This window comes from Arachis stenosperma, chromosome 9 (assembly GCF_014773155.1).
Source record: "Arachis stenosperma cultivar V10309 chromosome 9, arast.V10309.gnm1.PFL2, whole genome shotgun sequence".
In the NCBI taxonomy this organism is placed as follows: Eukaryota; Viridiplantae; Streptophyta; class Magnoliopsida; order Fabales; family Fabaceae; genus Arachis; species Arachis stenosperma.
The window spans coordinates 99,763,295-99,835,383 of NC_080385.1; the positions used below are offsets into that span (position 1 = coordinate 99,763,295).

The window sequence follows — 72,089 nt, forward strand, 5'->3', positions numbered from 1 at the left end:
GAAGGCAACTCTGCCCTGCCCACTACAAGGGCAGAGCACAAAATGTGCCTTGAGACCAAGAGGAAGAGAACCTTGCCCTGCCCTTGTGGAGGGCAGAATCGGGCTCTCCAAGGAAGAAATTCAAGAGAAAAATGTCACCCATGCATGCTACAAGGTTCGAACAAGGAACCATGAGGAAGCTAGGACTTAAGGATGAGTTCCGTGCCAAGAAGCCAAGGAAATTAATTGAATTTGTGCCCCAGCCGTGTTTCGAACACGGGACGTGGAAGAGGGAACTCTGCCCTGCCCTTGGCGCGGGTAGGGCAGCATTTGGATTGGCGCACGATCCTGGCGCACCACACACAAATCTGGCGCACCAAATCCTTCCCTGGCAGCATCTGGCGCGCGCAACACTCGTCCCTGGCAGCACCAACTTTTCCTGCCCTGCCCTTGGCGCGGGCAGGGCAGCATCCCATGCACCAAGGAAAATTCCTGGCGCACCAATTTCTGAGTCTGGCGCACCAACTTTGGATTCTGGCAGCACCATGGCACCACGCCGCACCATCCAGCGCGCACCAACTTTTCCTGCCCTGCCCTTGGCGCGGGCAGGGCAGCGTCTCACGCATCAGGGCGCATCAAACTCGCACCAGCCGCACCAAGGCCGCACCAATCTCATGCCCCAAGCACCAATTTTCTGCCCTGCCCTCCACAAGGGCAGGGCAGCCTCCTGGGAGTGATTTTTAATGGGCCAAAAATTCAAATTAAAAATCCATTTGAATTCATTTCTTCACTAATTCAAAAGCCCATCCAAATCCCAAAATCCAAGAATAGAAAGTATATAAATAGAAGCTAGTTTGATGTAATGAGGACTTTTACTTGACTTTTTATCTTTACTTTCAATTTTACTTTAATTTTCACCTTTCTTTTGAGCTTTGGCAATTGTTCTTGAGAGAATTGACCGAGCACTAAGAGGATCAAGGGAGAATTGACTGATCTCCTTCCTCATCCTTACTTGGGCAATTCTACTCTTCTGTTTCTGAGTTTTGGGTGTGTGAAATTGAGGAAATTCTGTCTCAATTCCCATTCAAACTCTTTTCAATTTGTTTTCTGCATAATTCAATTTTAATTCTGTTCTTCTATTGCTTCTTCTTTAATTTTCTGTCAATTTCTTAGATAATTCAGATCTGGGAAGGAAATTGGGTTTTAGGCTCTGCTACCTAAGCCCTTGAGTCCTGAGATCAAAATTCACTTGGGTTCTTCTGTGAACCTCTGCTACATTTTATTTCCTTTCTGTTTGAATGCTTACTGCTTCTGATTCAATTTTTGCTCTCTTAATTGTTGCCATTTACTTTCTCTTGGTTTAAATCCTGCAATCCCATTCCTCAATTCCCTTTTATATTCAAGCAATTTATATTCCTTGTCATTTAAGTTACTGCAATTTACATTTCTTGCACTTTAAGTTTCAGTCATTTAGTTTCTTGTTCTTTAAGATTCTGCCAATTTACTTTCCTGTTCTTTAATTTTACAGCACTTTTCCCTTCCCCCTTTACATTTACTGTCATTTACTTCTTGTTAAACACAAATCACTCAACCAACACTTGATTCGCTTGACTAAACCAACCACTAAACTAAAATTGCTCAATCCTTCAATCCCTGTGGGATCGACCTCACTCATGTGAGTTATTATTACTTGATGCGACCCGGTACACTTTCCGGTGAGTTTTGTGTTGGATCGTTTTCCATACATCAGCAGTCTTCTTTTATCCTTAAAAGAGTTATTGGGGATAGAAAGAGCACATTCATTATTGTTATGATCACTACTTTATGATCACAAATCAAATGCATTGCATTCATCTTGGTGTGGGTCGTCTGCTATTTGTCAATGAGTTCCATGTCCCTAATAATGCGCCAATGTTAAGAGGTGTACCTGAAATGGATGAGGTTGGAGGTGGTGGTGAAGGTATCCAAGAGAGCTTCACATTAGCTTTGAAATGATGGTGCGGGTACTTGCAAGGGACTCTGATGCTTAAGTCAACAAAAGTTTTAGGCAAGTTTAAGTAAATTGAAATTGAAAAATACCTAATTTTACTGGAATATTTATAGTAGAAGGTAATGATTAAGTTATCACTTAATGAATATTCAAATGAAGAAAATAAGTGGTTACTTCCCTTAATAAATGAAAAGTTTATCCCACATTGTGAATATCCTCATGTGAATGATAACTAATATAGTGGAGAGAAGTAGTGGCTTTCTCCTTAAGTCGAGGTGGGCACAAGCTGTGGTATTCGTGTCTCGAGTAGGTTGGCAGACACCAATATAGCTCTTGAACTGATCTTTTCTAATATGGGCTATCTTTGTTGGATTAAGAGTTTTAATTATTTGGGTTTTAGTATAAAGACAAATCATTGAGCTAAAATATATTTTGATATACATATTTTTCTTAATTATATTACATAATTAAAATTAAAGTATGTTTACAAATTTAAAAGAAAAAATAAATTATCTTTATATTAAGGGTGAATACTCATCCTAGCCTCTGATAATTTATTCGAAGGACTACGAGGCCCCAAGAAAAAAAAATTATTTTTCCCCTTGATAATTAACTTTGTGAGACTGGTTTGTCCCTCTATCAACGATCTTTCTCTAGAGCATGCTTATGTGACTCGTTAATCACTAATATACATTCTATTTAATTTTTTAAGTAAAAATAATTTAAAAATCATTAATATTTCTTAGTTTTACAGAGTAAATTTAGTTAGAGAAAGTCTAGGGATTAACATTTTTATTAAAATTTAGCCAACAAAAAAAGTGAGTAATCTTACACCATTAGATATAATCTCACACCATTAAAAATACAAATGATGGCTAATTGATAACTACAAATCACAAAATTTGCTAGCGTTCTAACACTCCTGATTTAGTTAATTTATTTGAAAAAGATAACCAAAAACTAACAATTACCCTTAAAAAACAACAAGACTCCCAACAAAAAAGAATTTGTCAATCTTAGTTGGTTCTTAACAGATAAATCAACAGTTTAACATGCTATATAGGCTTATTCCGTTAATAAGGAGAAAAATATTGAAAGAGAGGCTAAATAGCCTAAGAAATAAAATTCAGGGACTGAGAAGAATAATTTTTTACTTAAGGACCTCGTGTCTTTTGAGGTAATTGTTAGGGGCCGTTTATAATTTTTTCTTTTATTAATTGTAATATATTTTTTCATCTATTATTATAATTTATATATTTTAATAAATATTTGTAAAAATATAATAAAAAATAAATTAATTAATAAATTATTAATATTTAAAAATAAAAATTAATTTGATAAAAAATACAAAAACAAAATAAAATAAGCACTTAGTATGAAAAAAAGAAAAAATTATATAATTACTAGTATTTTTACCCTTAATAACATTACGGGAATATAAATTTTTTAAAATTACAATCCACTTTGTTCTGACAATATAGATTATACATGGCATAAAAAATTTATAAAATCAAACTACTTTTACAAAAAAAAGTCGTAGGATAACAAAAATTTCCAACTAAAAAGACCAATGTCTCTGTAGATAAAAAATCAAATTATAAGATTTTTAGTTATTATTTTTATATAAAATAGTCTAATTTTTATTAATAATTAATTTTATTATTCGTTGTCTAAACTTTGAAACAATTTAACATGTATATTTTTATATTTAATTAGGTGTTAAGTCTGTTGTACAATAGAAATAATTAATTTTTATACTTGCTATTTAAAAATAATATCTTTTCTATCTATGTATATAAAAATATAATTAGATATTAGTATAAAATAATTATACTGTTAGTTATAAAATTAACTCAAAATTAATTTTTTTTAAACAACTTAATCTTGATTCTAACTTTTAATTATAACATTAGTATTCTTTAATTTCTCTCCAAATTATATATAATAAATATTTGAAAGAAGAGAAATGAAAATATAGATTAGAAAGATAAGTGGTGAAAATTTAAAACTAAATTAAAAACTAAAAAAATGTATATAATAATAATAATAATAATAATAATAATAATAATAATAATAATAATAATAATAATAATAATAATAATAATATTTTTTATTTAAATTATATTATTTTGTTAATTTTGTTTTCTGTAAAACAGAAAGGTAGAAAAAATAGAGAATAAGAGAAAAGAGAGAGAAAGATAAAGATGAAGAATGAGAGTGAAAGAGAGAGTTTGTTAATTTTAGAAGAAAAATTTATTTTAATTGTAATGAAAAAATATCGAATGATATTTTAATTTGTCAAATTACTAATATAAAATATAAAATATATATAGAGTGAAAATGGTAGAGAGAAATAGAAAAATGGAGAAAGGTAGATGAGATAATTTAGGAAGAAAATTTATTAATTTTGGAGAAAAATATTTTTTCTCAATTTTAACAAGAGAGTGTCATTAGATAGTAATATATGATAAATAATATAGGTATATTTCACTTTTAGTTTTAATACAATTAAAGAATGTCATATTGCACATTTGATTATCAAATTAGTAATTTATCATTGATATTGATAATGATATATAAATGAGATAGAGTGGTTGAATGAATGAAAGAGATAGAGAGAAGAAGAGGGAGGAGAGGTGAACTCTTTAATTTTATAGGGAAATATTTGATTTCAATTGCAATGAAGGAGTGACATGTGACACATTTTGGTTGTAAAATTAGTAGGAAGGAGGAAAGAATTCTTTCATTTTAGAGGGAAAGATTTAATTTCAATTATAATGAGGGAGTGACATGTGACGCATTTTGGTTATAAAATTAGTAAAGAAGAGGGGAGAATTCCTTATGGAGAGAAATTTTTGATTCCAATTGCAATGAAAGAGTGACATGTAGCACATTTTGGTTATAAAATTAGTAAGAAAGAAGAGAGAATTCCTTAGACTAAATCCCATAGTGATCCCCCAGATTCAGCCCGTGCATCGATTTACCCCCTAAGATTCCAATTGCACTATTTATGTCCTCCAGATTGTGATCCGGACAACATAATGGTCCTTTGGTGAATTTTCAGCATGACTCAGCGACGGCATTGCTTATGTGGTACAGCCACTACCACGTTGGACATTCGAAACGACGTTGTTTCATGGGGCAAACGTTTGAAATCCCAAACGTCGCCGTTTTGATCACAGTGAGTGTAATAGTTACTTGGGTAAAGGGTTTGGGATTCGTTATGTCTTCTCCATATTTTCTCACCTCTCTCAACACTTGGTCTCCTCCTCCATAATCTGAACAATGGCGACAGGTAAGGGCACTGCTGCCTGCTCCCTCGTTTCTTAACATTGCTGCATGAACTTGGAAGAATGTTCGTGGTTCACCATTGAAGCAACGACTGAGGAACCGTTTAATCTACCTTCAAGGTACAAATTTTATTTTATTTTTTTTAATTTTTGGATCATTTTTCATTCATTATATGGCCGATTGTTAAGGTTACTTGAACATGATGCATCTAGTGTGTGTTAGAATCCATATGTTGTTAGGGTTTTAGTCTTTTCCTTCTTCGAACCAGTAATGGATGCTCTGTTTCTTTTCAGTAGAACAGGGGGCAATCTCTGATGGTGTATAATGTGGGTGTTATTTGTTGTTTTTTGTGTTGCATGCGTGTTAAATTTATTTTTTCCTCTGTTATGTTGCAGATGGACGCCGAACAATTAGACATAATGTTTCATCATGGGGGAAATTTTGAGAGGGGTAAGGATGGGAGATGGACATACACACCTGATAATAAACACTGTTTGGGTGATCTGGATGTGGACAGGATGGATGTATTCTACCTGAGAAATTACTTCAAAGAGCTAGGCTATGAGACGATGAAGGAGGTTTGGTGGCAGGTCCCAAGGATGAGCATGGAAGTAGGTTTGAGGCATTTAGACTCTAATAACGAGTTGAGAGAGATGTGTTGTCATGGTAGAAAGAACAATGGGGTAGTGGATGTCTACATTGAACATGGTATTTTAGAACCTGAAATAGTACAAGGACAGGATGTTGTTGTGCATGTTGATGACCAAGTGAGGGATCTTAGAGAGCAAGCCAAGTAGAATTCCAGGATGGTGAAAGACCCCCTGTCAAACCTACCACTGAGAAGGACCCTTCGATGAGTTTAAGCATGGTAACTTACAAGCCCCAAGCTAAAGAGGCATTACCGAAGAAGACCAATGTGAATTCCAAAATGGAGTCCCAATCTAAGCCTAAGTCAAAGCCTAAGCCTAAGACAGTTTCCAAACCCAAACCCATGCCCAGACAGAACAATGTAACTAGGACTAGGAGATACTGTCTGAGGTCTTTAGGGAAAGGTTTTTCAAAAGCAAAGGAAAATGGAGGTGACCATGTTGTTTTATCCTCTGACTTAGACTCTCATGACAACTACGAGAGTGCTGAGGACGAGGCGTATAAGCCACAAGAACCGGATGAAAGCTTAGATGAATTGAGCATTGGATATACTATTCCTTCACACAAGAAGAAAGTCAACAAACCCAATGCAAGGAAGAAGGTCCAAGAAGAGAGTGGAAAGGAAAAAGGGAAGGCCAAGGTCTGTGTTGATGATGATGGATTTGTGCAAGACGTTTCTGATGAAGATGTGGACATCGGATTTGTGGGGGGACGGAGAAGGGCGGATAACCATGACGTTTTTGATCCCGGATCAGAATCGGATGGTGCCAATTCATGGCACTCTTTGGAGATGAAAACACCACCTAATTCAGAGGATGAGCTGGTTGGAGAAGAAAGTTTGGAGGAAGTATTTCCGGTATTTAGACAGGGTGCTAGGTTCGGAGAAATGTATTTTGAAGTCGGCATGAAGTTCAATACTAAGTGGGAGTTCAATGAGGCATTGAGGGAGTTCACTATACAAGAAAGGAGACGGATGAGGTTCAGGAAGAACGGTGGGAAAAGGGTAAGGGCAGTATGTAAGGTGAAGGATTGTAAGTGGGTTGTGTATGCATCAAGGGACCACGAAGACAGTTGCTGGCAAGTGAAGACATTCTTCAATGATCACACCTGTCCAAGAGAGGATAGGAGAATGGCAGCAAATAGAAATTGGGTTGCAGTTAAGTTGGTCAAAAAACTAAGGGAATATCCCAATTTCAGAAACTATGAGGCTACAACTTATTTCAAGATGAAATATGACTTGTCGCTCAATAGGAACTCTATATCACGGGCACTGTGTGATGCTAGGAACATAGTTTATGGGGATGCGAAGGAGAAATATGCCATGCTTAGGGACTATGGTGAAACGTTGTTGAAAACCAACCCGAGATCTACTATTCAGATTTGCACAAAGCCACAGCCTAGTAGTGAGGTCATATTTGAGAGGATGTATGTCTGCTTGAGTGGGTGCAAGTCAGGTTTCAGGGCTGGCTGTCGTCCATTAATTGGACTTGATGGGGCTTTTCTGAAAACTGTATTCGGGGGGCAAATTCTTTCGGCTGTTGGACAAGATGCTAATCATCATATATACGTTATTGCCCGGGCAGTTGTGGAAGTGGAGAACTTTGAGAATTGGAAGTGGTTTCTAGAGTTGCTACATGAAGACCTTGGAGACTACAAGACTCATGGGTGGAACTTCATCTCTGACATGCAAAAGGTAATCTCCTAGTATAACCTTAATCTCACATAAATTGTAATGTATAAAACTGTGTTAACTTGGTTTAGTACATATAGTGTAGTAAAATTTTGTGATTGATGATACCTTTGTTATTATTGTTTAATTAGTTACTATACTTCTATGGTATGCTATTTGTTATAACTTAGATAGATACTGAATGGTGCAATTCAGGGACTATAATGATGAACGATTATGAATGCTAGGGACTATTATGGTGAACGAAAATCAAATTAGGGACTATTATGGTGAACGATGATCAAACTTAGAGACTATTATGGTGAAACGTTAACACTCGTAGGGACTATTATGGTAACGTATTGTTTGCTGTCTTCAGGGATTACAGCCTGCCATGAAAGCGGTGATGCCTGATGCGGGCCATCGTTTCTGTGTCTGGCACTTGTGGTGAAATTTTAACAAGCAGTGGAAGGACTTGGAGCTGAGGGGACTGTTATGGAAGTGTGCTAGAGCAACTACATTTCAAGAGTTTAAGGTATGGGAGGACAATATTTTTGTTTTGGAGTTAGTTTACATGGACCTTTTTCATTTTTCTTAATTCTTGTCATTCAGGATTACATGGAGAGGATAAAGAGGCTGAACGAGGATGCATGAAAGTATCTTGACAGTGGTCTAGGGAGGCATGGACGAAGTCACAATTCAGACACAACCTGAAATTGGACTCGATTTGCAACAACGCTTGTGAGGTTTTCAATTCAAAGATCATGGAAGTAAGGGGAAAGCCTATACTTACTCTTTTAGAAGAGGTGAGAATGTTTGTTATGAGGACTATGGCTAAGAACAAGGTGAAGTTGGACAATCACCTGGAGCTGTTACCACCCGTAATCAAAAGTAGGCTAAAAAAGGTGAGGAAAGAGTCCAGACATTGGCATGCTATATGGTCTGGAGATACTAGTTATGAGAAGTTTGATGTTCATGGGCGTCCTACAAATCATGTGGTGGACTTGGGGAAAAGATTATGTACCTGCCAGTTCTGGATGTTAACAGGTTGTTTTTTCCCATCCACTTACTTTTGCTCATGGACTTTTACACTTGTCTTAAAAATGATTTTGTTTTAACCTAAGCTGGATGTAAATTGGACTTGTAGGGATTCCATGCGTTCATGCTTGTGCTGCACTGGCCAGAGTGAACAAGCACCCGGAGGATTTTTGCCACAAGTTGATACAAGGAAACATACAAGTACCACATCAATCCTATTCCTGGCCAAGCCTTCTGGGAACAAAGTCAGTATAACAGGCCATTGGCACCACCAATCAAGAGGAAGCTAGGGAACCTTCAAACAAAGAGGAGGAAGGATTCCGATGAAGGCACAAGTTCTAGCAAGAAATCTAAGCCAGGTACAGTCATGAAAAGACAGCTTCGACCTTTCACCTGCAGGTACTGCTTGCAAAAAGGTCACACCAAGAGAGGGTGTGAAAAGAAAAGAGCAGCTGATGCTGCTCAAGCTGCAACTGATGCTGCAGCTGCTGCAAAGGCTGCGGAGGCTGCTAAAGACCCTAAAAATGCTACTGCCCAAGCAACTGCAACTACCCAGGCCACTGCAACTGACACTGCAACTGCCACTGTAACTGTCACTGCCCATGCAACTGCAACTGCTACTAGTACAGTTACGGCTACTGCTAATATTACAAACAACATCCCATCGGCAATCAATTCTGCTCCTATTGGTCAAGCTTCAGAGATTGATCTGTCACAGCCAATTTGTTTTGAACCAGAAGATTCTCAAAAGGTACAATAATAATTCAATAATAAACCTTTTTAATTCATGGACTAATAAATCTGAAAAAGGTTTAGTGGGTGATGAACTTTGATTTTCATTTGTGGTTTGTGCTTTGTGTAGTTCACTGAAGTAAAAGGGGAACCAGCCATAAGACCTGCTAAACTGCCTGCTAGAAGAAGGTCACCACCAACAACCCCTTCTACAGCACTGGACCCAATGAAGGGTGCGAGTTCAGTCACTGCCTCATGATTCACAAATTTTCTGAAGTTTGTGCCGACCCCTGAATTTAAGCACCCCGCAAGAAGTGAAACTTAATATTAGGACATTACACTTGTCAAGTGTTTGTTTTTTGTTAAAAAAAACAGTGACTGTGCTCACTCTAAACAATGGTTCATTTTGTTGATTATTAATCAAGTATGTCATATAACTTGCTCAATTACTTATGGCTGTAATGTGTTAAAACTATGAATGGTTTGCCATATTTTGGTATAGATCAATTAATACTATCCATGGTTTGAATCAACCTTTCTGTTACTTATTTACATGTACTTTTTATTCATCCAACAGGATATTATATTATAGTAAACTAAGATCAGTTACAGAAACCTTGTGATGTTACCCCATAACGCTTTCATTCATTACTTTGGGAACTACATTATATTGATATGTTCTCAACCCTTTAATTGCACCATTCCTACAAAAACAACAACTACTAAGAACCCAAACCCAAGAACATGAGTAATGAATTTCAGATTCCTAATGTCTGCCTCCATCTTCCCCATCCGCCATGCAAAGTTCATCTTCTTGTCACCATCATCATCTCCTGAAACAGCTCTTTCAGGCAGCTCCTCTTGCACACAATCTGCCCAGACGAATAACCCACACCATGTTTTTCCACTTGTCTGCAAACAACCAAAAAAATCAACCAAAAAAAAATCAAACACCTACAAATCAGTTACCTTTACTCACATTATAGTTAGGGCAACCAAAGAAGGGCTTGTTAGGATGCGTCTCCGTCCCTGACCACCTTAGCACCGGGTGACAACCATAGCCGCACCAGTCCGGAACCCGCCCCTGCCTGCTTCGCGTTGTGCTTCTTCTCCAGTTCTCCGTCGACGATGACCGGTTGGAACTTCCTGCAACATGGCTTCCAGTTCCTCTCATGGGGGACAACTATTGGTGTACACAACAGATGTAGAAGGAGACGTTGATGGAGAGAACCAGATTGAGGGGAGGCCAACGAAGGTTTAGGGTTTAAAAATGAAGACAGAGACTACATTGGAGAATTTTACAATACAATCCACGTCATATGTACACTCTGACGTCTAACGTGGCAGTGGCTGTGCCACATAAGCAACGCCGTCACCGAGTCACGCCAGAAATTCACCGAACGATCATTATGTTGCCCGGATCGTAATCTGGAGGACATAAATAGTGCAATTGGAATCTCAGGGGCTAAATCGGTGCACGAACTGAATCTGGGGGACCACTATGGGAATTTAGTCGAATTCCTTAATTTTAGAGGGAAATATTTGATTCCAAATATAATAAGAAAGTGATATGTGGCACATTTTGGTTGTAAAATTAGTAAGGAAGGAAAGAGAATTCTTTAATTTTAGAAAAAAAAATTTGATTTCAATTATAATAAAAGAATAACATTTGACATTTTTTTATTGTAAAATTAGAAATATATAAAATAGAATAATAAAATATATAATAGATTTAAGCATGATCGAATAATCCGATTCAACTCTAACCAACCGGTTGAGCTGCGAAAAATCTGATCGGTTTAGCTACGGGTTCGGTTCTATGGCTTTCATGTCCATTTTCCATTTTGCCTTGAACGAATTGGTATTCCTTCTTTCTTTATTATTATTTTTTAATTTTTTTCCTCTAGAAACTAGAAAAGAAGAAAGAAATCACACTCATAATCTTGGCACTGCCAAACATTGAAACCCAGAAACCCCGAGAAAACTCGCACTCTCCAAAACGATGTCGTCTCAAAACGGCTACGACCGCGGCAACCTCCAACAACATCAACCTCCGCCGCAACAGCAACAAGGTACACCCTCTATTCCAGTAACTTCTTTTCGCAATAGATAGATATAATAAAAAGAAGATTACTTTATCTAGTTTAACGAATTATCTCCTTTTTCTTTGTTACAATATTTTGATTTTGGTTTATGCAAATAATAATTCATTGAATCTGGTTTGGGAAGGTGAAGATGGTGGTACTGCTGAAGTGGGATGGTATGTTGCGGCTGATAATCAGCAACAGTTTGGCCCTTACGCTCGCTCTGAGCTGCTCCGTGAGTTCTTTATTTATTTCTTAGCTTGTTTTGATTTCAGGAACGCCATTGTAGTTTGATATATTTTTTACTTTACCTTCGGAATAGGCAATATATGGATTCAACACTGGATTAATGTACAACTGGAGTTCACTTTTTGCCGCATGTTGATTTTGGTGTCTGAATGGCCATGTAGGAAGAGCATAAGTGTATTGATTTGCTGTGTTTGGTTGCTCCCTAAAATTTTATTGATATTGGCCAGCGAATGCAGCGTTACGTTGTACACTATGATTCTCGTTGAAATGCGGCTAAAATTTGATCATACTAATCTTCTTTTAGGAACTAATATCTCTGAGGGTTAAGGACTAAATTGAACTTTAGGAACTATGCTTTTTCATTTTTCAGGGACTAACGTGTTGGAGATTATTTTAGTCGGAGAGAAATTTGAGCGAGGTTTACTCTTAAGCTATGTTTGGTGTTGTTTTTTTTGGGGGGGGGGCGTAAAGTATGAAAAAATTTCATGCATGAGTTTCGGGTAAAGTAATAAGTGAATAGAACTTAACCATGTTGAAACTTATGTACTTGGCTTGAACAGAACACTACTTAAATGGATACCTTTTGAAAGACACACTTGTGTGGTCTGAAGGAAGAACTGAATGGCAGCCGTTGTCCTCAATTCCTGAGTTGTGGGCAGAAATTAACCAGCAGGGACCTGCTTATTCAACTGCAGGTATAGCTTTCCTTCTCTTTCTGTTGGATTTTGGCTTTTCTATTTTGCTGTTATCTTTCTTGGATCTTAGAGATTGATATTGTTGTGCAGTGTCCACCAATGATGTTGATGAGTTTGAGAAATTTCAAAATGAGATCAAGGAGGCAGAGGCACAAGTAGAAGGTGTAGGAGGAGCAGATCCTGAGAGACCTTCAACGCCACCTGAGGGTGAAGAAGAGTTTACTGATGATGACGGGACAATGTACAAGTGGGACAAGAATCTTAGAGTCTGGGTTCCCCAGGTAGGTGCATGGCATTTTATGTTTTTGTTTGTGCTTTCTAGTAAATTGTTAGAGTCTTTCCAATCATTTCCCTGAAAGATAGTAATTGTTAGGGCTTAAGATATTCAATAAAAAGAAAAGTACATTTACTTTTCTTTCGGAAGAGTAGCACTGAAAAAGATTATTTTTGTTTGCGTTGTATTATATGGTTAGACTAGGCTAGGCTAAAGAGATGACATGAAGTTTTTCATTTTCTTTTTTAATTATAGTGCTGAGAGTGTTGCACTGCATGTTTAAGCTGAAGAAATGATTTCTGTATAACTCAGAATGCTATTTTTTTCCCTTTGCGCCTTGCAAGCAAGGCTTGTTGAGTCGGGAGTTGTATTGTTAGTGAACGTATGCTAGATGTTGTGTTATCCTAGATTCAAAGGAGACAACAATTATTTATTTATTGCACGGTTTATCCAGAAAGGGTTTAGTTTTTCATTTTTGGTTTCTTTGTGTTAATGCCTTATCCTCCTTTCTACTAATTTCTTCTATTCGTCCTTTTTGGTGGATTAAATACTATTGTTATGTGATAGGAGCATGCTTCTGTCAGCAATGAACCATATGGTGTTGAAGAGATGACCTTCTTGGAAGAAGAGGAAGTGTTTCCAACAGTAACTGGTTCTGATGCCTCCGAAAAGCTTGAAGATACTTCAAAATTGACTGCTCTTTCCGAGCCCTTAAACGAAGATCCAAACAACACTAATGTTGTAACAGATGGAAAGAGGAAGCTTTCAGATAAGCCAGCCGAGAAGAAGGTGCTTCTGCTCTCTCTATTGCATATGTTTTCACCCAAAGTCAATTTTCTTTGGAACACTTTTGGAGACAAATGAGTCCCTAATGTCAATTGAACTCTTGTGTGTTTCAGGAAGCTAATAAACCTCCAGACAGTTGGTTTGAGCTAAAGATTAATACGCATGTTTATGTCACTGGATTACCGGAGGATGTTACCACTGATGAAGTAAGCCTTAAGCCCTTAACTATGGTCCTAATTTTCCTAAGAATATTATTGTTGCAAGAAATAACATGGTTAATGTATTGTAGGTCGTGGAGGTATTTTCCAAGTGTGGAATTATAAAAGAGGTACAATTTCATTAAATGTTATCTACTGTCTACTAAATGGTAAAACTGTTAGAATTTTACTACAATTTATGGCTATCGCTATCTTAAAAGAGGTTGTTACATGAATATGACAAAAACTCTATTGACATTATACAAATGGTACAGTGACAATATAATGCCAGTAGGATTAGCATTTCGGCACTTGGAAGAGCAGAGCATGTTAAATATGACATTTATCCTATGAGAAGCCATTTTTTAAAAAATTCAAAGTAAGAAATAAAATGATGGGTGACAGTCTGAATATGAATTCATGATTATGTTCACAATAGGACCCAGAAACTAAAAGGCCTCGTGTGAAGCTTTATGTTGATAAAGAGACAGGAAGGAAAAAGGGAGACGCCCTGGTTACCTATCTCAAGGTAATTTGTTTTCCTTATTGTTCTGTATGTGATTTTCTTTTCAAGATTGGATTCTGTGTGTGACTTTTACTTGTACATATGCAAGGGTTTTCAATTTTATTTGTCTATACTAGGAACCCTCAGTTGCTCTAGCACTCCAAATTTTGGATGGAACACCTCTTCGTCCTGGTGACAAGATTCCTATGTCAGTCAGCCAGGCTAAGTTTGAGCAAAAAGGTAAGGCATCATTTAAATTTTGAGTACTTCAGATGGCACTTTCTGATAATAATTCCTTCATAGCTGTGGTAAATGCATGTCTGAAATAAAAAACTTTAGTTATTTATTGCGTCTATTGTTGCTTGATGGAGCTTTATGTTAAATATGCAGGAGAGAAGTTTATAAGCAAGCAAATAGACAATAAAAAGAAGAAGAAATTGAAAAAGGTTGAAGACAAAATGCTTGGATGGGGTATGCTTACTTACCCAGTACTTTCAGTTGATGTTTCAGAAATTTGGTTTCCGTGCTTCCCAGTTCAACTTCACTTTAGCCTAATTTCCCTTTCCTGATTTTAAGTCAATTTATATGTGGGTGTATTAACTTACAACTTGTATTTGAATGTCCAACTTGAAAACTAACCCTTTTAAAGGAATGTGTTCTGTTTATAATCAAAAGTTTTGAAAAGCTGCTTATGATTGTAAAGTGGCTATTTTTATGTTATAATCTTAGTTACCAACCATGAGCTTAAGCAGCACACTGTGAACTATGTCAATGTATAATATCAACATTGCAGTCTTTTAAGTCTTCCAGTGTATGCTTTGCAAATTGTGAGATTGATTTAAAAGATATTTTTTCCAGAAGCATTCCTATTACTTTTTTGTCAATTCAAGTTTATAAATTCAATTTCAGACTTCATTTTCTTATTTATGATGCATGTGTTTTTATTGCATTGCTCAGGTGGTCGTGATGATGGAAAAGTTTTAATTCCAGCAACCGTTATCCTTCGTTATATGTTTACTCCAGCTGAAATGAGGGTAAACATTAGTTCATTTTACTTTTATTCTTTGTGCAATTAGCATACTAGAACATTGCTGTACAAGTGAGCTCACCTGTCCAATAATTTTTGACAATAGAAATTATTAAATAAACTTCTTTTCAAATTTTCTGTTTTTTTAGAAAGTTCGATAGTAGTATTTTATGTTATGTATCAATTAATTATTTTCATGATAGGGGGCTATAATTTACAGCAGGATTTCCTGCTTTTGTTAGTGATAATTTCAATTTGACCAATCTGGATTACAATTTGGTTCTGCTGTTTCTCATACTGGACATTTTGCTGATTTTGTGTAATCTATGCAGGCTGATGAAAATTTGCGTTCAGAACTAGAAGAAGATGTTAAAGACGAGTGTACGAAGCTTGGTCCTCTGGACTCGGTCAAGGTAATTGATCTAAGCTTGTCTGTATTTTCATATTTTATAAATTTATCATTTTATATACTTGATATTTGATCCCCCCAAAACCCCAAAGTTGTTCTGTTACTTGTACCCATACAGTTGTCTAATTTGCCTCTGTACTTCGTGTCCCATACTGATTTTACCTGCAGGTATGTGAGAATCATCCACAGGGTGTTGTTTTGGTAAAATTCAAGGATCGAAAGGATGCTCAGAAGTGCATAGAATTGATGAATGGAAGATGGTAATTTAGACATTCTTATATTATTTGATTTTACTGCCAGTCCATCATCTTCATTGTTGTAACTACTTACTATGTCATGCTGTCACATAAGAAGGAATGGTCTACCTAGGCACCACAAGTTTTGTTAGTTGATCATCTCCCACTCTGTTAAATGATCGTCTCCCTCATGGACCTTATCCTTAACTATGCTTGGTTTAGTAAAACTTTCTGGAGAAGTGCTTTTGCTTTTTAAAAGCACATGCACCTCATTTTATGATTGGTAAATAAAAAAGATTATGTGCTTATGCATGTAGTTTTGGAAAGTTGCGGGTGCTTTTGAATGCACTTAAAGAGGTGCTTTTCGAAGTTGGTTTGTGTTTATCAAAATTAAAAAGTTTAATATAACTTCATATATTAATAGATATTCATATTTGCCCTTAATTAAATTATTGATGCCAAATTCTAGTTATGATCAAAATTCTTCTATTTATGTCTATTATAGTAATTTTATTTTAGAAACTATTTTACCAAACACAATTATTGTTGTTTGTGCTTATTGAAAGTTATTTTTAGTTTGATTTACCAAATATAGGTGTTATGGGTTTTAGAAAGTTATTTTTCAAAAGTCAACTTTAATAAGTTACTTGTGAGCCAATGAAAGGCAAAATACAGAACTAATATTCAATCTGTTAAGTGTTCCAGTAAATCTATATTACTACCTTGTCATATTCAATTGCTGTACTATTCTTCATAGATTTTCCATCTCAAGAAAAACTAATTATCTAGACCTAGTTATATGCAAAGCACTTCTACCTTTCTCTGAGAAACCTAGTTATATGTTTTTAGGTTACAGAACTCATTTTCATTTTGTCATTGTCTGAACCCGTCCTACTGTTGTTCTTGTGTTATTGTTCTGTTGATCAGTATTGGAACCCTAACTCCTCCATTTATCATAAGCTTAACTTTTTATTTCCCCTTAATTTCTCATTGCATCTTTGTTTACCCTGTTTCCTTGTGGATATCATCTCTTACTTCTTTTCCTTCATATTTTTTATTACCAGGTTTGGTGGTAGACAGATACATGCCTGCGAGGATGACGGTATGATTAACCATGCCACCATCCGGGATCTGGATGCAGAAACCCAGCGGCTGGCGGAGTTCGGCGCAGAACTCGAAGGTGAATGAGTTGACCAGAACAACTTGCACCTGATTAACAATTCCCAATATGTGCAAGTCTTGACCTGGAACTTTTTCAAGATGGCTGGAGCTTTTGGATTCCGCTGTCATCAGCTTTCTAGGCTTTGCAATGATTATGAGACGTTAGTCAAACTTGTATTTTGGGGTGAAAGAGAAGAGAGAAAATAACAGGAGGAAGAGCGTAGTGTTCTCTAACTTCTAGCTAGCTAGAGGCCTGATCTCGTATGGAAACTTGTGTAATATAATCTGCATAGCATCCAGATTATTAGGATTGTGATACATGGTGATCTGATAGAATACGAACAGTTCGACTAATTTTGAAGAAATTGTTATTTAAAGGGTAATTTACCTCTTACGTAAGAGTTAGTGCTAGTATTTTGTTCAATGCATAATAACCTTAATTAGCACCAACGCCTCTGGTTATCACGGCCACCTTGTTAAGGTTCATGATCGTAGGATAATGTTGTCATGCATTAAAGTAAATATGGTGTTTGAAGCATCTGTTATCTGTTCTAGGTTTATCCGGTTAAATTTTGATTTAGATTAATTGTAATTCAATCTACGAAATTTAGATATTTTCATTATTTTTCTTAGATAGGATTCAAGTTAGAGATTTCACCAATTTAAAAATATTAGATATTATTTTCTTGAACTTTTTCATGTATATGAACTAATTCAAATTGGTTCTTCATTAACCTAAGAATCTTATACATTTTTTCTAAAAGTCTTTTCAGTACTAGAAATTACTACTAGATTAGCTTACAACAAAATATATGAAGCAGAAAGACACTCATTGTTTACCCAGGGATGTTGAGAAATCTAAAAATTTAATAACTCAGTTCGAATACCTATCCTACGTGAGTTAGTTCAAAGATGTTATTAGTTCAACATAAACTATTATCAGCTTCACAAGTATATAATCTGAACTAAGACATAAAATATAAACTATTACAATTTTGAAATATCATCTAAGCATATAGAAGATATGAAGAGAAAAAGAGTGTGCATAGTTTGTATTTTCATTTTTAGTGTTTTTGTTTTCAAACTTTTAAAGAAAAAAAAAACAATAGGTGAAAATAAAAAATGATTTTACTGATTTTTTTGTTTTTTTTTTCACCAAATTTTGAAAATAAAAAAATAAAAAAAATGAAAATAAAACACAAATCAAATACACTCTTAGAAGATAGGTTAAAAACTCTTCTTTTGTCTGTCATAATATTCTTTAAAATATACAACACTGCTATAAATACAAACTTTTTTCCTAAACAAGGCCAACCAAGTTGGCCCAAGCCAAACAAAAACCAACCTCAGATTAGAGTGCCTCAAAACACGCCTTCTCCAACTATTGAATAGCGCAAACATCATTATGAAAAACGGTTCTTCTCCCATGATCAAAACCACAACGCTCAAAATCTCTCAAAATCATTGCGAAAAAGTCAAGAAAATTTCAAAGCTAAATTTGAAATCATCAACAATAAACACAGAAAGAAAACACGAAAGATTATTGAAGGTACTGTTCACTAATCATCCAGTTTTCTCACTTTTCTCTTTCCCATTTCAATCGCAAAACACTACATAGTAATAATTCTGTTTTTTGGGTATCATTTCATGTTCTTGCCTTGAAGTACGTATACTGTTCTCATTATACGCTTCATTTGGTGATAAATGTGTTAGGTCGGTATAAAAATGTTACGTAGTGTTTGTCGTATAGTTTAACCTGTATTTGCATGTGTTTCAGGGATTTGAATTTGTTTTTGTGCATGTTTGAATGCTTCTAATATCATTTTATACATGTTTCATTGAGTTGCATGTCTTTTTGAACTCACAATATATGATGTAACTAAAAAATAATAGCGGTGTATTTTGGTCTGTGTTTCGGTATATTTTGTATGTCTTTCGGTGTATTTCGTGTGAATTGAGGTGTACTTATTGCTGTTGTCCTCTTTATGCTGTACCTAGCTAAGAGAATATTGTTATTGTGCTTCTGATGTTATTTTGTATATATTTGAGTGATTTACAATTGTTTTTGTCCATTTATCAAGAATTTTGTTCTCGATTTATTGTAACAACTCATAGAATTTTGTTCTAGTATTTCTGGTATCATTTTATGCATTTCTTTTTGAACTCACATTGTATGATGTAATTTATGCTTGTTTGAGTGCTTCTGATATCATTTTATGCATATTTTATTGAGTTGCATAGCTTTTTGAACTCACATTGTATGATGTAATAAAAAAATAATAGCGGTGTATTTTAGTTTGTGTTTCGGTGTATTTCGTGTGAAATGAGGTGTATTTGTTGCTGTTGTCCTCCTTATGCTATAACTAGACAATAGAATATTGTTATTGTGCTTCTGATATTATTTTGTACATATTTAAGTGATTTGCAAATATTTTTGTCCATTTATCAGGAATTTTGTTCATCGATTTGTTGTAACAAACTATAGAACTTTGTTCTAGTGTTTCTAGTATCATTTTATTTAATGCCTTTTTGAACTCACATTATATGATGTAATAAAAAAATAATAGCGGTATATTTTGGTTTACATTTTGGTGTATTTTGTTTATCTTTCAGTGTATTTCATGTGAATTGAGGTGCACTTGGTGCTCTTGTTACCTATTAACCTTTTTATTATTCCTTACAAAAATAGCAAAAAAAAGAAGTACCAAAATATAATGTAAGCATATATATGTTTGAACAACTCAAATTATTTTGTATAAATATAGTTTATTTATATGATTCTGATTTATTTACAGAAAAATTATTATTTGAGATGTTCTACAAGATCCACTCATAATAATTTTCACAACATGAACAATAACATGAAAGTCATTGTTCAAGAATTGGGATTTGGTGGCTTGATGCATATCCCTGCTATGAATGTGCCACATAAGCTTTTGAAAGAATTGCCATATTCATTTGATCTCTTCCGTAACAAATTGAATACACAGTATGGTATAATCAACATCACCCTAGAAAATATAATAGCTGCCCTTCACTTGAGTGCATCTGATAAAAATTCATTTTATAATGTATTGTGAAAATCAAATTTCGGTGTATTATCAAATTATTTTTATGTTATTGAAATATTTTTTGCTGCTTTTGTAGAACCATGCTATCCAGCCAAAATTAACTTTCAAAAACTTAGTGAGGAGAATACGGAAGTTATTAGAAGCTTTCAAGGCAAGACTTTGTCGCAATTATCAACCTCTATGATGGAGATAAGTATTGATGGGGAGGAAAATCGGCTGAAATTCAAGAGGACATTCATCCTCTACATTCAGATGTCCTTCTTGTTGCCGATAACGGTAAACAAACTTTCTCCAGTTTACATGCCACCCATTCTTCACGTGGACACAATACGTGAATGGAATTTGGGGAGATTATGTGCTCAACTTTGTCATAAAGGACATTAGAGAGTACACATTGAAAAAGAAATATGTTATTAATAGCTACCTCTTTGCTCTAATGATTGTATATTTTTACGAATTGACACAAAAAATAGATCGATGGATACAATTTCTGGACCACTGTGGGTCCAATATTGGACCAAGGAGTTGCTGTTTGAAAGAATAAAAGCTGAGATCAATGATGACATGGTAACTCAATAGAATGCCTTCTTAATTTTGGTGTATTTGTTATAAATATATTGTGTAAACAAATATTTTTTGTTTTAGGAAACCGTAAAAAGAGAACAGCTCAGAAGATAACTAAAAGAAAAAAAAAAGGTAAAAAGGAAGGAAGAAAATAAGGAAAAGAAGAAGACTATTGCTTTGGAAAGTGAAAGTGTTGCTGAATCCGAGTATGATTCTGAAGATGATTCGGAGGAGACACCAAAACGAAGAAAACAACCTAAAAAATAGCAAAGAAGTAAGTATTTTTTTTCGGTGTATTTTGACCATTTTATTGTGTTTATTTTTTTGATGATTGTTTCCTTTTTCAGGATGGAATCGCAAAAAAAGAAAGCACGTTACTGAGGATTCATTTTCCGAGAAAGAAAGTGAATCTGATGATAAGATTCAGAAACTATCATTGAAATACTATATTTTTCTTTTTCGTCAAAATTTTATTTATTAACATAATTTTTTAAATGTATTGCTTGAAGTGAAGAAAGTGAGGAAATAAGAAAAAAAAGATTGAAGAAAAAAATTCACAACCCTGCAAAGAAGTACGTATTAATTTTTGGTGTATTTTATCAATTTTATTCTGTTTATTTGCTTGATGATTGGTTGCTTTTTTAGGATGCAATCCAAAAAAAGGAAACACGTTATTAAGGATTCATCTTCCGAAAAAGAAACTAAATCTGAGGATGAGTAAGATTAAAAAACTATTATTGTAATGCTATGTTTATTTTTTCGTCAAAATTTTATTTATTAACATAATTTTTTGCGTGTATTGTCAGAAGTGAAGAAAGCGAGGAAATAAGAAAAAGAGGATTGAAGAAAAAAAAAATCAAAATTCTACAAAAAAGTAAGTGTTTCTTTTTGGTGTATTTTGTCAATTTTATTGTGTACATTTATCTGAGGATTATTTGCTTTTCCAGGATTGAATCTAAAAGAAAAGAAATATGTTACTAAGGACTTATCCTCCCTAAGAAAAACTGAATCACAATAATGAGTAAGATTCAAAAACTATCATTGTAATGCTATATTTTTTTATTAAAATTTTATTTATTAACAAAATCTTTTGCATGTACCGACAGAAGTGAAAAAATGCAAGAAATAAGAAAAACAAGATTGAAGAAAATAAATGATAAGCCTGCACAAAAGTATGTGGTACTTTTCGGTGTATTTTTCCAATTTTATTTTGTTTTTTTGCTTAATAATTGTTTGCTTTTCCAAGATGCAGAAAAAAATCACTGATATTCCAGAAACTAGGCTCCACTCCACAAAAGCTCACTATGATTCTTCGCAAGCGTAAGATTTAATGTCTGAAATTCTTTCTTTGCTAAAATTTCCTAAAACCTTATGTAATTACTTTAGTTTTACTGAATAATGTTTATTTTATCCTTAGATTGCCACATGTAAAGTTGGCAAGTGATAATGATGCTGTGTTTCAAACACAGACAAGATATTAGAACAGTGTAAATCAACTAAGTGATAACATGTAATTTTTTTTTCTCTTAGCATTTCTTTAATTCTTGTGTTACCATATTCTACTTCTGATTTCATATATTTTTTAGAAAAAAAACACCCTGGATTTCATGCAAGGAAAAAAGGAAAGAAAAAAAAATTATAACTATGTAAGTTCTCATACAACAGAAGTTGTGTTTTTATTGAATGATTGAGGTATAGTTGTGAGATAGTTTCGGTATATTTCAGGTTCAGAGAACAAGAAGAATCATTGAATGAACTAGCTCCTGTTTAGGAAGGAATAATAGATGATAATCCTAAAGGACAAATGATTGTTCTTTGGAAACAGACTCATTCTCAATCAGAATCACTGGACATGTGAGTTTTCCAATTCACTTTCAATATTCTATTCATTGAGTTAATCATTTGTACCTGAATGCTTACTCCATATCAAATTTTTCATTTTTGTTTTCCTTAGAGTTTCACTTCAAGTATGTGCTCCTCCTTCGGAAACACCTGCCTCAAGCCCTCCCCAAAATCAATAAACTGCTGAAAAGTCTTCTCGAGAGGAAGATATTGAAGAAGAAACTACTAATGCCTAAGTATTACTTAAATTATTTTTCTAATATTTTCGGTGTATTTAGTTCTCTTTCGGTGTATTGCTTTTGTTTGAGGTGCACTTGGTGTTGTTGTCCCCTTTTTGTTGTAACTAGGCAACATAATATTGATTTTGTCCATTTGAGGGACTTTATTGATGCATTTGCTATAACTAGCCTATAGAAATTTGTTGTAGTACTTCTGTTGTCATTTTGTGGTTGCTTTATTGAGTTGCATGCCTTTTTAAATAGTGGTGTATTTGGTTCGTATTTTAGTGTATTTCATGTGAATTGATGTGCATTTGATTTGCTTGTATTAATTAAATTCTTTTTCTGTAATCCTGCAGTCCTCAACCTTAACAAGAATCTTATGAGGAAGTAGCTCTTACTAATGTGTAAGTTCAACTCACTAAAATTCTTTTTCAATATTTTTTGTGTATTCTTAAACTATTTTTTGCGTCACCATGAAGTCATCCATCCACTCAAGCCGTGAATGATGGAATAATGTTGGTTGCCAACGCTGCATTGAAGAATGACTTTCCTACACCATCATTTAGCCTTTGGCTTCTCTCAATCAAGTGAGGAAGCTACACTTACTCAAGAGGGTGAACTACCAGATGACAAGAGAAAAGCTCAAGACAACCCAATATTGGTAGAAGAATTGGAAGAGTTGGTTAAGGTCATAAATACTAGGGTTATAGTAGCATTAAATTATGCTAAGCAAAAAATCCCTCACCAGAAAAGGTGTAGCCTACACTGAGCTTCCTTGACAAGTTAAAAACTCCCATGAGGCAAAAGCAAATAACACACAATTTTAAGGAGAAATGCTTTTATTGGGTCACAAATATCAAGACTAGTGATGATGGATGCTCTAATGATTTGGAGACAATTTTTAATTTGAAGCATGAATCTCACCTAGAAATAACCAGAATGCACTTTGATTGTTTAAAAGCCAAATTAGATATAAAAAATCTGGTAGTACTAGAATAACATTAATGATTTTCTTACGAGTTGTGCCATATATGTATTAAGTTTGGGTTTTTGTTTTCGTAGGTTGTCTCGGCAATGTGTCACATTCTGAACAACAAAAAAATTGAAAGATTTGAAAAACTCATACTGTCTCCCCTCTGATATTGTGGTAAGCTATAGTGCATTGAAATTTCGATGCATTTTAAAAATATATTGCTTGTTGTAACTGTTTCTTTCGGTGTATTATACAAATTTTGCAGAATGCCGCATTGTCGAGTCATGAGGGCAAGTTCATTCATCCAAAAAACTAACAAGCCCTTCCAAATTAAAGACTATCAAGACTACATCCTGTTTTTAGACAAGAAAAAGCTTGCATCCCATCCATTTGTAAGCTTTCACTTATAAAGCTTCTTAAATAATTCTTACATTAGGTGTCAATTAAACTAAAAAATTGTTCTCTCTGGCCAAACTTCATATATTTGCCCGAGTTTGTTATGCGTGGCATTGGTGGATATGGATAGCGAATATTGAAAAAAAGAAATTTCATATCCTTGACCCATTAATCAAATAATCTCTTTCGGAAGACAGAATAGAAATTAATAAATTTGTTGTAAATTGTTTATTTGATACGAATTTCTATTTTCTCTATAAATTTTCTTGTTTCTGTCTATTTAAAATAAGGTACACTGATAGTTCTTGGGAAAAGAAGAATAAATTCTATAATACACCGAATTGCTTCTCGAATACACCTAAATCTCACTACAACATTTTCAGGTTGAGTCAACATTTAAAAAGTGTTGCCTAAAGGCTGACAAAAGGTTGCTTTTGATCTATGGCAACACTTTTGGACCTAAAGCAATGGTTTTGGGCGGCATTGCATATGCAGCCGTTGCCTTAGATCAAGGCAACACTTTTTTGTTTCAGAAGCGTTGCTTTTGAGAGCAACACTTGGTAAGTGTTGCCTTTAGTTGAAAAACAATAACACTTCAAAGGTGTATTTGAGACAACACTTTTGCAGTGTTGTCTCTTCTCTCGTATTTTGATCACTACTAAAAAGTGTTGCCTATTTGCAATAAAATGCAACTCTTTTACGTGTTGCATATAAGTTGGAATTTGCAATCCTTTGAAGTGTTGCCTATTAGTTTTGAATATGCAACCCTTTAAAGTATTGCCTTTTCTTTTGGATATGCAACCTATACAAGTGTTGCTTTTTCTTTTGGATATGCAACATATACAAGTGTTGCTCTTTCTTTTGGATATGCAACCATACAAGTGTTGTCTAATATTCAAAATATGCAACTAATAAAAGAGTTGCCTTTTTGAAAAAAAAAGTTACTTTTGTAATAAAAATACAAAAAAAAATAAAATTTACAATAAAACTTTTTGTACATAAATGTGTATTATTTTAATTAATAAATAAATTTGTGCACAATAAAAAAATTTATAAAAAGACAATAACTAATAATAAAGTTGTAATTAAAATAGATATTAAAAGATTCAATTAGTATTTCAAATACATATTTATCAATAATTCTCAACAAAATAATAAAATTCTTGTCTGACAATAATTGTCGTAACAAAATAGTAATTAATATTTGTTAAAAAGATGTTAATCTACTTGCATATTTTATATCCATGCTTAACTTGTCTCATATGCTAAATCTGCAAATAATACATAACAAAAAATACACAACTTATCAATAAAACTGAAAAATTATAATAATAAAAATTTCATGAGGCTAGAGTCAAAAATTTAATCAATTCATTAGAACTTTTTTCTTTTTGGGTTTTTCAAGCTGTATAAACTCTCCAGAATTCAGATATTCATCATCAAAGCATGTTCCAAGTTTAGTTTCAATAAAATTATACAAAGATGAACTTAATGTAAGAAGTTCCAAACTGTTTAGAACTTTTGTCTACAACAGAAACCATGCTATCAAGTGACTTATTAGAAGAATCATGGCATGAGATTTAGGGTTTAAAGTCAAAATGAAAAAATGTGCAACCATACCTATTAGTCATTGATTCATTAAAATTGTGATAAAAGCATACTTATCAGAGCAGCTCTATTTCAACTCATTACGCCTTCCAATAACAGTTTGTGGTCCTGAATCAAGCTCTTTTCTTTTTCGTCCCGTTAGAAACAACAACTAATTCTATTATTATTACTTTTACACAAATTTAATAAATAAAAAAGTGAATCAATACTAATTATAATAAAAATGAAATCGAATCTTTAATGAATATCAGCATCCTTATGTCTCCACATCAAGTATAGAAACAACATTCTCTGCAGCTGCAGCCAAGTACCTCCCTAGAGGTGGTTGAAATCTCATCTGGACGGTGTCACCCTGATCAATCCACAAGAGAATTTCCAATTAACACATTAAAGTGAATACATAATCACTTTAATAAACAACAAAACTAAACAGTGATTAAAAAAAAAAGTAAATAAAAGTAGCCTACTGCTATATGCTTCATAGAAAAAAAAGGATAACTGAGGACTAAGATTCTACCTTGAAGACTCTTGCACAACTTCCATTATTTATGCTCTAATATTATATCTCGCCGTCTGATGAGCGGATAATTTATACGCTTTTTAGCATTGTTTTTATATAGTTTTTAATATGATTTAGTTAGTTTTTAGTATATTTTTATTAGTTTTTAAGCAAAATTCACATTTCTGGACTTTACTATGAGTGTGTGTTTTTCTATGATTTTAGGTATTTTCTGGCTGAAATTGAGGGACCTGAGCAAAAATCTGATTCAGAGGCTGACAAAGGACTGCAGATGCTGTTAGATTTTGACCTCCCTGCACTCGAAGTAAATTTTCTGGAGCTACAGAACTCCAAATGGCGCACTCTCAATTGCGTTGGAAAGTAGACATCCAGGGCTTTCCAGCAATATATAATAGTCTACACTTTGCGCGAGTTTTGACGATATAAAATGGTGTCAAAATGCCAGCTCTCTACCCTTTTCTGGTGTCAAAACGCCAGAACTGGCATAAAAGTTGGAGTTAAACGCCCAAACTGGCACCAAAGTTGATGTTTAACTCCAAGGAAGACTTCTACACATGTAAAGCTCAATGCTCAGCCCAAGCACACACCAAGTGGGCTCGGTAGTGGATTTTTGCATCATTTACCTATTTTTGTAAACCCTAGTAGCTAGTTTCATTATAAATAGGACCTTTTACTATTGTATTTTCATCTTGGAATCTTGGAACCTTGGAATCTATCTTTGATCAGTTTATGCAATCTTAGACATTGGGGAGGCTGGCCATTCGGCCATGCCTAGACCTTGTTCTTATGTATTTTCAACGGTGGAGTTTCTACACACCATAGATTAAGGTGTGGAGCTCTGCTGTTCCTCGAGTATTAATGCAAAGTACTACTATTTTCTATTCAATTCATGCTTATTCCCATTCTAAGATATTTGCTTGCACTTCAACATGATGAATGTGATGATCCGTGACACTCATCACTATTCTCAACCTATGAACGCGTGCCTGACAACCACTCCCGTTCTACCTTAGATCGAGCGTATTTCTCTTAGCCTCCATTCCGAAAGATCGGAGTCTTCATAGTATAAGCTAGAATTATTGGCGGCCATTCTTGAGATTCGAAAAGTATAAACCTTTTCTGTGGTATTCCGAGTAGGATCTGGGAAAGGATGACTGTGACGAGCTTCAAACTCGCGAGTGTTGGGCGTAGTGACAGATGCAAAAGGATCACTGGATTCTATTCCAATATGATTGAGAACTGACAGATGATTAGCCGTGCGGTGACAGCGCATTTGGACCATTTTCACTGAGAGGACGGGAAGTAGCCATTGACAACGGTGATGCCCAACATACAGCTTGCCATGGAAAGGTGTATGAAGGATTGGATGAAGACAGTAGGAAAGCAAAGATCCAACAGGAACAAAGCATCTCTATGCACTTATTTGAAATTCTCACCAATGAATTACATAAGTATCTCTATCTTTACTTTATGTTTTATTTATCTTTTTAATTATTAAAACTCCATAACCATTTGAATCCGCCTGGCTGAGATTTACAAGGTGACCATAGCTTGCTTCAAGCCGACAATCTTCGTGGGATCGACCCTTACTCACGTAAGGTTTATTACTTGGACGACCCAGTGCACTTGTTGGTTACTTGTGTGAAGTTGTGAAAAAGAGTTGAGATTACAATTGTGCGTACCAAGTTGTTGGCGCCATTGTGTATCATAATTTTGTACACCAAGTTTTTGGTGCAGTTGCCGGGGATTGTTTGAGTTTGGACAACTGACGATTCATCTTGTTGCTCAGATTAGGTAATTTTTATTTTCTATTCAAAAAGCTTTCAAAAATCTTTCAAAAGTTTTTTATTTATTTTTGTTTTCGTGTTTCCAAAATTATTTTTGAAAAATCCAAAAAAAATTAATAAAATCATAAAAACTCAAAAATATTTCATGGTTCTTATTTGAATCTAGGGCCAAATTTTAAGTTTGGTGTCAATTGCATGATTTTAATTGTCTTGCAATTCTCGAAACACATGCATTGTGTTTTGATTATCTTCAAGTTGTTCTTGATGAATTGCCTTGTTTTATCTTCATGATTTAATGATTTGCACTGCATGATGTTCTACATATGCATTCTTGCATTCATATGGCCCAAACATGAGAAAGTTCTAAGTTTGGTGTCCTCCATATTTTCTTTCATTAAGAAAACTGAGTTCTTGATGTTCATCTTGATCTTCAAGATTGTTCTTGGTGTTCATCTTGATGTTCATAATGTTCTAGCATATATCTTGTGTTTTGATCCAAGAATTATATGTTTCGACTCATTTTGTTGTTTTTCAAAATTGAAAACATATCTTCTTGAATAAAGGATTTAGCAAAATGAAGATCCAAGAACATAAAGCAGAGAAATTACAGAGAAAAATCTGGGCGTTCAAAACGCACAGTAAAGAAAGAAAACTGGCATTTAAACGCCAGCCAGGGTACCTGGCTGGGCATTTAAATGCCCAAATCATGCAGCAATTAGGCGTTAAACGCCCAAAACATGTAGCTCCTAGGTGTTTAATGCCAGGATGACACAAGGAGAGGAATTTTGTTTTCAAATCAAATCTTTTTTAAATCTTCATATTTTTTTTCAAAATCAAATCTTTTTCAAATCAAATATTTTCAATCATATCTTTTTCAAAATCATATCTTTTCAAACATATATTTTTCAAAAAAATCAAATCTTTTTAATTTCCTTTTCAAATCTTTTTTCAAAATAAATTTCAATCATATCTTTTCAAACATATCTTTTTGAAATCATATCTTTTTCAAAATCAATTTCAAAATCTTTTCTAACTTCTTATCTTTTCAAAATTGATTTTCAAATCGTTTTCAACTAACTAATTGACTTTTTGTTTGTTTTACTATTTCTTATCTTTTTCAAAACCATAACTAATTTTTTCAAAAATTTATTTTATATTTATTCTTTTTTTCGAAAATTCTCCCCTTCTCTTATCTTTTTCTATTTAAACACTAACATTCCTCCTCCATTGTCAATTCGAACTCCATCTCTCTTTGTGTGTTTGAATTCTTCCTTACCTACCTCATCCTTCCATTCTTGTTTTCCTCTGACACCTCAAGGAATCTCTATATTGTGACATAGAGGATTCCATATTTTCTTTGTTTTCTTCTCTTTCATATGAGCATGAACAAAGATAAAGGCATACTTGTTGAAGCTTATCCTGAACCTAAAAGGACTCTGAAGAGGAAGCTAAGAGTAGCTAAAGCACAAAACTCTGAAGAGGACCTCACTGAAATTTTCGAAAAGGAAGCAGAAAAAGAAACAATTATGGCCAAACCAAACAACAATGCAAGGAAGATGCTTGGTGATTTTACTACACCTACTTCCAACTTCTATGGAAGAAGCATCTCAATCCCTGCCATAGGAGCAAACAATTTTGAGCTAAAGCCTCAATTAGTTTCTCTACTACAACAGAACTGCAAGTTTCATGGACTTCCATAAGAAGACCCTTATCAGTTCTTAACTGAGTTCTTGCAGATCTGTGATACTGTTAAGACCAATGGAGTTGACCCTGAAGTCTACAAGCTTATGCTTTTCCCTTTTACTGTAAGAGACAGAGCTAGAACATGGTTGGACTCACAACCTAGAGATAGCCTGGACTCTTGGGATAAGCTGGTCACGGCTTTCTTAGCCAAGTTCTTTCCTCCTCAAAAGCTGAGCAAGCTTAGAGTGGATGTTCAGACCTTCAGACAAAAAGATAGTGAGTCCCTCTATGAAGCTTGGGAAAGATACAAGCAACTGACCAAAAAGTGTCCTTCTGACTTGCTTTCAGAATGGACCACATTAGATATATTCTATGATAGTCTGTCTGAATTTTCCAAGATGTCATTGGACCACTTTGTAGGTGGATCCATTCACCTAAAGAAAACACCTGCAGAAACTCAGGAACTTATTGAAATGTTTGCAAATAACTAGTTCATGTATACCTCTGAGAGGAATCCTGTGAGTAATGGGACGCCTCAAAAGAGAGGAGTTCTTGAAATTGATGCTCTGAATGCCATACTAGCTCAGAACAAAATATTGATCTAACAAGTCAATATGATCTCTCAGAGTTTGAATGGATTGAAAAATGTATCCAACAGTACTAAAGAAGCATCTTCTGAAGAAGAAGCTTATGATCCCGAGAACCCTGCAATGGCAGAGGTGAATTACATGGGTGAAGCATTTGGCAACACCTATAATCCTTCATGGAAAAATCATCTAAATTTTTCATGGAAGGATCAACAGAAGCAAGGCTTCAATAATAACAATGGTGGAAGAAACATGTTTAGCAATAGCAAACCCTTCCCATCATCATCTCAGCAACAGACAAAGCATTCTGAGCAGAATCCTTCTAGCTTAGCAAACATAGTCTCTGATCTATCTAAGGCCACTCTTAGTTTCATGACTGAAACAAGATCCTCCATTAGAAATTTGAAGGCACAAGTGGGCCAACTGAGTAAAAGGGTTACTGAAACTCCTCCTAGCACTCTCCCAAGCAATACAGAAGAGAATCCCAAAGGAGAGTGCAAGGCCATTGATATAATCAACATGGCCGAAACCTTAGAGGAGGAAGAGGATGTGAATCCCAATGAGGAAGACCTCAGGGGACGTCCAATGGTCAGTACGGAATCCCCTAATGAGGAACCAAAGGAATCTGAGGCTCATACAGAGACCAAAGAGATTCCCGTGGACCTCCTTTTACCATTCATGAGCTCTGATGACTATTCATCTTCTGAAGAGGATGAAGACATTGTTGAAGGGCAAGTTACCCAATATTTAGGAGCAATCATGAAGCTGAATGCCAAGCTGTTTGGTAATGAGACTCGGGAGGAAGAGCCTCCCTTGCTCGCCAATGAACTGAATACGTCAGTTCAGCAAAATTTACCTCAAAAGAAATACGATCCTGGTAAATTCTTAATACCCTATACCATAGGCACCATGACCTTTGAAAAAGCTCTGTGTGACCTGGGGTTAGGGATAAACATGATGCCACTCTCTGTAATGGAGAAACTGGGAATCTATGAGGTACAGGCTGCCGAATTCTCATTGGAGATGGCAGATAAATCTATGAAAAAGGCTTATGGACTAGTAGAGGACGTGCTAGTGAAGGTTGAAGGCCTTTAGTTCCCTGCTGATTTCATAATCCTTGACACTAGGAGGGATGAGGATGAATCCATCATCCTTGGAAGACCCTTCGTAGCCACAGCAAGAGATGTAATTGATGTTGACAGAGGAGAGTTGATCCTTCATGTGAATGAAGAATGCCTTGTAGTAAAGACTCAAGGTTCCCCATCTGTAACCATGGAGTGTAAGCATGAAGAGCTTCTCCCAATACAGAGTCAAACAGAGCCCCCACAGTCAAACTCTAAGTTTGGCGTTGGGAGGCCACAACCAAACTCTAAGTTTGGTGTTGAGAGATCTCAACCATTCTCTGATCATCTGTGAGTCTCCATGAGAGCTCACTGTCAAGCTATTGACATTAAAGAAGTGCTTATTGGGAGGCAACCCAATTTTATTTTAATTTTATCTATATTATTTTGTTTTCTTTTAGGTTTATGATCATGTGAAGTTACAAAGACAATTACAAAAATAAAGGAAAAAATCAAAAATAGCATTGAAAATAGCACACCCTGGAGGAAAGACTTACTGATGTTTAAACGCCAGTAAGGGTAGCAAAATGGGCGTTTAAACGCCCATTCTGGCACTTTTCTGGGCGTTTAAACGCCAGAATAGGGCACCAGACTGGCGTTTAAACGCCAAAACAGGGCAACAAACTGGCGTTTAGGCCCTAGAACAGGAAGGAAAGCTGGCGTTTAAATGCCAGAACAGGGCAGCAAACTAGCGTTTAAACGCCAAAATTGCACTCTAAGGCGTTTTGAACACCCAATTGGAGCAGGGAAGAGAATTCCTTGACCCCTCAGGATCTATGGACCCCACAGGATCCCCACCAACCTCAACTCACTCTCTATCCTCTTCACACCTTTCCAGAACACTCTTCACCAAATACCCTTCACCAATCACTTCCATATCTCTTCCCTAAATACCCTTCACCAATCACTTCCTTAACTCTTCCCCAAAAACCCCCACCCACCTTCAAAATTCAAAACCATTTCCCTCCCAAACCCACCCAAACCTTTCGGCCACTATCCTTCCCTTTTCCTATAAATGCCCCTCTCATCTCCTTCATTTTCACACATCACACATACCTTCCCATCCCCTTGGCCGAACCCTATACACCCTCCATCTCCTACATTTTCTTCTTCTTCTACATCTTTCTTTCTTCTTTTGCTCAGGGACGAGCAAATATTTTAAGTTTGGTATGGTAAAAGCATTGCTTTTTGTTTTTCCATAACCATTTATGGCACCTAAGGCCAGAGAAGCCTCTAGAAAGAGGAAAGGGAAGGCATCTGCCTCTACCTCTGAGTCATGAGAGATGGAGAGATTCATCTCAAAGGTCCATTAAGACCACTTCTATGAAGTTGTGGCCAAGAAGAAGGTGATCCCCGAGGTCCCTTTTAGGCTCAAAAAGGGCGAATATCCGGAGATCCGACAAGAGATCCGAAGAAGAGGTTAGGAAGTTCTTGCCAACCCTATTCAACAAGTCGGAATCTTAATGGTTCAAGAGTTCTATGCAAATGCATGGATCACTAGGAACCATGATAAAAGTATGAAACCAAACCCAAAGAATTGGCTTACAATGGTTCAGGGGAAATACTTAGATTTCAGTTCGGAAAACGTGAGGCTAGCATTCAACTTGCCAATGATGGAAGAAAACGCACGCCCTTACACTAGAAGGGTCAACTTTGATCAAAGGTTGGACCAAGTCCTCATGGACATATGTGTAGAAGGAGCTCAATGGAAAAGAGACTCAAGAGGCAACCCGGTTCAATTGAGAAGACCGGATCTTAAGCCTGTGGCTAGAGGATGGTTGGAGTTCATCCAACGCTCTATCATTCCCACTAGCAATCGGTCTGAGGTAACTGTGGATCGGGCCATCATGATCTATAGTATCATGATTGGAGAGGAAGTAGAAGTTCATGAAATCATACCTCTAGAACTCTACAAGGTGGCTGACAAGTCCTCACCTTTGGCAAGATTAGTGGTGGACGAAATTGTTATTCATATGTTATTCCATTTTGCAAAATTCATTGCTTTTCATTCCCTGGCAATGGCGCCAAAAACATGATGCCAATACCATGGTTCACAACTTCGCACAACTAACCAGCAAGTGCATTGGGTCGTCCAAGTAATACCTTACGTGAGTAAGGGTCGATCCCACGGAGATTGTTGGTATGAAGCAAGCTATGGTCACCTTGTAAATCTCAGTTAGGCAGATTAAATTGTTTTATGGGTTTTCGAATAATTAATAATAAATAGAAAATAAAAAGGGATAGAAATACTTATGTAAATCAATAGTGGAAATTTCAGATAGGCGTATGGAGATGCTGTGCTCCTCTTGAATCTCTACTTTCTCAGTGCTTTCATCCAATCCTTCTTACTCCTTTCCATGGCAAGCTGTATGTAGGGCATCACCGTTGTCGATGGATACATCCCATCCTCTCAGTGAAAATGGTCCTATGCTCTGTCACGGCACGGTTAATCATCTGTCGGTTCTCAATCAGGCTGGAATAGAATCCCTTTATTCTTGTGCGTTTGTCATCACGCCCAGCCTTCAGGAGTTTGAAGCTCGTCACAGTCATTCAATCCCAGAATCCTACTCAGAATACCACAGACAAGGTTTAGACCTTCCGGATCCTCATGAATGCCACCATCTATCTAACTTATACCACGAAGATTCTGTTGGGGAATCTAAGAGATATGCGCCCGACCTAAGGTAGAACGGAAGTGGTTGTCAATCACGCGCGTTCATAGGTGAGAATGATGATGAGTGTCACGGATCATCACATTCATCAAGGTGTTGTGCAACGTATATCTTGGAATAAGAATAAAAGAGAATTGAATAGAAAGTAATAATAATTGTATTGAAACTTGAGGTACAGCAGAGCTCCACACCCTTAATCTATGGTGTGCAGAAACTCCACCGTTGAAAATACATAAGTGAAAGGTTCAGGCATGGCCGAATGGCCAGCCCCCAAAATGTGATCACAGGATTCAAAATACAATCCAGGATGATAATATGATAGTAAAAAGTTCTATTTATAATAAACTAGCTCCTAGGGTTTACATGAGTAAGTAATTGATGCATAAATCCACTTCCGGGGCCCACTTGGTGTATGTTGGGCTGAGCTTGATCTATCCACGAGCTGAGGCTTCTCTTGGAGTTGAACTCCAAGTTATGACATGTTTTGGGCGTTCACCTCCGGATCATGACGTTTTTCTGGCGTTTAACTCCAGACAGCAGCATGTACTTGGCGTTCAACGCCAAGTGACGTCGTGAATTTCCGAATAAAGTATGGACTATTATATATTTCCGGAAAGCTCTGGATGTCTAATTTCCAACGCCGTTAAGAACGCGCCAATTGGAATTCTGTAGCTCCAGAAAATCCATTTCGAGTGCAGGGAGGTCAGATTCCAACAGCATCAGCAGTCCTTTTGTCAGCCTTTTTCAGAGTTTAGCTCAAGTCCCTCAATTTCAGCCAGAATTTACCTGAAATCACAGAAAAACACACAAACTCATAGTAAAGTCCTGAAATGTGAATTTAACATAAAAACTAGTGAAAACATCCCTAAAAGTAGCTTGAACTTACTAAAAACTACCTAAAAACAATGCCAAAAAGCGTATAAATTATCCGCTCATCACAACACCAAACTTAAATTGTTGTTTGTCCCCAAGCAACTGAAAATCAAATAGGATAAAAAGAAGAGAATATACTATAAATTCCAAAATATCAATGAATATTAATTATAATTAGATGAGCGGGACTTGTAGCTTTTTGCTTCTGAATAGTTTTGGCATCTCACTTTTTCCTTTGAAGTTTTGAATGATTGGCTTCTCTAGGAACTTAGAATTTCAGATAGTGTTATTGATTTTCCTAGTTAAGCATGTTGATTCTTGAACACAGCTACTTATGAGTCTTGGCTGTGGCCCTAAGCATTTTGTTTTCCTGTATTACCACCGGATACATAAATGCCACAGACACATAACTGGGTGAACCTTTTCAGATTGTGACTTAGCTTTGCTAGAGTCCCCAGTTAGTGGTGTCCAGAGCTCTTAAGCACACTCTTTTTGCTTTGGATCACGACTTTAACCACTCAGTCTCAAGCTTTTCACTTGAACCTTCATGACACAAGCACATGGTTAGGGACAGCTTGATTTAGCCGCTTAGACCTGGATTTAATTTCCTTAGGCCCTCCTATCCATTGATGCTCAAAGCCTTGGATCCTTTTTACCCTTGCCTTTTGGTTTTAAGGGCTATTGGCTTTTTCTGCTTGCTTTTTCTTTTTCTTTCTATTTTTTTTGCCACTTTTTTTTTCGCAAGCTTTTGCTATTCACTGCTTTTTCTTGCTTCAAGAATCAATTTCATGATTTTTCAGATCATCAATAACATTTCTCTTTGTTCATCATTCTTTCAAGAGCCAACAATTTTAACATTCATAAACAACAAGATCAAAAGACATATGCACTGTTCAATCATTCATTCAGAAAACAAAAAGTATTGTCACCACATCAATATAATTAAATTAAATTCAAGGACAATTTTCGAAATTTATGTACTTCTTGTTCTTTTGAATTAAAAACATTTTTCATTTAAGAGAGGTGAAGGATTAATGGAATTTATTCATAGCTTTAAGACATGGTTACATACTAATGATCATGAAGTAAAGACACAAAACATAGATAAACACAACATTAAAAACCAAAAACAGAAAGAAATAAAGAACAAGGAATGAATCCACCTTTAGTGGCGTCTTCTTCTTGAAGGACCAACAATGTCCTTAAGCTCTTCTATGTCCCTTCCTTGCCTTTGTTGCTCTTCCCTCATTGCTCTTTGATATTCTCTTATTTCATGGAGAATGATGGAGTGCTCTTGATGTTCCACCCTTAATTGTTCAACATTGTGGCTCAAATCCTCTAGGGAAGTGTTGAGTTGTTCCCAATAGTTGTTGGGAGGAAAGTGCATCCCTTGAGGCATCTCAGGGATTTCTTGATGATGAGCTTCCTCATGCATCTCTTGAGAACCGTGAAGGGTCTCTCATGCTTGCTCCATCCTCTTCTTGGTGATGGGCTTATCCTCTTCAATGGAGATGTCTCCTTCTATGATAACTCCAGCTGAGTAACATAGATGGCAAATAAGGTGAGGAAAAGCTAGCCGTGCCATGGGTGAGGGCTTGTCGGCTATTTTGTAGATTTCATTGGAGATGACCTCATGAACTTCTACTTCCTCTCCAATCATGATGCCACGAATCATGATGGCCCAATCCACAGTAACTTCAGATCGGTTGCTAGTGGGAATGATGGAGCGTTGAATGAACTCCAACCATCCTCTAGCCACAGGCTTGAGGTCCAGTCTTCTTAGTTGGACTGGCTTGCCTTTGGAGTCTCTCTTCCATTGAGCTCCTTCCACACATATGTCCATTAGGACTTGGTCCAACCTTTGATTAAAGTTGACCCTTCTAGTGTAGGGGCGTTCATCTCCTTGCATCATGGGCAAGTGAAAAGCCAACCTCACATTTTCCGGACTAAAATCTAAGTATTTCCCCCGAACCATTGTGAGATAATTCTTTGGACTCGGGTTCATACTTTGATCATGGTTCCTAGTGATCCATGCATTGGCATAGAACTCTTGAACCATTAAAATTCCGACTTGTTGCATGGGGTTGGTTAGGACTTCCCAACCTCTTTTTTGGATTTCATGTCGGATTTCCGGATACTCATTTTTCTTAAGCTTGAAAGGGACCTCAGGGATCACCTTCTTCTTTGCCACAACATCATAGAAGTGGTCTTGATGGCTCTTGGAGATGAATCTTTCCATCTCCCATGACTCGGAGGTGGAAGCTTTTGTCTTCCCTTTTCCTTTTCTAGAGGATTCTCCGGCCTTAGGTGCCATTGATGGTAATGGAAAAACAAAAAGCTTATGCTTTTACCAAACCAAACTTAAAATATTGCTCGCCCTCGAGCAAGAGAAGAAAGAAGAGAAGAAGAAGAAGAAGAAAATATGGAGGAGAAGGGGAAGTGTTGGTTCGGCCAAGTGGGAGAAGAGGGGGTTGTGTTGTGTGAAAATGAAGTAGAATGGAAGGGTATTTATAGGGAGAGGAGAGAGTGAAGTTTCGGCCATATAGGGTGGGATTGGGTGGGAAAATGTTTTTGAATTTTGAAGGTAGGTGGGGTTTATGGGGAAGAGTGGATGGATGTGAGTGGTTGATGAGCGGATAATTTATACGCTTTTTGGCATTGTTTTTAGGTAGTTTTTAGTAAGTTCAAGCTACTTTTAGGGATGTTTTCATTAGTTTTTATGTTAAATTCACATTTCTGGACTTTACTATGAGTTTGTGTGTTTTTCTGTGATTTCAGGTAATTGCTGGCTGAAATTGAGGGACTTGAGCAAAACTCTGAAAAAGGACTGCTGATGCTGTTGGAATCGGACCTCCCTGCACTCGAAATGGATTTTCTGGAACTACAGAACTCCAAATGGAGCGCTCTTAACGGCGTTGGAAAGTAGACATCTAGGGCTTTCCAGAAATATATAATAGTCCATACTTTATTCGGAAATTGATGACGTAACTTGGCGTTGAACGCCAAGTACATGCTGCAGTCTGGAGTTAAACGCCAGAAAAACGTCATGATCCGGAGTTGAACGCCCAAAACACGTCATAACTCGGAGTTCAACTCCAAGAGAAGCCTCAGCTCGTGGATTGATCAAGCTCAGCCCAAGCATAGACCAAGTGGGCCCCGGAAGTGGATTTATACATCAATTACTTACTCATGTAAACCCTAGTAGCTAGTCTAGTATATATAGGACCTCTTACTATTGTATTAGACATCTTTGGTCTCAGTTTTGTTTTATTCTTCATCTTAAGAGGCTATTGATCACATTATGGGGGCTGGCCATTCGGCCATGCCTGAACCTTTTACTTATGTATTTTCAACGGTGGAGTTTCTGCACACCATAGATTAAGGGTGTGGAGCTCTGCTGTACCTCAAGTATTAATGCAATTCTATTTTCTTTTATTCAAATCTCTCTTATTCTTATTCCAAGATATTCATTCGTACCCAAGAACATGATGAATGTGATGATTATGTGACGCTCATCACCATTCTCAACTATGAACGCGCGTGACTGACAACCACTTCCGTTCTACATGCAACCGAGCTTGAATGTGTATCTCTTAGATTCTCCAACAGAATCTTCGTGGTATAAGCTAGATAGATGGCGGCATTCATGAGGATCCGAAAAGTCTAACCTTGTCTGTGGTGTTTCGAGTAGGATCCTGGGAATCCGGAAAGTCTAACCTTGTCTGTGGTATTCCGAGTAGGATTCCGGTAATGAATGACTGTGACGTGCTTCAGACTCGCAAGTGCTGGGCGTTAGTGACAGACGCAAAAGAATCAAGGGATTCTATTCCAGTAAAAGCGGGAACCAACCAGTGATTAGCCGTGCTGTGACAGAGCGCGTGAGCGTAGTTTTCACTACGAGGATGGGATGTAGCCTTCGGCCAGTGTGATGCCTCCAGACGATTAGCCATGCGAGTGACAGCCGCAGAGGACCATTTTCCCGAGAGGATTAAAAGTAGCCATCGTCGAACGGTGAACCCCTATACACAGCTTGCCATGGAAAGGAGTAAGAAGGATTGAGTTGAAGCAGTAGGAAAGTAGGCGTCCTTGAGCCATACAGTATCTCCATTCGCTTATCTGAAATTCCCACCAATGAATCTGCATAAGTATTCTATCCCTTTTATTATTTCTATTTTCTTATTTCTATTTTCGAAACCATAAACCAATTTAATCTGCCTAACTGAGATTTACAAGGTGACCATAGCTTGCTTCATACCAACAATCTCTGTGGGATCGACCCTTACTTGCGTAAGGTTTATTACTTGGACGACCCAGTACACTTGCTGGTTAGTTGAACGGAGTTGTGAATTCAACTGGTGCCATAATAATGATTTCATACAAGTACAAAGAATATGGATCACAATTTCGTCCACCAAGTTTTTGGCGCCGTTGCCGGGGATTGTTCGAGTATGGACAACTGACGGTTCATCTTGTTGCTCAGATTAGGTAATTTTCTTTTCAAAAATCTTTTTCAAAATTTTTCTTTTATTTTTCGTTTTCCAAACTTTATTTTCGAAAAAATTTAATAAAAATCCAAAAAAATTAGAAAATCATAAAATCCAAAAATATTTTGTGTTCCTTGTTTGAGTCTTGAGTCAATTTTTAAGTTTGGTGTCAATTGCATGCTTTTAAAAATTTTTCTTGCATTTTTCAAAAATCCCATGCATTCATAGTGTTCTTCATGATCTTCAAGTTGTTCTTGATAAGTCCTCTTGTTTGATCTTGATGTTTTCTTGTTTTGTGTTGTTTGTTGTTTTTCATATGCATTTTTTGTTTGTTAGAGTCCATGCATTAAAGATTTCTAAGTTTGGTGTCTTGCATGTTTTCTTTGCATCAAAAATTTTTCAAAAATATGTTCTTGATGTTCATCATGATCTTCAAAGTGTTCTTGGTGTTCATCTTGACATTCATAGCATTCTTGCATGCATTCATTGTTTTGATCTAAAAATTTCATGCATTGAGCATTTTTGTTGTTTTTCTCTCTCATAATTAAAAAATTCAAAAATCAAAAAAATATCTTTTCCTTATTTCCCTCCAAATTTTCGAAATTTTGGGTTGACTTGGTCAAAAATTAAAAAAAAAATTAGTTGTTTCTTACAAGTCAAGTCAAAATTTCAATTTTAAAAATCTTATCTTTTCAAAATCTTTTTCAAAATCATATCTTTTTCAATTTTTTTTATTATTTTCGAAAATTTCAAAAAAAAAAATCTTTTTCAAAATATTTTCAAAATCTTTTTCTTATCTTTATATCATATTTTCGAAAATTAGCTAACAATTAATGTGATTGGTTCAAAAATTTGAAGTTTGTTACTTTCTTGTTAAGAAAGGTTCAATCTTTAAGTTCTAGAATCTTATCTTGTAGTTCCTTGTTAGTCAAGTCATTTTAAAAATTAGATCTTTTATCTTATCTTTTTCAAAATTCTATCTTTTTCAAAATTTGATTTCAAAATATCTTATATAACTTCTTATCTTCTTATCTTTTTAAAAAAAATTTGATTTCAAATCTTTTTCAATCAACTAACTAACTTTTTGTTTGTTTCTTATCTTTTTCAAAACCACCTAACTACTTTTCCCTCTCTAATTTTCGAAAATATCTCACCCCTTTTTCAAAAATTCTTTTTAATTAATTAATTGTTTTAAATTTTAATTTCAATTATATTTTATTTTGAATTTTCGAAAATTACTAACCTCTTTTTTCAAAATTATTTTCGAAATTTCTCTTCTCTTTTCTTCTTCTATTTAATTATTTAATTACTAACACTTCTCTTCACCTCTCTTCATCCAAAAATCCGAATCTCCTTCTTCATTCTTCTACCCCTTTTTTCTTCTACTAACACAAAGGAATCTCTATACTGTGACATAGAGGATTCCTCTTCTTTTCTTGTTTTCTTCTCTTTCATATGAGCAGGAACAAGGATAAAGGCACTCTTGTTGAAATTGATCCAGAACCTGAAAGGACTCTGAAGAGAAAATTAAGAGAAGCTAAATTACAACAATCCAGAAACAACCTTTCAGAAATTTTCGAACAAGAGAAGGAGATGGCAGCCGAAAATAATAATAATGCAAGGAGAATGCTTGGTGACTTCACAAAGCCAACATCTAAGTTTGATGGAAGAAGCATCTCTATTCCTGCCATTGGAGCCAATAATTTTGAGCTTAAGCCTCAACTAGTTGCTTTAATGCAACAAAACTGCAAGTTTTATGGACTTCCATCTGAAGATCCTTATCAGTTTTTAACTGAGTTCTTGCAGATCTGTGAGACTGTAAAGACGAATGGGGTTGATCCTGAAGTCTACAGACTCATGCTTTTCCCTTTTGCTGTAAGAGACAGAGCTAGAGTATGGTTGGATTCACAACCCAAGGATAGCCTGGACTCATGGGATAAGCTGGTCACTGCCTTTTTGGATAAATTCTTTCCTCCTCAAAAGCTGAGCAAGCTGAGAGTAGATGTTCAAACCTTCAAACAAAAAGATGGTGAATCCCTCTATGAAGCTTGGGAAAGATACAAACAGCTGACCAAAAGATGTCCATCTGACATGTTTTCAGAATGGACCATATTAGATATATTCTATTATGGTCTCTCTGAATTTTCGAAAATGTCATTGGACCATTCTGCAGGTGGATCTATTCACCTGAAGAAAACGCCTGAAGAGGCTCAAGAACTCATTGACATGGTTGCAAATAACCAGTTCATGTACACTTCTGAGAGGAATTCCGTGAACAATGGGATACCTCAGAAGAAAGGAGTTCTTGAAATTGATACTCTGAATGCCATATTGGCTCAGAACAAAGTGTTGACTCAACAGGTCAACATGATCTCTCAAAATCTGAATGGATGGCAACATGCATCCAACAGTATTAGAGAGGCAGCTTCTGAAGAAGCTTATGATCCTGAGAACCCTGCCATGGCAGAGGTTAATTACATGGGTGAACCTTATGGAAACACCTATAACTCATCATGGAGAAATCATCCAAATTTCTCATGGAAGGATCAACAAAAGCCTCAACAAGGCTTTAACAATGGTGGACGCAACAGGCTGAACAATAGTAAGCCATATCCATCATCTTCTCAGCAACAGACAGAAAATTCTAAACAAAATACTTCTAATTTAGCCAATATAGTCTCTGATCTGTCAAAGGCCAATTTCAGTTTCATGAGTGAAACAAGATCCTCTATTAGAAATCTGGAGGCACAAGTGGGCCAGCTGAGTAAGAAAGTCATTGAAACTCCTCCCAGTATTCTCCCAAGCAATACAGAAGAGAATCCAAAAGGAGAGTGCAAAGCCATTGACGTAGTCAATATGGCCGAATGCACAAGGGAGGAGGAGGACGAAAATCCTAGTGAGGAAGACCTCCTGGGACGTTCCTCAAGCAAGAAGGAGTTTCCTATTAAGGATCCAGGGGAATCTGAGGCTCATACAGAGACCATAGAGATTCCATTAAATCTCCTTCTGCCATTCATGAGCTCTGAAGACTATTCATCCTCTGAAGAGGATGAAGATGTAACTGGAGAGCAAGTTGCTCAATATTTAGGAGCTATCATGAAGCTGAATGCCAAGTTATTTGGTAATGAGACTTGGGAAAGTGAACCTCCCTTGCTCATTAATGAACTGGATACTTGGATTCAGAAAATTCTACCTCAAAAGAAACAAGATCCTGGCAAGTTCTTAATACCCTGTACCATAGGCACCATGATCTTTGAAAAAGCTCTGTGTGATCTGGGGTCAGGGATAAATCTAATGCCACTCTCTGTAATGGAGAAGCTGGGGATCATTGAGGTACAACCTGCCTTGTTCTCATTACAACTGGCAGACAAGTCATTGAGACAGGCTTATGGAATAGTAGAGGACGTGCTAGTAAAGGTTGAAGGCCTTTACATCCCTGCCGATTTCATAATCTTAGACACTAGGAAGGAAGAGGATGATTGCATCATCCTTGGAAGACCTTTCCTAGCCACAACAGGAGCTGTGATAGATGTCAATAGAGGTGAGTTAGTCCTTCAATTGAATGGGGACTACCTTGTGTTTAAGGCACATGGCCATTCCTCTGTGACAAAAGAGAGTAAGCATGAAGAGCTTCTCTCAGTTCAGAGTCAAGAAGAGCCCACACAGTCAAACTCTAAGTTTGGTGTTGTGAGGCCACAACCAAACTCTAAGTTTGGTGTTAAGATCCCATATCCAAACTCTAAGTTTGGTGTTGGCAACTATACAATATTGACCTGATCACCTTGTGGCTCCATGAGAGCCACTGTCAAGCTATTGACATTAAAGAAGCGCCTGTTGGGAGGCAACCCAATTTTATTTATCTAATTTTATTTTATTCTATGTTATTGTTATTTTATGTTTTATTAGGTACATGATCATGAGGAGTCACGAAAAAATCATAAAAATTAAAAACAGAATAAAAAACAGCAGAAGAAAAAATTCACACCCTGGAGGACGCACAGGCTGGCGTTCAACGCCAGTAAGATGCATCTGGCTGGCGTTCAACGCCAGAACAGAGCATCATTCTGGCGCTGAACGCCAGAAACAAGCAACATTCTGGCGCTGAACGCCAGGAATGTGCCCAGAGAGGAAAAACTGGCGCTGAATGCCAGTAACAAGCATGAAACTGGCGTTCAACGCCAGAAACATGCTTTACATGGGCGTTGAATGCCCAAAATGTGCACCAATGGGCGTTTTAACGCTAGAATGATGCACGAAGGCATTTTACATGCCTATTTGGTGCAGGGATGGAATTCCTTGACATCTCAGGATCTGTGGACCCCACAGGATCACCTCAGGATCTGTGGACCCCACAGGATCCCCACCTAACATATTCCCACCTTACCTTTTAATCCTAATCACACTCTCCTATTCCCCATGCCACACTTTCCAACATTCCTCACCAATCACCTCAATTCCTCTTCCCAATTACCCCATTCACCACTAACATCCATCCACTCTTCCCCATAAACCCCACCTACCTTCAAAAATTCAAAACCAATTTCCCACCCATTCCCACCCTAAATGGCTGAATACACACTACCCCCTCTCCCTATAAATACCCTTCCATTCTCCTTCATTTTCACACAACACAACCCCCTCTTCTCTCACTTAGCCGAACCCACCTCTCTCCCTCTCTACCATATTTTCTTCTTCTTCTTCTTCTCTTCTTTCTTATCTTGCTCGAGGGCGAGCAATATTTTAAGTTTGGTGTGGTAAAAGCATAAGCTTTTTGTTTTTCCATTACCATCAATGGCACCTAAGGCCGGAGTATCCTCTAGAAAAGGAAAAGGGAAGACAAAAGCTTCCACCTCCGAGTCATGGGAGATGGAAAGATTCATCTCCAAGAGCCATCAAGACCACTTCTATGATGTTGTGGCAAAGAAGAAGGTGATCCCTGAGGTCCCTTTCAAACTCAAGAAAAATGAGTATCCGGAGATCCGACATGAAGTCCGAAGAAGAGGTTGGGAAGTCCTAACCAACCCCATGCAACAAGTCGAAATCTTAATGGTTCAAGAGTTCTATGCCAATGCATGGATCACTAGGAACCATGATCAAGGGATGAACCCGAGTCCAAAGAACTATCTCAGAATGGTTCGGGGGAAATACTTAGATTTTAGTCCGGAAAATGTGAGGTTGGCATTTCACTTACCTATGATGCAAGGAGATGAACGCCCCTACACTAGAAGGGTCAACTTTGATCAAAGGTTGGACCAAGTCCTTATGGACATTTGTGTGGAAGGAGCTCAATGGAAGAGAGACTCCAAAGGCAAGCCAGTCCAACTAAGAAGACTGGACCTCAAGCCCATAGCTAGAGGATGGTTGGAGTTCATTCAATGCTCTATCATTCCTACTAGCAACCGATCTGAAGTTACTGTGGATCGGGCCATCATGATTGGAGAGGAAGTAGAAGTTCATGAGGTCATCTTCAATGAAATCTACAAAATAGCCGACAAGCCCTCACCCATGGCACGGCTAGCTTTTCCTCACCTTATTTGCCATCTATGTTACTCAGCTGGAGTTATCATAGAAGGAGACATCTCCATTGAAGAGGACAAGCCCATCACCAAGAAGAGGATGGAGCAAGCAAGAGAGACCCCTCACGGTTCTCAAGAGGTGCATGAGGAAGCTCATCATCAAGAAATCCCTGAGATGCCTCAAGGGATACACTTTCCTCCAAACAACTATTGGGAACAACTCAACACTTCCTTAGAAGGTTTGAGCCACAATGTTGAACAACTAAGGGTGGAACATCATGAGCACTCCATCATTCTCCATGAAATAAGAGAAGATCAAAGAGCAATGAGGGAGGAGCAACAAAGGCAAGGAAGGGACATAGAAATGCTTAAGAACATCATTGGTCCTTCAAGAAGAAGACGCTACTAAGGTGGACTCATTCCTTGTTCTTATGTCTTTCTATTTTCGGTTTTTATCTATGTTTTGTGTCTTTATTTCATGATCATTAGTGTGTAACCATGCCTTAAAGCTATGAATAAAATCCATTAATCCTTCACCTCTCTTAAATGAAAAATGTTTTAATTCAAAAGAACAAGAAGTACATGAATTTCGAATTTATCCTTGAAATTTAATTTAATTATATTGATGTGGTGACAATACTTTTGTTTTCTGAATGAATGCTTGAACAGTGCATATGTCTTTTGATCTTGTTGTTTATGAATGTTAAAATTGTTGGCTCTTGAAAGAGTGATGAACAAAACAGAAATGTTATTGATGATCTGAAAAATCATGAAATTGATTCTTGAAGCAAGAAAAAGCAGTGAATGGCGAAAAAAAAAAATTTTTTGGCGAAAAAAAATTAGAAAGAAAAAGAAGGAGCAGTAGAAAAAGCCAATAGCCCTTAAAACCAAAAGGCAAGGGTAAAAAGGATCCAAGGAAATAAAATCCAGGCCTAAGCGGCTAAACCAAGCTGTCCCTAACCATGTGCTTGTGTCATGAAGGTCCAAGTGAAAAGCTTGAGACTGAGTGGTTAAAGTCGTGATCCAAAGCAAAAGAGTGTGCTTAAGAGCTCTGGACACCACTAATTGGGGACTCTAGCAAAGCTGAGTCACAATCTGAAAAGGTTCACCCAGTTATGTGTCTGTGGCATTTATGTATCCGGTGGTAATACTGGAAAACAAAGTGCTTAGGGCCACAGCCAAGACTCATAAGTAGCTGTGTTCAAGAATCAACATACTTAACTGGGAGAATCAATAACACCATCCGAAATTCTAAGTTCCTAGAGAAGCCAATCATTCTAAACTTCAAAGAAAAAAGTGAGATGCCAAAACTGTTCAGAAGCAAAAAGCTACAAGTCCCGCTTATCTAATTATAATTAATATTCATTGATATTCTGGAATTTATAGTATATTCTCTTCTTTTTATCCTAATTGATTTTCAGTTGCTTGGGGACAAGCAACAATTTAAGTTTGGTGTTGTGATGAGCGGATAATTTATACGCTTTTTGGCATTGTTTTTAGGTAGTTTTTAGTAAGTTCAAGCTACTTTTAGGGATGTTTTCATTAGTTTTTATGTTAAATTCACATTTCTGGACTTTACTATGAGTTTGTGTGTTTTTCTGTGATTTCAGGTAATTTCTGGCTGAAATTGAGGGACTTGAGCAAAACTCTGAAAAAGGACTGCTGATGCTGTTGGAATCTGACCTCTCTGCACTCGTAATGGATTTTCTGGAGCTACAGAACTTCAAATGGCCCCCTCTCAACGGCGTTGGAAATTAGACATCCAGGGCTTTCCAGCAATATATAATAGTCCATACTTTATTCGGAAATTGACGACGTAACTTGGCGTTGAACGCCAAGTACATGCTGCAGTCTGGAGTTAAACGCCAGAAAAACGTCATGATCCGGAGTTGAACGCCTAAAACACGTCATAACTCGGAGTTCAACTCCAAGAGAAGCCTCAGCTCGTGGATTGATCAAGCTCAGCCCAAGCATACACCAAGTGGGCCCCGGAAGTGGATGTATACATCAATTACTTACTCATGTAAACCCTAGTAACTAGTCTAGTATATATAGGACCTCTTACTATTGTATTAGACATCTTTGGTCTCAGTTTTGTTTTATTCTTCATCTTAAGAGGCTATTGATCACATTATGGGGGCTGGCCATTCAGCCATGCCTGAACCTTTTACTTATGTATTTTCAACGGTGGAGTTTCTGCACACCATAGATTAAGGGTGTGGAGCTCTGCTGTACCTCAAGTATTAATGCAATTCTATTTTCTTTTATTCAAATCTCTCTTATTCTTATTCCAAGATATTCATTCGTACCCAAGAACATGATGAATGTGATGATTATGTGATGCTCATCACCATTCTCAACTATGAACGCGCGTGACTGACAACCACTTCCGTTCTACATGCAACCGAGCTTGAATGTGTATCTCTTAGATTCCCCAACAGAATCTTCGTGGTATAAGCTAGATAGATGGCGGCATTCATGAGGATCCGGAAAGTCTAACCTTGTCTGTGGTGTTCCGAGTAGGATCTTGGGAATCCAGAAAGTCTAACCTTGTCTGTGGTATTCCGAGTAGGATTCCGGTAATGAATGACTGTGACGTGCTTCAGACTCGCAAGTGCTGGGTGTTAGTGACAGACGCAAAAGAATCAAGGGATTCTATTCCAGTAGGAGCGGGAACCAACCAGTGATTAGCCGTGCTGTGACAGAGCGCGTGAGCGTAGTTTTCACTGCGAGGATGGGATGTAGCCTTCGGCCAGTGTGATGCCTCCAGACGATTAGCCATGCGAGTGACAGCCGCAGAGGACCATTTTCCCGAGAGGATTAAAAGTAGCCATCATCGAACGGTGAACCCCTATACACAGCTTGCCATGGAAAGGAGTAAGAAGGATTGAGTTGAAGCAGTAGGAAAGTAGGCGTCCTTGAGCCATACAGTATCTCCATTCACTTATCTGAAATTCCCACCAATGAATCTGCATAAGTATACTATCCCTTTTATTATTTCTATTTTCTTATTTCTATTTTCGAAACCATAAACCAATTTAATCTGCCTAACTGAGATTTACAAGGTGACCATAGCTTGCTTCATACCAACAATCTCTGTGGGATCGACCCTTACTCGCGTAAGGTTTATTACTTGGACGACCCAGTACACTTGCTGGTTAGTTGAACGGAGTTGTGAATTCAACTGGTGCCATAATAATGATTTCATACAAGTACAAAGAATATGGATCACAATTTCGTCCACCAGTGGTGAAGGGGGTAATTGGGAAGAGGAATTGAGGTGATTGGTGAAGAGTGTTGGGAATTGTGACATGGGGAATACAAATCACAAAAATAGGATTAGGAGGTAAGGTGGGAATATAGTAGGTGGGGATCCTGTGGGGTCCACAGATCCTGAGGTGATCCTGTGGGGTCCACAGATCCTGAGGTGTCAAAGAATTCCATCCCTGCACCAAATAGGCATGTAAAATGCCTTTGCACACCATTCTGGCGTTTAAACGCCGTGTGGTGCACATTCTGGGCATTCAACGCCCATGTAAAGCATGTTTCTGGCGTTGAACGCCAGTTTCATGCTTGTTACTGGCGTTCAGCGCCAGCTTTTCCTCTCTAGGCACATTCCTGGCGTTCAGCGCCAGAATGTTGCTTGTTTTTGGCGTTCAGCGCCAGAATGATGCTCTGTTCTGGCGTTGAACGCTGGCCAGATGCATCTTACTGGCGTTGAACGCCAGCCTGTGCTTCCTCCAGGGTACGAATTTTTTTCTGCTGTTTTTGACTCTTGTTTTTAATTTTTCTGATTTTTTTCGTGACTCCTCATGATCATGTACCTAATAAAACACAAAATAACGATAATATAGAATAAAATAAAAATTAGATAAATAAAATTGGGTTGCCTCCCAACAAGCGCTTCTTTAATGTCAATAGCTTGACAGTGGCTCTCATAGAGCCACAAGGTGATCAGGTCAATGTTGTATAGTCCCAACAGCAAACTTAGAGTTTGGATATGGGGTCTTGACACCAAACTTAGAGTTTGGTTGTGGCCTCCCAACACCAAACTTAGAGTTTGACTGTGGGGGCTCTTCTTGACTCTGAACTGAGAGAAGCTCTTCATGCTTACTCTCTTCTGTCACAGAGGGATGGCCATGTGCCTTAAACACAAGGTAGTCCCCATTCAATTGAAGGACTAATTCACCTCTGTTGACATCTATCACAGCTCCTGCTGTGGCTAGGAAAGGTCTTCCAAGGATGATGCAATCATTCTCTTCCTTCCTAGTGTCTAAGATTATGAAATCTGCAGGGATGTAAAGGCCTTCAACCTTTACTAATACGTCCTCTACTATTCCATAGGCTTGTCTCAATGACTTGTCTGCCAGTTGTAGTGAGAACAAGGCAGGTTGTACCTCAATGATCCCTAGCTTCTCCATTACAGAGAGTGGCATAAGATTTATCCCTGACCCTAGATCACACAGAGCTTTTTCAAAGGTCATGGTGCCTATGGTACAAGGCATTAAGAACTTGCCAGGATCTTGTTTCTTTTGAGGTAAAATTTGCTGAATCCATGTATCCAGATCACTAATGAGCAAGGGAAGTTCACTTTCCCAAGTCTCATTACCAAACAACTTGGCATTCAGCTTCATGATAGCTCCTAAATATTGAGCAACTTGCTCTCCAGTCACATCTTCATCCTCTTCAGAGGAAGAATAGTCTTCAGAGCTCATGAATGGCAGAAGGAGATTTAATGGAATCTCTATGGTCTCTATATGAGCCTCAGATTCCTTTGGATCCTTAATAGGAAACTCCTTCTTGCTTGAGGGACATCCCAGGAGGTCTTCCTCACTAGGATTTTCGTCCTCCTCCTCCCTTGTGCATTCGGTCATATTGACTATGTCAATGGCTTTGCACTCTCCTTTTGGATTCTCTTCTGTATTGCTTGGGAGAATACTGGGAGGAGTTTCAATGACTTTCTTACTCAGCTGGCCCACTTGTGCCTCCAGATTTCTAATGGAAGATCTTGTTTCACTCATGAAACTGAAAGTGGCCTTTGACAGATCAGAGACTAGATTGGCTAAATTAGAGGTGTTTTGTTCAGAATTCTCTGTCTGTTGCTGAGAAGATGATGGATATGGCTTGCTGTTGCTCAGCCTATTGCGTCCATCATTGTTAAAGCCTTGTTGAGGCTTTTGTTGATCCTTCCATGAGAAATTTGGATGATTTCTCCATGATGAGTTATAGGTGTTTCTATAAGGTTCACCCATGTAATTAACCTCTGCCATGGCAGGGTTCTCAGGATCATAAGCTTCTTCAGAAGCTGCCTCTCTAGTACTGTTAGATGCATGTTGCCATCCATTCAGATTTTGAGAGATCATGTTGACCTGTTGAGTCAACACTTTTTTCTGAGCTAATATGGCATTCAGAGCATCAATTTCAAGAACTCCTTTCTTCTGAGGTATCCCATTATTCACGGAATTCCTCTCAGAAGTGTACATGAATTGGTTGTTTGCAACCATGTCAATGAGTTCTTGAGCCTCTTCAGGCGTTTTCTTCAGTGAATAGATCCACCTGCAGAATGCTCCAATGACATTTTCGAAAATTCAGAGAGACCATAATAGAATATATCTAATATGGTCCATTCTGAAAACATGTCAGATGGACATCTTTTGGTCAGGTGCTTGTATCTTTCCCAAGCTTCATAGAGGGATTCACCATCTTTTTGTTTGAAGGTTTGAACATCCACTCTCAACTTGCTCAGCTTTTGAGGAGGAAAGAATTTATCCAAGAAGGCTGTAACCAGCTTATCCCAGGAGTCCAGGCTATCCTTAGGTTGTGAATCCAACCATATTCTAGCTCTATCTCTTACAGCAAAAGGGGAAAGCATGAGTCTGTAGACTTCAGGATCAACTCCATTCGTCTTTACAGTCTCATAGATCTGCAAGAACTCAGTTAAAAACTGATAAGGATCTTCAGATGGAAGTCCATAAAACTTGCAGTTTTGTTGCATTAAAGCAACTAGTTGAGGCTTAAGCTCAAAATTATTGGCTCCAATGGAAGGAATGGAGATGCTTCTTCCATCAAACTTGGACATTGGCTTTGTGAAGTCACCAAGCATTCTCCTTGCATTATTATTATTTTCGGCTGCCATCTCCTTCTCTTGTTCAAAAATTTCTGAAAGGTTGTTTCTAGATTGTTGTAATTTAGTTTCTCTTAGTTTCCTTTTCAGAGTCCTTTCAGGTTCAGGATCAATTTCAACAAGAGTTCCTTTTTCCCTGTTCCTGCTCATATGAAAGAGAAGAAAACAAGAAAAAAAGAAGAATTCTCTATGTCACAGTATAAAGATTCCTTTATGTTAGTAGAAAAAGAGAGGGGAGAAGAGTGAAGAAGAATGGTTCGAATTTTTAGATGAAGATAGGTGAAGAGAAGTGTTAGTAATTAAATAATTAAATAGAAGAAGAAAAGAGAAAGAGAATTTTGAAAATAATTTTAAAAAGGTGTTAGTGATTTTCGAAAATTAGAGATAAATTGTAATTAAAATTAAAATTATTAATTAATTAAAAAGAATTTTTGAAAAAGAGAGAGGTATTTTCGAAAATTAGAGAAGGAAAAATAGTTTTTGAAAAAGATAGGAAACAAACAAAAAGTTAGTTAGTTGATTGAAAAAGATTTGAAAAAAAAAGATAAGAAGATAAGAAGTTAGATAAGATATTTTGAAATCAAATTTTGAAAAAGATATGATAAAAAGATAAGATAAAAATTTTAAGAAAAAGATATTTTGAAAAAGATTTAATTTTTTAAAAATGACTTAACAAACAAGAAACTTCAAGATAAGATTCTAGAATTTAAAGATTGAACCTTTCTTAACAAGAAAGTAACAAACTTCAATTTTTTGAATCAATCACATTAATTGTTAGTATAATTTTGAAAATATGATGAAAAAGATAAGAAAAAGATTTTGAAAATAATTTGAAAAAGGTTTTTGAAATTTTCGAAAAAAAGGAAAAAATGGAAAAGATATGATTTTTGAAAAAGATTTTGAAAAGATAAGATTTTTAAAATTGAAAATTTGACTTGACTTGTAAGAAACAACTAATTTTGAAAATTTTTGACCAAGTCAACCCAAAATTTCGAAAATTTGGAGAGAAATAAAGAAAAGATATTTTTTTGATTTTTGAATTTTTAATTATGAGAGAGAAAAACAACAAAAATACTCAATGCATGAAATTTTTAGATCAAAACAATGAATGCATGCAAGAATGCTATGAATGTCAAGATGAACACCAAGAACACTTTGAAGATCATGATGAACATCAAGAACATAATTTTGAAAAATTTTTGATGCAAAGAGAACATGCAAGACACCAAACTTAGAAATCTTTAATGCATGTACTCTAACAAACAAAAATCGCATATGAAAAACAACAAACAACACAAAACAAGAAAACATCAAGATCAAACAAGAGGACTTATCAAGAACAACTTGAAAATCATGAAGAACACTATGAATGCATGAGATTTTCGAAAAATGCAAGAAAAATTTTTAAAGCATGCAATTGACACCAAACTTAAAAATTGACTCAAGACTCAAACAAGAAATACAAAATATTTTTGATTTTTATGATTTTCTAATTTTTTTGGATTTTTATTAAATTTTTTTTTCGAAAATATAGTTTGGGAAAACGAAAAATAAAAGAAAAATTTTGAAAAAGATATTTTGAAAAGAAAATTACCTAATCTGAGCAACAAGATGAACCGTCAGTTGTCCATACTCGAACAATCCCCGGCAACGGCGCCAAAAACTTGGAGGACGAAATTGTTATTCATATGTTATTCCATTTTGCAAAATTCATTGCTTTTCATTCCCTGGCAATGGCGCCAAAAACATGATGCCAATACCATGGTTCACAACTTCGCACAACTAACCAGCAAGTGCACTGGGTCGTCCAAGTAATACCTTACGTGAGTAAGGGTCGAATCCCACGGAGATTGTTGGTATGAAGCAAGCTATGGTCACCTTGTAAATCTTAGTTAGGCAGATTAAATTATTTTATGGGTTTTCGAATAATTAATAATAAATAGAAAATAAAAAGGGATAGAAATACTTATGTAAATCAATAGTGGAAATTTCAGATAGGCGTATGGAGATGCTGTGCTCTTCTTGAATCTCTACTTTCTCAGTGCTTTCATCCAATCCTTCTTACTCCTTTCCATGGCAAGCTGTATGTAAGGCATCACCATTGTCAATGGCTACATCCCATCCTCTCAGTGAAAATGGTCCTATGCTCTGTCACGACACGGCTAATCATCTGTCGGTTCTCAATCAGGTTGGAATAGAATCCCTTGATTCTTTTGCGTTTGTCGTCACGCCCAGCCTTCAGGAGTTTGAAGCTCGTCACAGTCATTCAATCCCAGAATCCGACTCGGAATACCACAGACAAGGTTTAGACCTTCCGAATCCTCATGAATGCCGCCATATATCTAACTTATACCACGAAGATTCTGTTGGGGAATCTAAGAGATATGCGCCCGGCCTAAGGTAGAACGGAAGTGGTTGTCAATCACGCGCGTTCATAGGTGAGAATGATGATGAGTGTCACGGATCATCACATTCATCAAGGTGTTGTGCAACGTATATCTTGGAATAAGAATAAAAGAGAATTGAATAGAAAGTAATAATAATTGTATTGAAACTTGAGGTACAGCAGAGCTCCACACCCTTAATCTATGGTGTGCAGAAACTCCACCGTTGAAAATACATAAGTGAAAGGTTCAGGCATGGCCGAATGGCCAGCCCCCAAAACGTGATCACAGGATTCAAAATACAATCCAGGATGATAATATGATAGTAAAAAGTTCTATTTATAATAAACTAGCTCCTAGGGTTTACATGAGTAAGTAATTGATGCATAAATCCACTTCTGGGGCCCACTTGGTGTATGCTTGGGCTGAGCTTGATCTATCCACGAGTTGAGGCTTCTCTTGGAGTTGAACTCCAAGTTATGACGTGTTTTGGGCGTTCAACTCCGGATCATGACGTTTTTCTGGCGTTTAACTCCAGACAGCAGCATGTACTTGGCGTTCAACGCCAAGTTACGTCGTCAATTTCCGAATAAAGTATGGACTATTATCTATTGCTGGAAAGCTCTGGATGTCTACTTTTCAACGCCGTTGAGAGCGCACCAATTGGAGTTCTGTAGCTCCAGAAAATCCATTTCGAGTGCAGGGAGGTCAGATTCCAACAGCATCAGCAGTCCTTTTGTCAGCCTTTTTCAGAGTTTAGCTCAAGTCCCTCAATTTCAGCCAGAATTTACCTGAAATCACAGAAAAACACACAAACTCATAGTAAAGTCCAGAAATGTGAATTTAACATAAAAACTAGTGAAAACATCCCTAAAAGTAGCTTGAACTTACTAAAAACTACCTAAAAACAATGCCAAAAAGCGTATAAATTATCCGCTCATCAATTAGCCTTTCCTCATCTCATATGTCACCTTTGCTATTCAGCTGGGATTGTCATAGAGGGAGACATCCTCATTGAAGAGGACAAGCCCATCACTAAGAAGATGATGGAGCAAACTAGAGAGCCCATTTACGACACTCAACAAGAGCATGAGGAAGTCCCTCATCAAGAAATCCCTGAGATGCCTCAAGGGATGTAATTTCCTCCACATAATTATTAGGAATAACTCAACACTTCTTTGGAAAGCTTGAGATACAACATGGACCAATTAAGGGTGGAACACCAAGAGCACTCCATCATTCTCCATGAGATTAGAGAAGATCAAAGAGCTATGAGGGAGGAACAACAAAGGCAAGAAAGAGACATAGAGAAGCTCAAGAGCACCATTGGTTCTTCAAGAGGAGGAAGACGCCACCCTCACTAAGGTGGACTCATTCCTTAATCTCCTTGTCTATTTATTTTTCTATTTTCGACTTTATGCTGTATGTTCTATCTATGTTTGTGTCTTCACTACATGATCATTAGTGTCTAGTGTCTATGTCTTAAAGCTATGAATAACTCCATGAATCCTTCACCTCTCTTAAATGAAAAATGTGCTTAATTACAAAAGAACAAAAAGTACTTGGATTTCAAATTTTATTTTGAAACTAGTTTTAATTATTTAATGTGGTGGCAATACTTTTTGTTCTCTGAATGAATGCTTGAACAGTGCATATTTTTTGATCTTGTTGTTTATGAATGTTAAAGTTGTTGGATCTTGAAAGAATGATGAACAAAGAGAAATGTTATTGATAATCTGAAAAATCATGAACTTGATTCTTGAAGCAAGAAAAAGCAGTGAAAAAAATAAATATATATGGCAAAAAAAAGAGAAAAGAAAAATAAAAAAAAGCAAGCAAAAAAAGCCAATAGACCTTTAAACCAAAAGGCAAGGGTAAAAAGGATCCAAGGCTTTGAGCATTAATGGATAGGAAGGCCCAATAAAATCCAGGCCTAAGCAGCTAAATCAAGCTGTACCTAACCATGTGCTTGTGGCATGCAGGTCCAAGTGAAAAGCTTGAGACTGAGTGGTTAAAGTCATGATCCAAAGCAAAAGAGTGTGCTTAAAAACTCTGGACACCTCTAACTGGGGACTTTAGCAAAGCTGAGTCACAATCTGAAAAGGTTCACCTAGTTATGTGTCTGTGGCATTTATATATCCGGTGGTAATACTGGAAAACAAAGTGCTTAGGGTCACGGCCAAGACTCATAAAGTAGCTGTGTTCAAGAATCAACGTACTGAACTAGGAGAATCAATAATACTATCTAAAATTCTAAGTTCCTATAGATGCCAATTGATGACTGCGCATCATGTACCCTTTTTCTTATTTAAAATGGCCATAAAAAGAGCATAATCTCATTGAATTAATGCAATTTCATGAACCAAATTATATATATTATGGTACATTGCTTTGAAATGGGATTGTGTTAAATTTCAGGAGAAAAAAGCAACAAAAGGGGAAGAAAACAACAAATAAAGTTGGGAGTGTGAAGCTGGGCGTGCCACTTGAAGCTCTGGGTGTGGCACACCAAGCTTTTGAAGCCAAGATCTCAAAGAGGGCATGCCACTTGGTGCTATGGACGTGGCACGCCAGGCTTAAGTTCCAGAGGAGTGATTTTGAGCCTCACTATGGGCGTGGCACGCCAAGAAGTAGGCGTGGCACGCCGAGGCATATGCCAGCCTGACCTCCTCTCATTCAAATGAAGATATCTTGAGTTATAGAACTCCAAATGGGGTCATTCTAGTGCCATTAGAAAGTAGCCATCCAGGAATTTCCAACCATACATAACACTTTATGATAGACACTGGAATTGATGAAGATATTGACCCCGAAAACACAAGAAGCAAAAGATGTCACTGCAGAGTTACCAGTCTGACCGCTTCTTCTTCAAAGGGACATAACTTGAGTTGTAGAGGTCCAAATGATGTAACCTTGATGGCGTTGGAAAGCTGACATCAAGAGATTTCCAACGATATATAACACTCTAGGGTGGATTTTAAAATTGGAGGTGCAAAAGGCCATTAATTTAGCATTGCAAAACCTGCACTGCCACTTGATATCGAAGGCGTGGCATGCCAGCTTTATTTTCATAATGGGCGTGCCACTTGGGGTTCTGGGCATGGCACGCCAAAGAGTGGGCGTGGCACGCCAGTTTCATAATATATAGGCGTGGCATGCCAGAGAGTGGGCGTGGCACGCTAGGCTACCTGACAGACTGACCTATCCACCTTTATATGGGTATAACTTGAGCTACAGAGGTCCAAATGAGTTGATTCCAAAGGCGTTGGAAAGCTAATATCCAGGGATTTCCAACAATACATAATATTTTATAGTGGATATTTATTTTGAGGCCTAACCAACTCCATACTTTCAACGTTGCAAAGTGGGTCATACTCCAAAGGGCAAAATCAAGTGGGAGTGGCACTTTGAACCACACGCCAACTTCTCCCTGCAGCCCTCAACCTTCAATCAAGCCCACTCCAACTCTCATTCAAGCCACACTTATTAATTAATCAAGGCCACAAGAAGAGTCTAAAATAGTTTATTTTCATTTCATTATAATTTGCTTTTAATTTTATTTAAGTTTGTAATTTAGGAGAGCCTATATAAGGGCCTTAGTTTCATAAAATTACTCATGTTGGATTGGGGAAAGTCTTAGGACCCTCTCCGTTCACCATCAATTTCTTCTCTTTTCTTTCTTACCTTGTAAATATTTTAGCTATGAATCACTAACTCTTTCCATTGGAAAAGAGAGCTCTATTGTTTTTCAATGGATTGATTGTTTTTATTATTCTTCTTCTCTTCATCCGAAATTCTAGCATTCAATTATCTTGGAAAAGAGATTGAATGCAATTGGGTTTTATGGGAACCTTGGAAGAGGAAACATAAAACCATGCTTGAAATTCTTTCTCACACTTGAATAGATTTGGGTTTTGGTGTTTGGATATGGTGACATATAATCCTCCCTCTACTTGGATCTAGGAAAGTGTGTGGTATAATCAGGGACCATTCTTCATCTCTTCTCATGAGCAATTAGACCAAGGAATTGGCTATTGATCAAGATTTAAGAGATTGAATCACCAAGGGATTGAGGTTCAATCAATCATGATTACCAAGAGGTCAATGAGTTGCATGATTGAAGATGAGATGAAGTCAATTAATCTAGAGAATGCAATACCTCTTGATCCCAATGTTTATTTTTCTTTCTTTTATTTACTTTATGGTTATTTACATTTTCTGCACTTTACATTTCCAGCACTTTACTTTCTTGTACATTACTTTTCTTGCCATTTACTTTCCTTGCTCTTTATTGCTTTCATTTACTTTCATGTCATTTACATTTCATGTTGCTTATCACATAATTATGAATAGTCTAACTAGGATAATTAATCAACTATTGCTTGCTTAATCCAATTAATCTCTGTGGATATGATCCCACTCCATTGTGGGTTATTACTTGACGACAATTTTGGTGCGCTTGCCAAATGAACGGATTCATTGGGTAGTGAATTCCGATCATCACCAATCATTCTGAATTTCAAAAGAAAAAGTGAGATGCCAAAACTATTCAGAAGCAAAAAGCTACAAGCCCCGCTCATCTAATTAGAACTAAGTTTCATTAATACTGTGGGATTCATTGTATATTCTCTTCTTTTTATCCCATTTTGTTTTCAGTTTCTTGGGGACAAGCAACAATTTAAGTTTGGTGTTGTGATGAGCATTTTTGGCATTGTTTTTATATAGTTTTTAGTATGATTTAGTTAGTTTTTAGTATATTTTTATTAGTTTTTATGAAAAATTCACATTTCTGAACTTTTCTATGAGTTTGTGTGTTTTTCTGTGATTTCAGATATTTTCTGGCTGAAATTGAGGGACCTGAGCAAAAATCTGATTCAGAGACTGACAAAGGACTACAGATGCTATTGGATTCTGACCTCCCTGCACTCAAAGTGGATTTTCTGGAGCTACAGAATTCCAAATGGCACACTCTCAATTGCGTTGGAAAGTAGACATCCAGAACTTTCCAGCAATACATAATAGTTCACACTTTGCACGAGTTTTGACGATGTAAAATGGCGTCAAAACGGTAGCTCTCTGCCCTTTTCTAGCGTCAAAATGCCAAAACTGGCATAAAAGTTGGAGTTAACGCCCAAACTGGCACCAAAGCTGGTGTTTAACTCCAAGGAAGACCTCTACACGTGTAAAGCTCAATGCTCAACAAGTGGGCCCGGAAGTGGATTTCTGCATCATTTACCTATTTCTGTAAATCCTAGTATCTAGTTTCATTATAAATAGGACCTTTTACGATTGTATTTTCATCTTTGAATCTTGGAACCTTGGAATCTATCTTTGATTAGTTTATGCGATTTTAGACATTGGGGAGGTTGGCCATTCGGCCATGCCTAGACCTTGTTCTTATGTATTTTAAACGGTGGTGTTTCTACACACCATAGATTAAGGTGTGGAGCTCTGCTGTTCCTCGAGTATTAATACAAAGTACTACGATTTTCTATTCAATTCATGCTTATTCCCATTCTAAGATATTCGCTTGCACTTCAAAATGATGAATGTGATGATCCGTGACATTCATCACTATTCTCAACCTATGAACGCGTGCCTGACAACCACTCCCATTTTACCTTAGATCAAGCGTATATCTCTTAGCCTCCATTTTGAAAGATCAGAGTCTTCGTGGTATAAGCTAGAATTATTGGCGGCCATTCCTGAGATCCGGAAAGTCTAAACCTTATCTGTGCTATTCTGAGTAGGATCTGGGAAGGGATGACTGTGACAAGCTTCAAACTCGCAAGTGTTGGGCGTAGTGACAGACGCAAAAGGATCACTAGATTCTATTCCAACATGATCGAGAACCGACAAATTATTAGCCGTGCGGTGACAACGCATTTGAACCATTTTCACTGAGAGGACAGGAAGTAGCCATTGACAACGGTGATGCCCAACATACAGCTTGCCATGGAAGGGAGTATGAAGGATTGGATGAAGGCAGTAGGAAAGCAAAGATCCAACAGGAATAAAGCATCTCTATGCACTTATCTGAAATTTTCACCAATGAATTACATAAGTATCTCTATCTTTACTTTATGTTTTATTTATCTTTTCAATTATTAAAACTCCATAACCATTTGAATCCGCCTGACTAAGATTTACAAGGTGACCATAGCTTGCTTCATGCCGACAATCTCCGTGGGATCGACCCTTACTCACATAAGGTTTATTACTTGGACGACCCAGTGCACTTGCTGGTTAGTTGTGCAAAGTTGTGAAAAAGAGTTGAGATTACAATTGTGCGTACCAAGTTGTTGGCGCCATTCACAATTTCGTGCACCACCATCACCATCACAATTCATATATAACAGGTTAACAACCACCATTAAAAAAGAGAGAGAGAGAGGGGGTGTTTATAGAATGGGAAAATTTCTGGAGCTACAATTAAAACATATCTCCTAGAAAGGTCACGAGTATGCCAAGTGTCCGACCCGGAGAGAAACTATCACTGCTTTTACATGCTTTGTTCAGCACCACCAGAGGTGATTGAATTCTCCATAATAATCCTGAAAGAAATTAAACATAATTTATCACTCACAAGACTAACTGTTACAATTTACTCAATAGGATGCAAGAAGTACAAGTTGGGGAATCCAAAGCAATTCCACTATGTTAATCAATCAAACTGTTATGAAGTTTCAAATGTAGATGATGCAAAAGAATACTTGGAGACCAGAAATGCAATGGATATTGTAGGAATCAACCAGGAAGAATAGGTATAGGATCATCACATTTGTGCATCAAATTTTATTATTTCAATGAAGCATTGATTTTTTTCTATACATATATTTAATTTAACAAAATTTCCTTACACAGGATGCTATCTTTCGTGTGGTCGCCGCAATCCTCCACCTTGGTAACATTGACTTTGTCAAAGGGACTGAAGTTGATTCTTCCAAACTGAAAGATGAAAAACCACTCTTCCACCTTCGGACAGCTGCAGAGTTGTTCATGTAAAAATCATAGATCAATCCACAAAAGCTTCTAGTTTTAGTGTTTCACCTTTAGTGTCCTTTGACTCACCATTTGTTCAGGTGTGATGAGAAAGCATTAGAGGACTCACTTTGCAAGCGTGTCATTGTTACTCCTGATGGCAATATTACAAAACCTCTTGACCCAGACTCGGCTTCTTTGAGCCGAGATGCTTTGTCAAAGATGGTTTACTCAAAACTGTTTGATTGGTAAGCTTCTTTAAGCAGTCTGATACTAGATTTAAGATAATAATTCTGTAAAGAAAACCAGCAATAACAAAACCTTGATATCTTGGAAATATTTTACTACTATTGAACAACAGCAATCATAATATTAATTCACAATAAATCCTAAGAAACCATCCTTTAAATAAATTATCTCTACTTCTAATTAATAAGAGGGGTTTATCTATCATGTGAAGATTACAAATTGAGAAAGTTTTTTCATTTAAATGTCTCCCTCTTATAACCATAAGTTCACCCCAAATATGTCCTACTCCTCCACAAAGAGTTGTGTTCATAAAAAATAGTTAAGTGGTGCATTTCTTTGCGTGCTACTATATATTTAATAAATTTTCTTGTGTGTATTTTATTAAGAACAGTCATAAACATATTGAATTATGGGAATGGAACAAGAATTAAGCAATTTCCAGAAGCAAAGGAAGAACCAAAGCAAGGAGCAGTACCATATAGGATAAAGCTTGTAGTCCTGCTGAACGTAGATGTAGAGCTCGTTCGTCTTCGCCCATTTCTTGAGCCAATTGGCATAGTTTAAGTATAAAACCCTCTAAGTTGAACATGTATGTACCATCTGTTTATTTTTAACTCAAAAAGTCAGAGATACAAAAATTGTTCCTTTTAGAAAAGAAAGCAAATATATAGGGCTAAAACATGCAATATCTATATAAAGAACTCTAGTTTTTCTTTTTGAGCTAAGGGGTACCCACTTTTACCACCAAAATTAACTTCCACACAGATACTTTTTAAAGGGATTGCATATAGCTGCACAGTGTCCACGGAAACCAATCGTACAGTGATGTTAACCCTAAGAAAGGTTTAATAACCAAATACCTGGCATTCTATAAAATCAACAAGAGTGTTGCAGCCTAATATCCTGATTTCATCTATTTGAAGGATTTAAGTATTGCACACCACATGGCCAGTTGGGAATCTATTCAGGAGATTCTAATTAGGCATTACAAAAGCAATGCATTTTTTATGTAAGTTATGTTCAATTAAGTTAATTGCCAAAAAAATTAGACCACTATATGTATATCACTTAGCATGAATTTAAGAAATTAATAGCACTGAGCCTGGAACTGGAGAATCTATGTGCAAAATGGAAGAATCTCCTCATTGTTTTCCATCAGAAGAAAGAAAACCTTGGCAGGAGCATCAGCAACTCTGAAAGCTTCTGCGGTTGCCCGTACTAACCACAAGCTAGGGAAAACACTAAAAATTCAGCACAAGAAACTCAGAAAAGACGCACATCATGATGATGAAAGTGAAAATAGAAAGAAAAGAAAAATACACAGTACATACAATTGTTTCTGAACATGTTTAGGCCTCGAACCTCAAAGCATAACATTATATGCTAGCGACTCGAAAAAGCATATTCAATAAGCACATACACTTAACCCTCTCAAAGAACATATATACATCCTAAATACATTCCTCAATTTTCCCAATCTGAGAATAGAGTTAGCTTCCTAAGATTACGGAGGAGAAAAAAACCCTAACCTAAGACATGATTGCAGCGAGCAGTGATGATTACAGCAGAGATGGCTCAAGCAGAGTTAAATTTTCGGAAGAGCGGCGGCAGCCTCCAACAACTCCAGTGAGCTTCCTCAACGACAGTGGTGGCAGGAGCTTTGGCGGTGCTAACCGAGGCTTAACGGCGGCAGGAACGGTGACGGTCGAAGCTCAGTAGCAACGGAGACCAGGCGCGGCGGCGACTCCACACGCGATGGTGACAACGATGGCTTCACCTCCTCCGCGCGCGCTCTTTCTTCTCCGTCCGTGGCTATGGTTCGCGCTCCCTTCCGTTCGCAGTTCTGTTTCTGACGCGGCTCAAGGACGATCGGCGGCGATGACCAGATCTCCAACGACGGCAAGAGGATGCACGACAGTGCCTTCTCCCTCCCAGTCCTGGCTTGCGCTTGAACTCTCTCCCATGGCTCTCTCCGCGAACGCTCTCTCTCTCTCTCTCTTTCCACGGTTCGACAACGACGCGACGGTGGTGACGAGGCCCAACGCGCCAGCGTGGTCTTCTTCTCCACTCTCCTCTGCTTTTCCCAGATCTCTCTCTCTCTCCGGTGATGGTGGTGCGGCGGCAAGACACAGCATGGTCCCTCCTCCCTTCCCGATCTCCCTTCTCCCTCGGACTCCCCCCTTTCTTCTTTCTTCGTTTCTAATTGTTGGAGTTAGGGTTTCTAATTGAAAATAGGGCTTGCAATTTTGTTTTGAACTCTAAGGATTTGAATCAGTAAATCAATAAATAATATATAAATTATAAAGATGTATTTTGTGTTAAGTTAAAAGAAGGAAAAAGTATTTTTTGTTAAAATATTTGGAGAAAAAGTCAAAATTTTAGAGGAAAAATTTTAATTTATTTTTGGCAACATTTATAATGAAAAGTTTATTAAAAATTTAAGAGTAACACTTATAAAGTGTAATATATAAATATCACAAATGTTGCTTATTTAATTTACAAAAGCAACACTTTTTATTTGTACTCTTAATTAATCAAAAGGAACATTTATGGTCTGTTGTTAAAAAAGAGTTGCAAAAGCTTTATTTTTATGTAACAAATATTAAGTGTTGTCTTTAATTAGTTTAGATAACACTTTTTGAGTGTTATTTGCAATATATGTTGCAATAGCTAAGAAATGTTGTAGTGTCTATTCAAATAAACACTGAAATATGTAGGTTGAAATTATTCATTTTGGTGTAATTTGGTGTTAAATATAGAGTTTCTTATTCTTGGCTTGTTTTGGTTTTTAGAGTTTCATAGTTTCACAGGAAAGCTCTAACGTAGTTCCCTATAAAGTAGAACGAGGGAAACAGAAAGCAGCCTCCGTCGCCTCTCGTTCTAGTTCGATTTTAGCAAGCCTCCATAGCTTTCTGCGCCCCAACGGCGCTAGAACCAGTGGACTGAAATGATTCTGATTCTTCCTTACTTCAATCCATTAGCCCTGCTTTCTAGCAGTTCAAGCAAGTCGAAAACCATTTATTTGAAGTCATGGATAGTGAATTTTCAAACAACAAATTGTTTTTAGATGAGGGTGTTTGCTAGAGGTAAACCTTCGGTAGACAAGGATGAGGGTGTCAAAGCACTATACGTCAACATTAGTGGGCAGCAAACACAGTATCTAATTTTTCTATTTAATAAATTTTTCTGTATTTTTTGTTATTGTCCTATTTTAATGTGTTATTTCATTTTTGTTTTTAGATGGGATTGTGCAATATATGTGATAAAATGGCTAGAGATAATTGATCAGAAAAAGATCAAAAAGAAAAAATATTCATGAAAAAATTGGAAACATATAACTATCTTTAAAAATAGAAAACTCTCTAGTACTAAATTAACAGAGTTTAATAAAAAATTTCTTTAAACTGTAAGAACAAGTTGATCATTTTAGAATTAGATATGCTTCACTTATTCTATTTGATGAAATGAGTCAACTCAAAGATAAAGTCATTCAAGAATTTGAAGCCATCAGACTATCCAAGCCATCTGCTGCATTATTAAGTCCTTACTGTATATTAGAATCAGAAGATATTGATAGTACATAGTCTGAATATTATAAATTGTTAAGAATTTCTATACTGGTTGTGTACTAAATTGTCTGTGCAATATAATGTATAGTTCAAACAAACACATACTTTGTATCTTTGTAAATATTCAATTCAAGCTTTTCATAAATTTTCTTTGCAAAATTAAACTTCTATGAACCTATCTGTACTCTACTGAAATGCTGTTAATATGAATGAAACCAGATTAAAAAAATGCAGGAAAAAAGAATAAATTCTATAATACACCGAATTACTTCCCGAATATACCGAAAACTATTCAAAGAAATACCGAATTTTGTAGGTTGAATTTCTACACTGTTTAATTATTGAATTGTGTGTGTATTGTATATTTAAAACAAACAAATTCCATCAAATAATTGAAAAAACTAATTTCAAAACATCATAAAATAGAACAAAACAAAAGAATATACGCACTAAACCTCATTTCCACAAAAAAAATTACGTAGATTACACCGGAATTGTGTCAAATAAGAACAAAATAGATTCATAAACACATCGAAAATAAATCTTATTCTCTTGAATCTCTGAATCAATAATTCATAATATATCCATGATAACGGCTGAAATTTGACTGCACCACTGAACTATCATAAAAAAAGGTTCAACTGCAAAAGGTAAATTATATATTAGCAAAACTATTAACATGCACAAACTCAATTTTCCCTATTTAAAGAACATGAGTTTTACCTCACTTAGATCTTTCTTTTTCTTTTTCTTCGCAACATTTGCAATCTATTTTTTAGTATTCGATCCCAATCTATTTTTTAGACGTCTTCTTGTTCTCACCCTTGGAGGGCTTTGAAGCTTATTAATATCTTCTAACGAAGCATGTTTGTGAGATAACTGGTGCACGAAATTGTGATCATCAATGGCGCCATTAACATGGTACGCTCAATTGCAATCTCAACTCTTTATCACAACTTCGCACAACTAACCAGCAAGTGCACTAGGTCGTCCAAGTAATAAACCTTACGCGAGTAAGGGTCGATCCCACGGAGATTGTTGGTATGAAGCAAGCTATGGTCATCTTGTAAATCTCAGTCAGGCGGATTCAAATGGTTATGGAGGATTAATGATCAAAAGATAAATAAAACATAAAATAAAGATAGAGATACTTATGTAATTCATTGGTGAGAATTTCAGATAAGCGTATGGAAATGCTTTGTCCCTTCTGTCTCTCTGCTTTCCTACTATCTTCATCCAATCCTTCTTACTCCTTTCCATGGCAAGCTGTATGTTAGGCATCACCGTTGTCAATGGCTATAGTCCCGTTCTCTCAGTGAAAATGTTCAATGTGCTCTGTCACAGCACGGCTATTTATCTGTCGGTTCTCGATCATGTCGGAATAGAATCCTGTGATTCTTTTGCGTCTGTCACTAACGCCCCACAATCGCGAGTTTGAAGCTCGTCACAGTCATTCAATCCCTGAATCCTACTCAGAATACCACAGACAAGGTTTAGACCTTTCGGATTCTCAAGAATGGCCGCCAATTGATTCTAGCTTATACCACGAAGATTTTGATTAAGGAATCCAAGAGATACACACTCAAGCCTTGTTTGCATGTAGAACGGAAGTGGTTGTCAGGCACGCGTTCATAAGTGAGAATGATGATGAGCGTCACATAATCATCACATTCATCATGTTCTTGGGTGCGAATGAATATCTTAGAACAAGAATAAGATGAATTGAATGGAAAATAGTAGTAATTGCATTGATACTCGAGGTATAGCAGAGATCCACACCTTAATCTATGGTGTGTAGAAACTCCACCGTTGAAAATACATAAGAACAAGGTCTAAGCATGGCCGAATGGCCAGCCTCCCAAAGAGCGTTCAATCATAAAAACATGATCAAAAGATGATCCGAAGATTGAAAGCTCCCACAAATACAATAGCAAAAGGTCCTATTTATAGAGAACTAGTAGCCTAGGGTTTACAGAAATGAGTAAATGACGTAAAAATCCACTTCCGGGGCCTCTTGGTGTGTGCTTGGGCTGAGCATTGAAGCTTCCATGTGTAGAGACTTTTATTGGAGTTAAACGCCAGCTTTTGTGCCAGTTTGGGCGTTTAACTCCCACTTTTGTGCCAGTTCCGGCGTTTAACGCCGGGAATTCTGAAGCTGACTTGGAACGCCTGTTTGGGCCATCAAATCTCGGACAAAGTATGAACTATTATTTATTGCTGGAAAGCCCTAGATGTCTACTTTCCAACGCAATTGAGAGCGCGCCAATTGGGCTTCTGTAGCTCTAGAAAATCCCCTTCGAGTGCAGGGAGGTCAGAATCCAACAGCATCTGTAGCCCTTTTCAGCCTCTGAATCAGATTTTTGCTCAGGTCCCTCAATTTCAGCCAGAAAATACCTGAAATCACAGAAAAACACACAAACTCATAGTAAAGTCCAGAAAAGTGAATTTTAAATAAAAATTAATAAAAATATAATAAAAACTAACTAAAACATACTAAAAGCATACTAAAAACAATGCCAAAAAGCGTATAAATTATCTGCTTCTTTAATGTCAGTAGCTTGACAGTGGGCCCTTATGGAGCCTCACAGATGTTCAGAGTAATGTTGGAACCTCCCAACACCAAACTTAGAGTTTGAATGTGGGGGTTCAACACCAAACTTAGAATTTGGTTGTGGCCTCCCAACACCAAACTTAGAGTTTGACTGTGGGGGCTCTGTTTGACTCTGTTTTGAGAGAGGCTCTTCATGCTTCCTCTCCATGGTTACAGAGGGATATCCTTGAGCCTTAAACACAAAGGATTCTTCATTCATTTGAATGATCAATTCTCCTCTGTCAACATCAATCACAGCCTTTGATGTGGCTAAGAAGGGTCTGCCAAGGATGATGGATTCATCCATGCACTTCCCAGTCTCTAGGACTATGAAATCAGCAGGGATGTAATGGTCTTCAATATTTACCAGAACATCCTCTACAAGTCCATAAGCTTGTTTTCTTGAATTGTCTGCCATCTCTAGTGAGATTCTTGCAGCTTGTACCTCAAAGATCCCTAGCTTCTCCATTACAGATAGTGGCATGAGGCTTATGCTTGACCCTAGGTCACACAGAGCCTTCTCGAAGGTCATGGTGCCTAATGTACAAGGTATTGAGAACTTCCCAGGGTCCTGTCTCTTTTGAGGTAATCTCTGCCTAGTCAAGTCATCCAGTTCTTTGGTAAGCAGAGGGGGTTCGTCCTCTCAAGTCTCATTACCAAATAACTTGTCATTTAGCTTCATGATTGCTCCAAGGTACTTAGCAACTTGCTCTTCAGTGACATCTTCGTCCTCTTCAGAGGAAGAATACTCATCAGAGCTCATGAATGGCAGAAGTAAATCCAATGGAATCTCTATGGTCTCAGTGTGAGCCTCAGATTCCCATGGTTCCTTATTAGGGAACTCATTGGAGGCCAGTGGACGTCCATTGAGGTCTTCCTCAGTGGCGATCACTGCCTCTTCCTCCTCTCCAAATTCGGCCATGTTGATGGCCTTACATTCTCCTTTTGGATTCTCTTCTGTATTGCTTGGAGAAGTACTAGGAGGGAGTTCAGTAACTTTCTTACTCAGCTGACCCACTTGTGCCTCCAAATTTCTAATGGAGGACCTTGTTTCAGTCATGAAACTTTGAGTGGTTTAGATTAGATCAGAGACCATGGTTGCTAAGTCAGAGTGGCTCTACTTAGAATTCTCTGTCTGTTGTTGAGAAGATGATGGAAAAGGCTTGCCATTGCTAAACCTATTTCTTCCACTATTATTGTTGTTGAAACCTTGTTGAGGTCTCTGTTGATCTTTCCATTAGAGATTTGGATGATTTCTCCATGAAGGATTATAGGTGTTTCCATAGGGTTCTCGGTGCACGAAATTGTGTATGCCAATATTAATGGACTATTTAACACAGCTTCGTACTACTAACCAGCAAGTGCACTGGGTCGTCCAAGTAATACCTTACGTGAGTAAGGGTCGATCCCACGGAGATTATTGGTTTGAAGCAAGCTATGTTTATTTTATTATTCTTAGTCAGGATATCAATCAAAATTATCAATGGGAATTATTAGATTGGAAAAATAAAAGAGAACAAAATCGTTACTTGTTGTGCAGTAATGGGGAATATGTTGGTGTTTTGGAGATGCTTTGTCCTCTGAATTCCTGCAATGTAATATTCAACTCAATTGTTTGTAAAGCCCGTCTACGGCAAGCTGTATGTAGGGTGTCACCATTGTCAGTGGCTACCTCCCATCCTTTCAGTGAAAACGGTCCAGATGCTCTGTCACAGCACGGCTAATCAGCTGTTGGTTCTCGATCATGTTGGAATAGGATCCATTGATCCTTTTGCGTTTGTCATCACGCCCAGCAATCGTGAGTTTGAAGCTCGTCACAGCCATTCAATCCTTGAATCCTACTCGGAATACCACAGACAAGGTTTAGACCTTCCGGATTCTCAAGAGTGGCCGCCATCAATTCTAGCTTATACCACGGAGATTCTGATTAAGGAATCTAAGAGAAGCTCATTCAGTCTGATGTAGAACGGAGGTGTTTGTCAGGCACACGTTCATGGATTGAGGGAGGTGATGAGTGTCACAGATCATCACCTCCTTCATAATTAAGCGCGAATAAACATCTTAGATCGGAACACACACACGTTTGAGTGAAATAGAAACAATTGCATTAATTCATCGAGACGCTGCAGAGCTCCTCACCCCCAACAATGGAGTTTAGAGACTCATGCCGTCAAAGTGTATATAATTCAGATCTGAAAATGTCATCAGGTACAAAATAAGTCTCTAAAAGTTGTTTAAATAGTAAACTAGTAACCTAGGTTTATAGAAAATGAGTAAACTATGATAGATGATGCAGAAATCCACTTCTGGGGCCCACTTGGTGTGTGCTGGGGCTGAGGCTTAAGCTTCTCACGTGCCTGGGGCTGTTTTGGGCGTTCAACGCCAGGTTGTAATCTGTTTCTGGCGTTGAACTCCAACTTGTAACCTGTTTCTGGCGCTGGACGCCAGACAGCAGCATGATACTGGCGTTGAACGCCAGTTTACGTCGTCTATCTTCGCGCAAAGTATTGACTATTATATATTTCTGGAAAACCCTGGATGTCTATTTTCCAACGCCGTTGAGGGCGCGCCAATTGGACTCCTGTAGCTCCAGAAAATCCATTTCGAGTGCAGGGAGGTCAGGATCCAACAGCATCAGCAGTCCTTTTTCAGCCTAACTCAGATTTTTGCTCAGCTCCCTCAATTTCAGCCAGAAAATACCTGAAATCACAGAAAAACACACAAACTCATAGTAAAGTCCAGAAATATAATTTTTTCCTAAAAACTAATAATATTCTACTAAAAACCAATTAAAATATACTAAAATCTACATGAAATTACCCCCCAAAAGCGTATAAAATATCCGCTCATCACAACACCAAACTTAAACTGTTGCTTGTCCTCAAGCAACTAGATAAATAAAATAGGATGAAAAGACATTAATAAGTAATAATATCTAAGAGTTTTAAATGGAGCTCAGATTCTTATTAGATGAGCGGGGCTTGTAGCTTTTTGTTTCTGAACAGTTTTGGCATCTCCCTTTATTCTTTGAAATTTAGAATGATTGGCATCCATAGGAACTCAGAATTCAGATAGTATTATTGATTCTCGTAGTGTAGTGTGTTGATTCTTGAACACAGTTACTTTATGAGTCTTGGCCGTGGCCCTAAGCACTTTGTTTTCCAGTATTACCACCGGATACATAAATGCCACAGACACATGACTGGGTGAACCTTTTCAGATTGTGACTCAGCTTTGCTAGAGTCCCCAGTTAGAGGTGTCCAGAGCTCTTAAGCACAATCTTTTGCTTTGGATCACGACTTTAACCACTCAGTCTCAAGCTTTTCACTTGAACCTGCATGCCACAAGCACATGGTTAGGGACAGCTTGATTTAGCTGCTTAGGCCTGGAACTACTTCCTTGGGCCTTCCTATCCACTGATGCTCAAAGCCTTGGATCCTTTTCTTTAATCCAATGATTTCTTGTAAATTTTTTTTCACTGCTTTTTCTTGCTTCAAGAATCAAATTCATGATTTTTCAGATCATCAATAGTATTTTTTGTGTTCCTCATTCTTTCAGGAGCCAATATTCATAAAATTCAAGATAAAAATTATGCACTGTTCAAGCATTCATTCAGAGAACAAAAAGTATTGCCACCACATATAGTTAATTATAATTTTTATTATTAAGAACTCGAAAAATAAATTACTTCTTTATTCTAATTATCTACTATTTTATTGATGTCTGATGATGATGAGAAAAATGAATTATAACTTAATTGGGAATAAAACCAGAATAGATATACTAATTACTACTACTACTATATATATCTCCTAAGGTAAATTTCTATAATAACATTATCACAGAGTTAAAGCTAAATTTAGAACTCAACAACCTGTGTTATGAGAAGTAGATGTTCCTTTGATCTGTGGGGTACTTGGTCCTTCAAGGATTAATTTATGGCGCTTCAGCTCCCTTAAATCACGCCCTTGCTCTTCTTGTTCCTTAATCAGTTTGCAAAGCATGCTACTTTGATTGTTCTGTTCTTCCTTTATTTGGTCCATAGCTTCTTGCAATTTGGAAATAGATGCCTCAAGATGTTCCCAATATTCGAATTGAGGGAGTTCTGGGAGGAATTCCTGTGCTCTCCTCTTGATTGGATCATCCTGCAGCTGTTGTCTGTCCATTGATATTCTAGTGATTGGCCTCTCAACTGAGATGTACTCTGTTATTCCCATCTTCACTCCGGCATCTTAGCAGAGTATAGAAATTAAGCTTGGATAGGCCAATCTGGCGTCCTTAGAATTCCTGTTTGCTATTTTGTATAATTCACACGAGATCAGTTGATGGACTTCTACTTCTTTTCCCAACATGATGCAGTGAATCATCACTGCTCTTTTAATAGTAACTTCAGAACGGTTGCTGGTGGGCAATATAGAACGCCCAATGAAATCCAGCCAGCCTCTGGCTACTGGTTTGAGATCTTCTCTTTTGAGTTGATTTGGGATGCCAGTCATGCTGGTGGTCCACCTGGCTTCAGGGATGCATATATCCTCTAGAATCTTGTCCAAGCCTTTATTTACCCTCATCATTCTCCTATTAAAGGAGTCTGGGTCATCTTTCAGTTGAGGAAGCTTAAAGATCTCCCTAATTTTGTCAGGATGGGTATGAACAATCTTTCCTCTGACTAAGGTCCGATGGTCATAGAGGGCAGCTCCAATTATTCTTTGCCTGTCTGTCTGCCATAGATTAGTATAGAACTCCTGAACTATGTTCCTTCCCACTTTCGTTTCAGGATTAGCTAGGATTTCCCAGTTCCTGTTTCGAATTTGTTCTTGGATCTCCGGATATTCATCTTTTTTCAGATCGAACTTGACTTCCGAGATCACTGATCTTAGACTCATTATTTTGTAGTAATGGTCTGAATGTTCTTTAGTTAAGAACTTCCCTTGATTCCAAAGTGGCTTTGGAGTATTCTCTTTCTTGCCTCTTGGGTTGGGTTGTTTTCCTTTAGGGGCCATGATCAAGGTGAGTATGTTTTTGTGATCACGGATAAGCACACGAAACTTAGAGGTTTGCTTGTCCTCAAGCAAAAGAAGAGAGAGAAGAGGGATAGGAGGAGAGCAAGTGTGGAATGGTGGATGAGGAGAGGGGCGCCGAAAGTGAATATAAAGGGAGGGGGTGGGTTTTCGAAAATAAGAAAGAGATATAAGATAAAAGATATGATTTATAAAAGATAAATATGACAAGAAAAGGATATAATTTAAAAAGATATGAATGATATTTAAAAATAATTTTGAATTTTATAATTTGAAAAAGATTTTA

The 72,089-nt window shown here is 37.1% G+C and overlaps 2 protein-coding genes and 1 non-coding gene across 4 annotated transcripts; all 3 read left to right on the forward strand.

Moving 5' to 3' along the window:
• The first annotated feature begins 11,213 nt into the window (after positions 1-11,213).
• LOC130947346 (splicing factor U2AF-associated protein 2) lies at positions 11,214-17,369 on the forward strand. Of its 2 annotated transcripts, none has more exons than XM_057876023.1 (14): positions 11,214-11,419; positions 11,577-11,666; positions 12,241-12,375; positions 12,466-12,656; positions 13,217-13,438; positions 13,549-13,641; positions 13,725-13,763; positions 14,072-14,161; positions 14,275-14,377; positions 14,528-14,608; positions 15,095-15,171; positions 15,497-15,577; positions 15,742-15,833; positions 16,874-17,369. In XM_057876023.1, exons 1-14 carry the CDS (start codon positions 11,350-11,352, stop codon positions 16,995-16,997), a joined length of 1,488 nt encoding a protein of 495 aa, XP_057732006.1. In that variant the 5' UTR covers positions 11,214-11,349; the 3' UTR covers positions 16,998-17,369. The 2 variants fall into 2 exon arrangements, with proteins under 2 accessions (XP_057732006.1, XP_057732007.1); XM_057876024.1 differs by having other exon boundaries at positions 11,257-11,419; positions 11,583-11,666.
• Positions 17,370-50,524: 33,155 nt separating this feature from the next.
• LOC130953342 (small nucleolar RNA R71) lies at positions 50,525-50,628 on the forward strand. Its single transcript, XR_009075512.1, has one exon. It is a non-coding gene; the product is annotated as a small nucleolar RNA R71 (small nucleolar RNA).
• A 9,231-nt stretch (positions 50,629-59,859) lies between these two features.
• LOC130949767 (myosin-12-like) lies at positions 59,860-61,190 on the forward strand. The gene is made up of 5 exons (XM_057878404.1): positions 59,860-59,926; positions 60,012-60,136; positions 60,261-60,397; positions 60,479-60,616; positions 61,013-61,190. The coding sequence occupies exons 1-5, from the start codon at positions 59,860-59,862 to the stop codon at positions 61,188-61,190; spliced, it is 645 nt and encodes a 214-aa protein (XP_057734387.1).
• The last annotated feature ends 10,899 nt before the right edge of the window (positions 61,191-72,089 follow it).

Coding starts and splice junctions, on each gene's coding strand:
- LOC130947346 (XM_057876023.1), top strand. CDS start 11,350: ATGTCGTCTCAAAACGGCTACGACCGCGGCAACCTCCAACAACATCAA. Junction 12,657..13,216: donor TTAGAGTCTGGGTTCCCCAG/GTAGGTGCATGG, acceptor GTTATGTGATAG/GAGCATGCTTCTGTCAGCAA. Junction 13,439..13,548: donor ATAAGCCAGCCGAGAAGAAG/GTGCTTCTGCTC, acceptor TGTGTGTTTCAG/GAAGCTAATAAACCTCCAGA.
- LOC130949767 (XM_057878404.1), top strand. CDS start 59,860: ATGCCAAGTGTCCGACCCGGAGAGAAACTATCACTGCTTTTACATGCT. Junction 60,137..60,260: donor CCAGAAATGCAATGGATATT/GTAGGAATCAAC, acceptor TTCCTTACACAG/GATGCTATCTTTCGTGTGGT. Junction 60,617..61,012: donor AAGATGGTTTACTCAAAACT/GTTTGATTGGTA, acceptor TATTTTATTAAG/AACAGTCATAAACATATTGA.